This window comes from Medicago sativa, chromosome 2 (assembly GCF_051527215.1).
Source record: "Medicago sativa cultivar Bolivia chromosome 2, Bolivia_mono, whole genome shotgun sequence".
NCBI classification, from domain to species: domain Eukaryota; kingdom Viridiplantae; phylum Streptophyta; class Magnoliopsida; order Fabales; family Fabaceae; genus Medicago; species Medicago sativa.
Window position 1 is genome coordinate 37667854 of NC_140750.1, and position 64114 is coordinate 37731967.

Sequence of the window (64114 nt, forward strand, 5' to 3'; positions counted from 1 at the left end):
TCATTGGCTTGTTCCATATGGATCAATTTTCCCTATTTTTCATTTAATTATTAATGAAAAATGATCCATTATGGCATATGTTGATTTAAGAAAGGTAACAACTAGTGTTCCTTAGCTTTCGTCTCTCTCCGTGCAATTCCTAGTAATCATTACTAGCTACATGGCTAACAAAATTCCTTGTCTTAAACCAAAAACTTTAAAGAAGCCATTCCTCGTTTTAACTTCTATGATCCTCTATATCTCTACTCCAGTCTTTTAACTTTTCATCTCCTAAACCTAAATCTTTGTATTTGCTTTAAATATTTCAAAACCTTAAATGGCAAGAACTAAAGGTTTAAATGTCACTACACCATTAGTTGAGAATGAAACTTTTGATTCAAGATCAAATAACTCAAAATCACCAAAATATCTGAATCTTCACAAACCTACAGTTTATTTAGCCTATCCTCTCACTAATTAACAATATCAGCAGCAACGGCACATTTTCGATGTTTACAGCTTCAAAGCCAATGAATGTTCATCACTCTAATAACAAAGGGATGTCATACATGCAAGCATTGTCATCTGCAGTGCCATCTGGAGCTTCTTTTAAAACTCACTATTATCAGAGTTTGTTGAGAGGAAGAGGGTTATTGTTTGCCTGTCAACAGCTGATGGCTCAAGAGAAGACTGCCAGATTAGTTTCTGCTTATGCTTCAGATGACGGATCAACCTTTCGGATGGATTTCGCAGGGGTTATGTTGAAATTGTCTAACCTTGATGTTTTGACTGGAAATCAAGGTCAGGTTCGTCTGAATTGCTCCCGTCTCGTAAGCTCTTAAGTGAGCTGGTTCATATATTTCATTCTTGTTTAGCAAATTTGAGGGTAGTTTTGGCCATGTAAAGTTACAACTGTTACAGAATTTATTGATTTTTGTGGCACTGTGTTAAAAAATGTTTACTATAGTGTTGCAAGGCTGCAGTAAATATCAAGTATTCTGTTATGCTGTATTAAAACTTGGATTCCAAGGTATTGAAGTATATTTTTGTATAAGCTCCCTATTCAACTCTTACAATTACAGATCCAGAAATGATTCCTAGATATGATATTGCAAGTCACAACTGCTTCTGTGATGGTTCCTCTCCTATCCATAATGTTTAATGAATACATACTAGTAAGCAGCAGTCCATCATGGACACAGTTGCGCGGATATAAGGAATCAAATTTCACGTCGAAATTAATGTCAAATGTAGGTTTAAATTCAAACTATATATGAAAATAAGGAAACTTGACACAAGTAATCAATATAATAGAAATAATGGATATAATTTAGCACCTAAATTAATAATTGGCTATAGGTTGATCTCCTCTCGCGTTGATATCGTACATCGGATTTGTTCCAAGTGTGGTGTGATACTCAAAGAACTAAGAGATATTTGAATATCCACTCTAGTGGGTCTACTCTGTCCATTTTCATCCATCTTACTTGTATTGGCAGATACATTATGGTTAACAAATTTATCCAATAATAGTCGTCAAGAAAAAACACTATTTGGAATTATTTTATTGTTCTCCCTGGATAAATATTTGCAAATCTAAGAGACCATTTACACAAACCAATGGTAGCATACCAAAGACAAAAGATTATATATCGATCTAACTGTAAGCTCCACTAGAATTATACTACTCACCAAATATCCTCTAGAGATACAATGAATTTTGTAACGTGTATGGCTATAGGAAATTTAGTTCTTTTCTGTTTCCCATATATACGAAACCGTGTGTATATCCAAAAAACCCTTAACATCGCCAGCCACCTTTATCTTTGTTTGATGCTCCATCCTCCATCTTCAACTGGTGTAACCTTTTCTTCATGTACAGTTTGTTCGTCAAAGATTTTGTCATGTGCAAGCTTTCTAGTTATAGCTATACCTCAATGCACTTTCAATGTCAGCAACCTCTCGAAGAACTTCACCTAGGGAAAGAACTATTGTGATATGTGCCTTCTTGACAATGTCTTATTTTTCTTTTATCTGATGGATTTTTCAGTAACTTGGACATAATTTTCAAGGCATCTTCCAAACCTTGATAAACATGAAGGGGCTTAATCTCGATATTGCATAGACCAAAGTTACTGTCACCAGCAAATTTTTCAATTTTGAATTTTATTGAACTCATCGCAGAGTGCAGCATAAGAACCAGGCGATCTGATGACAATTGTTATGAAACTGAGCCAACAACTGCAATGAAAGGAAAGGACACAAGATTTATCGAGGTTCGGATCAATTTCTCCTACATCCTCACTGATTGTGTACACCTTTATTTCCTGATCAAGTGACAATATAGAGCACAAGAATTTTCCCCAGCGCTCACATTTTTTTCTAGTGATTTCAAGAATTCCTACCATAGCTATATATCTAGCTTCTGTCAATCCATATGCGTGCAAGACTTGATTCTAGTGCGAGAGATTGAAATAGGCGTGATAACAAAGTGCAATTACCTTAAACACCACAATTTAAGATTGGATCATGAAGATTTGCTCCATTTATGGCTCTAACAATGGTCATGACAACAACATTAACTAACATGCATATTTTTTAAGAATAGTGCATTATGTTATAAGCGTGTGCTGACTTATGTCAAATTAGTTTGAGTGTTCTCATGGATAAAGTTTATGTTGAAAAAAACCAAAGAAACTGTAACAATCAACATGAATATGAAAAGTTCCTACCGACTAATTCAAATCCATCAACCTAATCTTACATGGAGGCAGGCGTGATACATATTAGAGGGTGTATGGGATAGTCACAATTGACTCATTGAATGTCTTCAATTACCATTAACTAATTATTGAACATATTATAAAAAAAAAAACAAAAAACAAATTTCTTGTCTGTTACTATCTCACATTTTTTGCAAGAGCAACTACATGGTGAACTTATCAAAATTATCGTACATCTCTATAACTCAGGTAGGGGAAAAATTGAAATTGCAATGCTAACTACAGAAATGAGGTTTGATATGTGCAATGCTAACTACAGAAATGAGGTTTGAACTAAAATACAGTGTCTGATTCGACCATAAAAATCACGCAAACTCTGCCATCCTTTGGTTAAACAAATTCGACCATTGTGCTTCTCAACAAAAACCTCGAATTCATTATACCTTGGGTCAATCAAAGTTGCATAGTGATTATGTTGATCCCCAAAATCCGCACGAAACATGTTAGGCAGCATGAATCACCCTAAAAACCTAAGTTATAATTAGTATATGAACAGTCCTAATATATTGCATTCTATAACAAAAACTATAAGAACAGTCTTAAAAACAATGGATGTAATATATAAATTTCATTTAAGAACAGCCTTAAGAACAGTCCTAATATATTGCATTCTCTAACAAAAGCTATAAACAGAAATCACATACTTACTACCAATAGCATGCTTTCTACAAGCAACAAACTACGATACATATAGCTACTGCTTCTGTCTAAAACAGAAAAAAAGAGGTAAAGGCTAGCTATCACAATAGCTTTACAAAGTTGTTAAACATTTACTAACTAATTACCATTTGAGGTCCACCAGAATTACAAAATTTCAATCTTAAATTCTTATTTCCAGTAGGAATACTCTACTATCTAATGATAAATGTGTTTCATATTGCCCACAAAACCAATTGTTGTATCGAAGTCAAACATTGTTTTCCACAAGGCCTCTCCTCCTCAAAGGAGCAAAAAAGTAGAATACAAAGAAAATATGTTTAGAGGCATTGCCATTTCCTACGCTAATAACCGCTTGACAACATGAGATCAGTATGTGGAGAGTATTCCTACTGGAAAAAATATCAAAAGAACGTTTAGAGGACATGCATGTGAATATCACACCTTCTTGGATTTCTTAGCTCAAGCATAAAATTGTCGAAGGTGCGCATAACAAATAAATGATAAGACTACTCTTGGTGAGCTTCAGATGACAACATCAATAATAACCATTTTACAAAACAAATTTGCCCGAGTGGAATATCTATCCAAATAATAGTCGTCAAGAAAAAACACTATTTGGAATTATTTTATTGCTTGGATAAAAATTTGCAAATCTAAGAGACCATTTACACAAACCAGTATTAGCATACCAAAGTCAAAAGATTATATATCGATCTAACTGTAAGCTCCACTAGAATTATACTACTCAGCAAATATCCGCTAGAGATACAATGAATTTTGTAACGTGTATGGCTATAGGAAATTTAGTTCTTTTCTGTTTCCCATAGATATGAAACCGTGTGTATATCCAAAAAAACCCTTAACATCGCCAACCACCTTTATCTTTGTTCGATGCTCCATCCTCCATCTTCAACTGATGTAACCTTTTCTTCATGTACAGTTTGTTCGTCAAAGATTTTGTCATGTGCAGGCTTTCTAGTTATAGCTATACCTCTGATGCACTTTCAATGTCTGCAACCTCTTGAAGAACTTCATCACCTAGGGAAAGAACTATTGTGACATGCGCCTTGTTGACAATGTCTTATTTTTCTTTTAGCTGATATATTTTTCGGTAACTTGGACATACCTTTCAAGGCATCTTCCAAAACTTGATGAACAAGAAGGGCCTTTATCTCGATCCTTCATAGACCATAGACCAAAGTCATTGTCACCAGCAAATTTTTCAATTTTGAATTTTATTGAACACATCGCAGAGTGCAGCAAAAGAACCAGGCGATCTGATGACAATTGTTATGAAACTGAGCCAGCAAAATGCAATGAAAGGAAAGGACACAAGATTTATCGAGGTTCAGATCAATTTCTTCTTCGTCCTCACTGATCGTGTACACCTTTATTCCTTGATCAAGTGACAATGTAGAGTACAAGAATTTTCCCCAGCTCTGACAATTTTTTCCAGTGCTCATCTGAACTCTCCCCAAATTGATCTTGAAATCACTTACCACCAATACCATGCTTTATACAAGCAACAAACTAAGATTTATGTAGCTACTGCTTCTCTCTAAAGCAGAAAAAAGAGGCAAAGGCTAGCTATCACAGTAGCTTTACAAAGTTGTTAGGTATTTACTAACTAATTAGCATTTGTTTATGGCGTGATCGATGTAGCAATTCATGAAAATTGTAATTTAGTATATTGCCACTATGTTGCATTGAATTTGAAAAAAAATTAGGAACTAATTATGTCCATTATTTGTTGCTGATTCACGGTTGTTTTAAATTTTAGGTTTAAGTTGCAGAAATAAAAGTCGGAGTCGAAAGAACTGGTGGCGTGTTTTTGAGGAAGAGGAGCAATCTCTTGGCATTTATTTCAAAATAAGCCAAGGAAAATTGATGATAATTAAAAAGACACTAGGGGTAAAATAAAACACAATAAAAATTCAGTTGAATTAACTATTATAAAGCAAAATAGTATCAAAGATAATAACTATAATAAATCCAAAATTAAAAACTACTTATGCATTAAATTTAATGATATAAGATACTACAGTTCTCAATAATAATCTACGAATAAAACATGGCAGCATATGAAATTGCAAAAGTAATGGTTTGGACTCCATGCAATTTCGCAGCAACATCACTTTCTAACAAGGCATAGCTCTAGCATTAGTCCCACAAGACCGAAGTGTATCGGAGTAGGAGATAAAACGGGGTTTAAATGCATAATTGTGTCGACATATTTCTTCGACCATCATATAACTTTCACCCTCCAAACCATAACTGTAAAGTTTCTCTTCCGTAGCAAAGACTAAGAGATTACCATTCATTACCATAAACCCTCTAACATTGGGATTTGTCTCATTCAATCCCAATGCTCTTACCCTCACTTTCAATACCTTTTTCCACGAACCTGACTCATAGTCTTTTAAAAACCAAACAGTGAAAACAGAATTTCTTAATTTCACCAAACAAATAGAACTATTGGAACTTGTCTTTTTACCCCAGTTGAATATGCCCATGTTGCACATAATATGACAACCTTTTATAGCTTCCCTTGGCAACTTAAGCATGGTTGAAATTCCATTCTCTAGATTATAAGACATTATATATGGCTTATAAAAAGGACTAGATTTTGCGAAGTAAGAAGCGCAATCTGAGATAAAATGAAGGCATCCCTTGTGAAATACAGGCATGTCAAATTCCATGTTCCTACCACCAGGTGAAAAACTATTTTCCATTGTTGTCCACACACCTTCTTTACTATGATAAACACTACATGTATAAGAAGTTGGTGACCACACACCCGAGTTTTCCAAAAGAAACACCTTGTAGTCATCTAAAGAGCAATCTAACATGAGGTTTATACCAGCAAAACTATGATTTCTTTGAAATGACTCAGGAGTAGGAAGTGAAGACCAGGACTTTGTAACTGGATTACATATTACCAACTCAATCGAATCATGATCATTAGTGGTGTGACCAACAACTAGACCATTACTAGAAGCTAAGACGCAAACTGAATTTGATAGGAAACTCAAAGCTTGGTTAGGGGCACCAGAAGATTGTCGGTTTTGAGGTAAAGAATGTAACTCTACTATTTCAGTGTTACTTTGACCTATTTGATCGGGTCGAAGAATGAAGAAGCATGTGTCATCCCTCCCAAACATATTCTGTGCCTGCTTTGTTTTGAAAAGTTTTTCTTCCGAAAACTCGGAGGATGAGTTGCAAGTTGATTTGAACTTGCAAATGCTTTTTGCCGGTAGCCAAGAAAATATCTCAAAAGTAATGTCTTGAGAAACTTCCATGTTGAGAATGATGAAAAACAAAGAAATCTAGTGGAAGATGGTGGAGGGATTGTAAAAAGGAGGAATAGAAAAACAAAAAGCAAAATAACAATTGGAAGAGGTAATGGAACTGTGAACTGTGAAACAAAGTGTTTTTTCTGAGTTGCTTTAGGTTGTTTTGAGATGCATGTATATATATAGATTATAGAGCCCTAACAATATCGAATCAATTTTTAAAAATTGGGAATATCTTTTTTAAAATCAAAACCCTTTTCTTTTCTATCAATTAATGAGAATATAATCACCACTTTCCAAATCTCAAAATAATCTGTGTACACTATTTACCGTAATTAAGCTAGCAAAGATATCTTGGGGGCAAAGATATGCCTCTCTGTAATCCAACGGTAACAAAGTAGGAAAAAAAAAAAAAGAAAAAAAGAAATCATACAAACTTGGAAAGCAAGTAAATTATAATAAATAATCACATTTAAACCCTTCCCTTCTTAATCCAACTGTGATGATAAGAAGGCTTGACCAATCCCATTGGATAAATGACAGGCAGCATAGAAAACTGCAAATAGAAAAAATTAAATATTCCTACAAAAAAGAAAAAATTAAATAAAAACTATTAGAAGAAATATACTAAAACTTATCACTGGTTGAAAAGTTTACCTTATTAGTTTTTTATTCAAATTTGTTTTATTTTTTTTTGTGTTTTCCAATTCCTAAATTAAGTAAAGCCTGATTTGAAATTTTTAATACAAGTAATAATTATGAGTAATTTATGTTTTTTCTTTGCACAATTATTTATTTTGTTAATTACCTTCTATTTAAATAGGTTAAATCACTTAATTAGGCAAATCAACATTATAGAATCAAATCAAAACCCTTTAAAAATTATTAAATTTGACTTATTTCTAATCTAAATCCCTTAAAAACTTTTTTAAATATGAGTTATTTACCTTCTATCCACATTTTCTATTTGTATTGTATTAATTTAATTTATATATTTTAATCTATAATATCTATTTCTTACGGGTATTTAAAATATATATATATGGGTTATGTTACAAGCCACCATTTGATGGTGTCTTTTATCAAGTCACACCTTAAGGTGTGATTTTCACTTTTTAGTTATAACTTTGATAAAAGACACCTTCCTAAAAGTAAGTTTGATAAAAGATACCTTCATAAAAGGTGTCTTCTATCATAACCCTATATATATATATATATATTATTTTAGTTCCTTAAATTATGTTGCCAAGGCTATAAAGGCATATTTACAACAACCAAAACATAATGGATTTAAGAATAAAATAATTTGAGGGTAATTTAGGCATATTAAATAAGGTTACACCAAACAAATCATCTATCCCTTTATTAGTAGTATAATTATTTTAAAGGATTAACAGTATACGTACTCCCTCCGGTCTCAAATATAAGAAAAGATTCCTTTTTTAGATTCATTGAATAATTAATGTATTTGCTTTACAATGTAGACTAGATACATTAACTACTCAATGAACCTAAAAAATGAATCTTTTCTTATATTTGAGACCGGAGGGAGTATTATCTACTACAATATTCAATTATCCAGTTTACGAAAAAAAAATATACAATTACTCAAAAAGTTGTCGATCATTCCTTAATTTTTAATGCAAATGTTGACAAAGGCTTACCGATTGTCCATCATAGAGATCCTCACAGTGAAAGCGTGAGTTAAACTCACGACCTTACGAATGAGTTAACTCCTTGTAAATTGGGTGAACAGTTAATTGGTTTGTCATAAAAAAATCACTTCTTCATTTTACACATCACAAAAATTTAGAATACTTTTTTTTTAGCAGAAGTTTAAAATAGTTAATTCAAAATCTCGAAATACTAGTATTTCAAATTTAATAAATAAAATATTAGTTACTATTTGTATCATTTGAATTCTTTTTGTAGGGATCAATTAATCAATATTACCAATTTTTTCTTCTTATTGTTGTGGTTTATTTTTTGACAATATCAATTTGATTGAAGTGTGATATTTTAAATGATTTTTTTTAAGATAATTTAATTAAAACCTATCTATATATCAAGGAAACTTTATACACATAAAAATATTTTATAAATTGTCTATCAAACTACATTTTCAAAAACATTAAAATTATAAAAAAAAAAATTTATTTATTTATTTTAGGTGTTAATTAACCCTATAGTTTTCAGAGAAAAAGAGGCCCTGATAATTTGGAGTAAAATCTAGTGAATTGTTCTCCCGAATGATTCGTCATTTGATGGAGCCCGTTAACCACTTGATCTCAATCACTTTGTGTTTGATATTTACTTATGAAATGACTTTTTTTTATAGATAGAGGAAATGAGGTTTGGATCCTCAAAATGATAAATTGTTCATTATCCTCTTGAAAAAAAGTTTAGTTCATTGTAGAAAGCCGTCTTGCAAAATTTAAGTTTTTGTTGCCTAAAAGTTTACATTTAATCCACCACTACAAGTTTAAGTTTTTGTTGCCTAAAAGTTTACATTTAATCCACCACTACAAGAAAATAGTTATACTGTGATGGTCGTGTTTAGTGATGCCTTGTTAATTAATTGTCATTAGATATTACTTTTAATCACAACATATTAAAACCACACTATAAGCTACCATATTTCAATCGCTAAAGTTATAGAACCAAATCTAAACCACAAAAATCCACTCAAGAGCCTTTTATTAAACCAAAAGAATCTCTAGAAGCCATTCCTCTCACCATCATAAAACCATAATCACCACAAACTAGAAAGCCTTCCGCACCAAAACAACCAACCTCAAAGAAATCCTCTGCTTTCACTTCTTCCATAAAATCTTATAGACTTCAGAAAATTGAAGTATAAATATCCTAAAGGTGAAACCTTTCACATCACCTTTGACTTAGAAGCAGAAATTGAGAAAGACAAAACCTCTCCAAAATTCACTAAAAGCCTCAGAAGCTCTTGCTTCTGAAGTGACTAAGGTCAAACCTTCATCTTCAAAGAAGAAAAAGGACACTAAACTCTTTTCCCCTCTTGTTAAGAAAACAAGAGTATCTTCTTCAAGGACAAGGGAAACTTCTTGCAATCCCATCTTCTCAAGTGTAGAAGATTAAGCAAACTTCAACAACAATTGGGCACCCACAGCCATTCTTGTAGGAAAAGTCTATGGTTGTAAGTGTTTGCTAAGCGTAGGTTGGAACATTCATAATCCTAGAGACCATAAGAAATGGACTCAAGTAATGCCTATTAAGTGATGATGGAGCATCATATAATATTTTATGCTATATTTTTAGTTATTTTCTTTGCATTTGAAGATAAATAAGAGATCATTTAGACAGGGCCGTTCCAATGAAATAGGAGGTTCGGCTCTCTTTTTAAAATAGGCTCCCAGTAAAATAAAAACGCAATTTTTTTGTGTAGCTAAGCTTCATTAAAAAAATCAGAACCAGAAGAATTTCTAAACATGAAACGAAATAAAAAAATTAAGTGAAAGAGAGATGAAATTTACCTAACGATGTCGTTTGAATTTGTCACTCATCCGTTGTGAGAAAGGGGAAAACGAATTGTTTATGCAAAAAAAGAAATGATTGTTGTGATTCTTTTAATGAAATAGCTTTCTAAATTGATCGATTAAGTGATTATTTAAATTGGGAGTGGTTTGATAGCATCATATTTATGTCCAGAAAGGAGAACTAGAGTCTAGAAAAAACTCAAACGTGTACCGAAGAAAGAAAAAGAAGTAACATATATTTTTTTTAAGTGAGGTGTGGCTATTAGACTTAATTTATTTTTTGAGGCCCATAACTTTTGGAGGAGATTTTCATGGTTTGAGAAACATTTTTTATTGTTTTCATTGGATTCGTTGTAATTCACTTTAATCCTATAGCATGCAACTTTATATGTGGTTTAAATCTTTCTAGTCAGAAATCATGTAAATCGGTAAAATTAAACATCATATGAAGGATCAATATGAAGAATGAATATCAATGGTTCTTATAAGTTTTTCGAAGACAATACAAGTTGGAAAAATTCATCCCAAGTTCCAAGGCATTTAAAGACGGAAGAACGCTAAAAAAGAAACGAAAACTGTAAAATTTGCACCCAAACTACTGTCATGTGGGCCCCTGCATATGAGCCATGTGCCTTTGTGCATCGGACATACCTGTTTGCTGCCTCATGCGCGCCCTACATGTGGTGTTGTAAGCCCATGCGCGCGGTTGCAGGTAAAATGTTTATTTTGCTTGTTTTCCAAGCTGGATCGGAGGAAAAAGCTCAGTTTTCATCTCTTAATCACTAAGAAATGATGCATTATAAATTGAGACCCTTGCACACACTTTTATTCATTTAGAGAGTTGGCGATACAAGGAAAGGGTCAAGCATCTGAAGTCTCAAGGAAGGGTTTCTTCCTCCTCTTGTTTACCAGAGTATGTTTTTCTTTTCTTTTTACATGTCAGCTACCATGAGTAACTAAACCTTTGGGATTAGGGTTCTAAGTTGAACCTCTTTATTTTTTGGATTAAATTAATTTGTTTATTCATTATGATTTTAGTTATATTTGTTTTTAATGTGTTTCGCCGTTTAAATCTTTTATAAACTCGGTTAAGGTTCATAGACTAAGTCTGGTGCTTTAACCAAATCGTTACATATGACTTTTGCTTAGATAACTTCATAGAGAGTAATTCCTTTAGATGAAAATTTAGGAGGCACACGATATGTTGATATCAAAGGATATGTCCATCACTTTCCTAATTTATTTATGGCGGTTATGGATCAATCCAACATTTGCAGGGATAAGAGTTCTTTCTACGAATGAACCATTGTTTATATAATTGATGACAAAGTATATTATGATATGTTTGGTTATGATTTTAGTTGTTTTCTTTACATTTGAAAGAAAATAAGAGGTCATTTAGAGAATTTGTCAATGTTTTGAGGAATATTTTGTATTGTTAGAGTCGTTGTAATTCAGTTTTATCCTAAACCAGACTTTTTAGTGAGAAATCATGTAAATCGGAAAAACAAGACATCACATGAAGGATCCAAGATATGAAGATTGAATATTAATGGTTCTTATAAGGTCTTTCAAAACAATACAAGTTGCAGAAAATTCATCAGAAGTTCCAAGTCATTTCAAGACGGAAGAACGCTCAAAAAAGGACGAAAACTGCAAAATTTGCACGGGAGCTACTAGCTCATCACCCCATGATGCAACTCAACAGCTGCATAAAGGTGTTCAAATCCCGCAAAAGTTTTGGGTAGATGAGGTGGAAGAGGACACTGATATAGATATCACAATAGATCATGACCTTGACAATAACAAGTACCTGAGCAAAAATGTGGTCATTGCTAGCACATCTAAGCATATAGCAAGAAGAAGAAAGGAAAAAGGGCCCTAAGAATCAGACAAGTAACAGCTTGGAGGGGATAAGAACTTGTTCTCAAAAAAATACCAACAAAACTACTTCTCCATTAAGCTAATTTTCTGGAACATTAGAGGAATCGGAAACATTAACTCTCAAATTCATCTTATATGACACATCAACCTGATTTTAAGTTCATTGCAGAACCTATGGTTCAGTTTGCTAGCATACCTAACTGGTTATGGCACAAGATAAACCTCACAAAATATACCATAAATGTTAGAAATAATAACATTCCCAATCTACGGTGAATGTGGAAGCCTCGTTATGACCCTTCCATTTTGATTGGTAGTAACCAGTGTGTAGCTTTATCCTGTGTAGCAGAAGGTACCACCATTTTTATAGCAGTTATTTATGCAAACATTTATCATGGTAAAAGTAGATCTCTTTGGATAGAGCTAACTGACTTGATACTTACATACAATGGCCCTGGATATTTTTCGGGGACTTTAATGCTATATTGGGATCTCATGAATGGTTATATATGGCCATTTTTAGGGGACTTGATGCTTACATACAATGACCCCTGAATCTCTTTGCCTCTATCTTCAGCTTGTAATGATTTTGTTTAATGGACCAATATCAATTCTTTAACCTCAAAACATGCATCTCTTTTATAGATCAAAGGTTTGATAATTGGAGTTCTATCAATTACAATGCTTTAGTTAGAAGTTGTTCATACATTTCCCCATCGTGGTCAATCTACATAAATATCCTTCAGTTGATCCTATTCCCATGTTCGAGTTCTTTATATCTTGGACAACCAATGATAGTTGTGAAGCTTTGATTGAAAATAACTGCAATAGTTTGGTGATGGATCCCATGTGTCTATTCTGCATCAGAAACTCGAGAATATGAAACATATGCTAAGATCTTTGAATAAAGAAGTGTTTGTTAATATTCATTAAATGGTGCTTCTACCTTATCAACAGTTGGAGGACATTTGTTGGATATAGAAAGCTTTAACGTGGAAAAGAATATGTTATGTGAACAGCATGAAAGGGATTTTTTTATTGAATGATAACCATCATATTTATACATAAAGAAAAGCCTAAAATAATGCATAAAGAAACTACTATTTGAAAACTAAATGCCTAAAAACTGGTAACAAATAGAGCATATCAGAGAGTTCCTAACAATAACATAAAAAGATAATGGATCCTAAAAATTAGGATCTTAAAACAGTAGTTTCATAGTCATCCAGTCAACACTCCTCCTTGACTCTGAAACTGCATACACCAAGCATTTGTGTCAAGAATTCATATCTAAATTTGTCATATCCTTCTGGTTCCATGACAGCAACGTTGCACCTTTGATAGATGTCTGAAAGTGATCTAGTTCCTCTAACAGTTTCATCATCAACATCTTCATTCTCCTCCTGAAATTCAAACTTCTCACAATCTTCCCAATTCCAACTATTTGACTCAAGAAATTTGACATCTCTGCTAACAATTACTTTGTTGCTTTGTGGAAGATAGATTCTATAGACTTTTGAAGATGAGTTATAGCCTACAAAAATTTCAGGTTCTGCTTTCTTCTTGATTTGTTCAAGGACAGCATCCAAGTTTAAAGATCTCTTCTTTGTCGTAGTTTTTGCAGTAGAGTTAGGCTTGCTTTTAAAACTGCTAATAACGTTATTGGACACTCCTTTATTCATTTGTTCCCATATGGCATCAACTTGTGCTTTTACTTCAGTAACATCCTGTTTTGGTTCCAGGCTTTCCCCTGGAACAGGTTCTTTGACAGATTTTGCAGAGTTTCCATTGATTGTATCGACGGAACTCATCACTCCCGCAGAGTTCACGATAGATGGATGGTGGAGGAACGCAACACCAACCTAAATCCTTCCTTCCTTGTTTACAGCAGCATGTTGTTCCTCATTTATCAAATCCAAGGCAAAGCTCTTGCCTTTCATTTGAACATTGACCATTTCTATGTTGTTTGCATCTTTAATCACACATTTTTTATCCTCAAACAACACCTTATAACCATTCTCTAGCAGTTGAGTAACACTCAAAAGGTTTTGATTAATTTTAGGAACATATAAGACATCAGAAATTAGTTTCAAACCTGAAAGGCTTTCAATTGCAACCGTTCCCTTGCCTTTTACTTCGATAAGTGCGCCATTTCCAATTCTGACTTTGGAAATAGTTGTCTCGTCCAGATCATTAAAGAGCTCACGATCATAAGTCATGTGGTTTGTGCAACCACTATCTATAAGCCAACTCTCTCGAGTGGTGTTGGTGGCAAAGCATGATGCTACAAAGAGTTGCTCCTCCAAAGTTTGATCTTCAACAGCCTTAGCTTCTCCCTGTTATTGAGCCTTGCATATTCTTTCCACATGTCCTAACTGACCACACTTGTGACATTTTACGTCTGGTCTCCACCAACATCTGTCTGGTGTATGGTTATTTTTTTTGCAGTATGGACATGGTGAAAAGAGACTTGTATTGCTGCTCTGGTTTCTTTTCTCATTCCTTCCACCATTGTAGTTCTTTAATTTAGCTTGTAATGCTCCTTCTACTGAACCTTCAGACCTTATCAGTCTTCTTTGTTCTTGGGCTTGCATAGCATTTACAAGCTCTGCCACGGTAAGCTTTAACATGTCCTTGGTATTTTCCAAGGAAGTGATAGTTGCTTCAAATCTTTCCGGGACAGTCACGAGAATTTTCTGAACTATTCTTGAATCAGATAATTCAGAACCAAGCAATCTTACTTTGTTAGCAATGCTAATAAGTTTATTTGCATACTCTTTAATTGTTTCAGACTCCTTCATCTTTTGCATCTCAAATTCTCGGATCAAATTAAGTGCTTGCATCCCCCTAATTCTTTCATCTCCTTCATATTCAGTTTTGAGGAAATTTCATATTTCAAATGCTGATTTGATGGTCATAATTCTGGTGAAGATTTCTTCTGAGACAGCAGCAAACAAAGTAGCCCTTGCTTTTGACTTTCTTGTTTTCCTTTCCTTGTGATTTTTTATCTGAGCCATTGTTGGATTGTCTGACAAAGGAAGAACTTCGTAGTCCTCCTCAACAGCTTCCCAGAGGTCATTTGCCTCTAAATACGCCTCCATCCTTGCTGCCCATATATGATAGTTTTCACCATCAAACACAGGTAATGGTAGGGCTTTGTAGGATGTTTCAGAATCCATCTGTTTGATGAATTGAAAATAGTGTTTAAGCTTTTATGGTGGGTTTCACTCACTTCACTCACAAGTCCCTCCAAGAACCAGGCTCTGATACCAATTTGTTGGATATAGAAAGGTTTAACGTGGAAAAGAATATGTTATGTGAACAGCATGAAAGGGATTTTTTTATTGAATGATAACCATCATATTTATACATAAAGAAAAGCCTAAAATAATGCATAAAGAAACTACTATTTGAAAACTAAATGCCTAAAAACTGGTAACAAATAGAGCATATCAGAGAGTTCCTAACAATAACATAAAAAGATAATGGATCCTAAAAATTAGGATCTTAAAACAGTAGTTTCATAGTCATCCAGTCAACAACATTCAACTTAGCATAGATCATCTTGGATTCAGTCCTAATAGAGCTACATAAAAGCTTACTTGTCTTACAAGCTATAGTATAACTTTAAATATGGAAAGCAGTTTTTGGAAATAAAAATCCATAAACTCATGGTTTATTGATGGGGATAGAAATACTAATTTCTTTCATATGGAAGCTAAAATCAGGGATAAGCAAAGCCATATTAGTAGTTTGAAGAATGGAGAGGATATTCTTAACAGTTCGGCTGATATAGAAGTTCATGTTCTTCAATACTTTTCAAGCATTTTTGCTACTCCTAATCATTGTGTGATTAACAATCTTTCTGATAAATTCATTCCTAAGCTAGTTACCGATCAGGATACTGCTCATCTTACTGCTCTCCCTTTGTTAGAGGAAATCAAAAATGCAGTTTTTTTTTGGACATTTACATCAGCATTTTTGGAATATAAAGATGTGTCAAATCCACTGGATACTTCTTCACCAACAACTATATCATGTGAAGTATGAATTCTAATCTAATCATTTTGATACCCAAGGTCCCCTGGTGCTGAAAAGCTGGACAATTCAGGCATATAGCTCTTGAAAATATTTTAGCTCAAAATCATTACCGAAATTCTTGATGATATTAGGAAGCATAGCTTCAAATATTGTTTCTAAACATCAAAGATGGTTTATTTCTGGAAGACATATCCAAGACTGCATCATGACTTCTTCAGAAGCAGTTAACTTGTTGAGCAAGAAAGCTTATGGAGGGAACCTGGCCCTTAAAATTAATATCAATAAAGCTTTTGATACTATTGAGTGGACCTTTTTGATTCATGTACTCAAATTCTTTGGCTTTAATTCTTGCTTTTGTTATTTGATACATACAATTTTGCAATCTGCCAAGTTGTTAGTCTTTATCAATGGAAAAGCCACTGGTTTCTTCAGTTGTTATAGGGGAGTGACACAGGGTGATCCTCTTATATGTCTACTTGTAGAGGTTGTCTGGTGCCAAGTCATTGCCTTTATGCATATGACATATTGATATTCTAAAAAGGTACCTTGTTTAATGTTAGACATATAATGAAACTTTTTGAAGATTATGGGGAGTATTATGGACAACTTATCAATTCAAGCAAAAGAAAATTTTATATTGGATCCATTTCTCTTTCCAGATAGCATGACATAGCCTCCTTAACAGATTTCAGTCATGGTGTTTTACCTTTCACATACCTGGGAATCCCTCTTTTCAAGGCAAGCCTAAATCATTGCATTTCATATCGATTGTAGATAGGATTAAAATCAAGCTTGCTTCTTGGAAGGGAAGGATTCTCACTATTTATGGGAAGGGTTCAACTAGTTAATTATGTTATCAACAATATGCTAGTTTATTTCTCCCATAATTATAGCTTGCATAAAATGCTTACTTAAATGATTAGTAAAAATTATATGGAGTGCTGATTTATCTCAACAAAAAATCTGTATAATTTCTTAGAATGTTGTTTGTAAATCTAAAGAAGAAGAAGGATTAGCAGTGAAAGATCTTCCAATGGTAAACAAAGCTTCTCTTTTGCACCTCTGTTGGAAACTGCTTACTTCTGATTAGCAATGGGCTATGATGTGCAGAGCCATCTTCTTTAGGAATGGTAAACCTAAAACTCATCATATCACCTCTTCTGTGTGGTATGGTATAAAGCAGTATGTTCATCCTATCTTTCTACACTCAACTTGGACCATTGGAAATGGTGAAATTGTCTCTTTTTGGACTGATATATGGTTAACAAGACCAATTTTGACATATCCCTGAGCATTTTCATATTTCTCTCAGCATTAAAGTAGCAGATTATATTCTAGATGGTAAATGGAATATCCTTGACTACTTTTTCAAGAAAGATGGTATTCTGGTCCAACAAATTATCAACACCACCTTGCCTTTGGTTTCAACCTCAAACAAGTTGAACTGGACAAGCTTTGTGGATGGAATTATTACTAACGAGATAGCTTTTGTTCACTTAAGAGGGACTGTAACGAGATAGCTTTGCTTTGTCCTTGGAAGATGGTGCCTCTGCTATGACAGATTTCAAAGTCTCCCAGCTTTTTATGAGGCCTTTGAAGTCTAACTGAATAATTTACATCACAGATGTGTATTTGCTTCCTCCTAAGTTTGGATGTGTGAAGATAAACATTGATGGGTTCCTCTTATGGTTCTCCTGCCTGTGGGGCTATTGGTATGGTCCTCAATAACTGGCACTCTTACTTTCTAGGTGGCTATGTTCAAAATATTGGTCATGCAACATCTTTGGAGGCTGAGATTTGTGCTGCAATGTATATGCCTTTGAGAAAACTGGGGGGATGAATTGGAGAGACATATGGATAGAATGTGATTCTTTGATGATAGTAAAATCTTTTAGTTCAAACACAATTGTTCCTTGGAGGCTCAAGATGGCATAATTGCAAGGTGCTTGCTTCTTAAATGAGTTGCATTTTTACTTATTATTAATCGATATGATTGGTGTGAATGTGCAAGTCACGTCAAGGATTGCATCGTATCCGGAAGGGGATTCGCTGATATACTCTTTTGGATCTGGTTGGCATAAGTTGTGAGGATGAATCGAACCTAAAGGTTAGTGTGTCACACACACGCTTTGAAATTTATGTGCAATCTTCACCATGTTCATCTTCTTGGTCAAGTTATTGCAGTAGACCCCAACACAGATTCTAACGGTCCATCCAATACAATTATTCAAAACTAAGATTAATTAATTATTAACAACACCATTCAGCTTCATTGGTGATTTTGATCATAATATTTTCAATACTCATGTGTTATTTTTGTTGTTTAGAGATAATTGTTTATACTATATCCAAGGCATAGTGTACTTGTAAATCCAAATGAGCTGGATTACAAATATTTTATTTGTATTATTTATCTTAATGAAACAAAATACTGATATGAATATGATTGATATTACCTCTCTACAATTTTCTTGTAGAGATTTATGGGCTGCACGTAAGTGTTTTTTTTTTTTTTAAGGGACTGCCACTACAAGAATTTTCCTTATTACTGGTGGAAATAATCCCCCAGTAATGCAAAAAATCCCTCAGTAATACGCATTACTGGCGGATTCGAGTCCCTCAGTAATATGAGCGTCAGAAATGTTACTGGCGGAATTTTCCGTCAGTAGTGTTTGGGGTGATTTGAGGAAACAATACTGAGGGATTTTTCCGCCAGTAATTACTGGCTGAATATTCCGCCAGTAATTACTGTCAGAATAATCCGCCAGTAATGTATTACAAGGTTTTTGACAAATAAATACTGGCTGATTTATTCCGACAGTAATGTTACGACCAAATGTACTGGCCATTTTATCCGCCAGTAATTTCGCTTTAAAAATAATATTAAAAAGAAAATCCGCCACTAATCAATGTGGTCCGCCAGTAATCAATGTGGTGAAAGACACTACTGGCTAAAATATCTGCCAGTAATTCTCTTTATATTTAAATAAAAAATAGATCTAATTAATTACAGCACATCCTAATGAAATAAAATTAATTTGACAAATAAATTAAAGAAATCATTTTTTTTTGTTGGATCAACAATTTTCATTAGCATAGGAAGGTATAAGAACTACCAACTCTAGCAAAGTACACAAATACAAAGTTATAACAGCAGCAAAAAACAACAAAATATAACAAGGGAAGCACACACAAACAGTCCTTGTGTGCTCCCTAATTCTGCACAGCTAAGACACAAACTGAACCATTCTAACAGCAGCAAAATAAAGACCAACCAACTAGTCTACAAAACAAAACAAAAAAACCACTGCCTAGTTCCCTAAACCACCACATCACAGAGAATTGTCAAAACTAATCATCATAGTATTAAGGCAAATTTGATCCGGATCTCCCACCTGATGATCTATTTCCTCCTCTACCCATATTCTGGGGATTATCTTGTGAAGCATTATCCAAAAAATTACTATAGTTTCGCAAAAATATTTCACCATCTGGTATGTTGAAATCAGCAGCATTGATAGCGGATCTCGTCGAAGAAGACGTCTGGCGATCACCTACAGGAATATGAGGTCTATGATGCTCTTCATGATCACCACGCACAGGTTGGGGTTGTAGGCGAGGGCGTTTGTTTAAGTGCGGTATTATGCTCCTAACCATCGACGGCTGCTGTGATGATAGGAAAAGAAAATGATTATTTTGGAAATAAAAGAATTCCAGTGAAATATTGAATTCATATTTATATATACCTGCAAAAATCATATGTTTTTCCTGGAAAGCCTCGGACTAAATGTTCTGATTTTAGGAACAGAATAGTTTTCAGGAAATGAATGGTAGACCAATTAGCATAGAGTTTCTAAATACCAATTATTTGAAAAGAAAACTAATTTATTCATCTACCTAGAACAAGAGTTTGAGCAAGGACAATGATATTAAAAGAAATGCATATATCAACTAAGGTTATGCGTGTTCTCTCAATTTTGATAACATATTTCAAATCTAAACAGTAATAAACTCAAAGGCCACCCACGCAAAACAAGGACAGTCGCCACAAACCAAACTGCCGAAGCAGAACCCAGAATGACACACCAGAACAGCAGCTGACAGCAGGAAAAAATACCCCAGGCAAACACTCCCTTCCGACACTAACAGAACCGAGCCCAGCAGAAGCCAGCACAGACGGTGCACACCCAAAAAGACAGTCCAGACAGCCTAAAAGAAGCACCACAGGACCAGCTGACAGCCCCCAGCAACAGGACGCAAGCTGCCAGCCTCACAACAGCAACAAACCAGGAACAGAACCACCAAAAAGGTAGCACAGCAGCAGAAAACCAGAAGGCAAGGCGCGGACACAAAGAGAGCTGCACCTAAACATCTTTATACCAAAACTATCTTGACAGACGAGAGACGGGAAAGCCTTGCCTTTTCAAATTGCTAAGATGTTCATCATAACCTTACCATACAATTGGACAAATTTAAGCGAGCTCACCATTAAAGCTCTCATGCATATCTAACTTATGACCCAATCAAATGCAAAAAGGATATGTCAATTAAATCACTCAACTAAAGGAAGCTATCTTATTGTATACAACTGTTATTTTCAAGGAAGCTATCTTATTATTCTCTACCTTATGTACTGAACGGATAAAGGAAAGAATGAATTAAGCAGAATATAATGTAGCCAGAATCCACCAGAAATCTTAGTACTAAATTGCTAATAAAACAGAACAAAAAAAAGTAATAAAACTTAAAAATAAAATAAAAAATGAATCAGATATAAGATCATACCCCAAAATCATCATATTGTGGTGTTCTCGCGTGATCATATGGTTCAAGTTGTGATGTATCCCCACAAGATCGCCGTTGTTGCTCTAGCATGGTTCTTTGCATTTGCATCAATTCAGCTACTTGGCTCTTCATTTCTTCTTGTGATTCAACAAGTTGTTCTTGTTGTGCCTTCAATATCGCATTCTCAGCCCTTAACTGCTCAACCTCAGTATAAATAGGATCGTCGTGTCTACGAGATGACCGACTTGTGCTACCATATGAGTTAAGGCGAGTATCTATAAATTTGCCAGATGAATCCTTTTGATATAACGAAGAGTTGCTACCAGCACCAACAATACGGCCCTTGTTCTTCTCACCCGTAGTCTCTATATATTTGTTCATTATAATTTCACTAGCAGTGTCGGAATCAACTCGATCAGAAGGGGGAAGACTATCCTGCTGACTTTGAAAAACTTCAATAAATTCTTTCATGGTCTCCTGCACATATATTCAAAATAAACTTGAAGTTATCTTGTCTAAAACAAACCAAACATCTGAACTGCTAACGCAACAGTGAAAAAACCAACAGTCCAACTAGAACTATTGAGTGAAAGCCAACAGTGAAACCATAAAAACACCAACAGTGAAGCCATTAATTGATATATTTAATAAAAATAAAAATATTAATATTAATATTATACGTACATGTATGCTTTCTGATCTTTTATCACGAGGCAATCCATCTTTAAAATGAAAATAATCAAAAGTCTCCAATAAGGTTGGAAGTCGTCCATATTGTGCTTCGTGTCTGAAGCTCGATGTAGTAGCATTTACAGACCCCCCTGAGTGTGTGTTGGTAACTGCCTTTGCTGAATGTCTATTAAGTTTATTCTGCGCACACTTCTTTTGGTATTCTGGTGTATTCCACTTCTTACACAACTCAGGCCATGTGCCTTCGCCAATCCATTTTGGACGATTTTCATCGTTCGGTCCACGCTTGTTGCGCGCAACCAAAAGCATGCTTGAGAGGCGCGTGCAGCATGCACTGTCAAAAGCTTTACTAATTTCACGATCCTCATCTTTTTTCCAAGTACATTTCTCCTGCAAAAATAATAACAGTAGCCAATTACCAAAAAACACTTACTTAAATAAATGTGATGTTAAATAATAACAGTAGCCAATTACCTAATATCTTTCTTAAATAAATGTGATGTTAAAATATATTTAGTTAAAATAACAGCATGCTTGAAAGGCTTCCATAAAATATATTTAGTTAAATATATTAATTTTTAACTTACTTTGAACATATTCCAAAATTCATCCCTTGGCTTGTTGTTAGCCATATTCTTGCCTTCATTAATGATTTCACCCCATGATAGCCATGGTTTCTGATATCTGGCTTCAATAACTGCTGTGATCGACTCCGTGGCCAACCTGTTAGGCAAAAACCTAAATGAAAAAAAAAAAAACTTAATTGTTGATCAACATTAGAACACACTAGGAACAACCAAAATCTTACAGCATTACCAACACATTAGAATCACATATTAGGACCAAGATTATAAACACTTACGTCCCAGAGACGGCGGTAATGACATATCGGTCATGTCGATCAACTAAAATCTTCACATTAGGATCAAAGATGTCTAGACGTGTATAATCGAATTCCGGAAGATTAGGATCAGCAGGCGGATCTAACTGTGGTTGTCCATCGGGTCGCTGAGTCTGTGGCATCGGAACGAAGGAAGAGTTGTGGATTCTTATTTTTGGTCCTCTCCTATTTGATCGTGGCTGTGGTGGCAGGCGTGGCTGTGGTGGTTGTAGTGGCAGGGGTGGCTGTGGTGGCTCTTCTCCCTCCGTCTATATATAGCAAACGAAAGAAGAAAAGAAAATGAATTATAAGAACATATAAGAACTGAGTTGAAAAGAAAAATGAGATTAAACCAACAAATATTGCAATTCTGTAAGGATGTTGGTATAGATATAAAATTCTCTTGGCCATTAAATTTACACTATAAACAGGGACAAACAGAAAAATTCTCTTGATATAAAATATATACTATGCAGCATCAAAATACAAAGTCTAGCATACAACAACAGAAAAATATTATATAGAGATGATATCATAATGTTCTATCCTTAAGTGACAATCTCTATACATACAATCCTCTGAAATAGTTCACAAGTTAAAGTAAAACAACAGAATTTTTTATAAAGAAAACAAGGTTTTGGCCATTAAATTTACACTATAAACAGGGACAATCTTTCACAGAAAAGGGGACAGAAAAATTGGCTTCTAAACAAAATAATAGAGTTTGAAATTAGGGTAAATTACACTCACCTCCCTTAAAGTTTATTCAAATGTCATTCACATCCCTTCTAGTTTTAAAATAAACACTAACCCCCCTTAATTTTTCTAAAATGGACAAATACCTCCCTTCATATATTAACACTGTTTTTGCTCTGTTAAGTCCTAATTTCTTTAAAGAAAACCGTCAATTCTCTCTGGTTCTCTTGCTGATAACACTTTCATCTTAGAGTTCTTTCATTCCATTTGCTATCTTGTAGGTCTAATTTCAAATCGTTTTCTTGTTAAATCCTTAACTTTATTTGCCTAAAAGAATCCCTAAAATTTTCATAACTAATTTTGCTGTTTTGCACCTTTTATTTATTATGCATCAGCCATGAAATCAATTTCACATGGTAGGTGAAAGAATAGGATCCATGCCACCCTTTTCTAATTACTATGGTAGGTGAAAGAATAGGATCCATGCCACCCTTTTCTAATTACTTTCATATCAGCCGTAAAAATGCATAGATTTCGATTATCCTTTGCATTAGAAGATTTGTTCTTGAACAAACTCAGTTGAGAAAAAAAGTTTGATGGAGACGAACAGTGGTTATCCATTCAGTTTCCTTAAAGGATATACAAGACTAAAAACAATAACCTCAATATACGTTTAACCCTAACTAACTCAAATTGAACAGAGATTTAGGAATTGGGCTAACAATCCCCCCGAATTCTAAAACCATAAAAAAATATTCTAAAACCCTAAAAAAATCCCAATTCAAAACCCTAAAATAAGAAATTGGAGAATGAATGAGAAATTAGAGAATCGGTTAGCTTACCATGGCTTAAGGAGATTGAGAACTGAGAGAAAGAATCAGAGGAGGCGAGCAGAGGAGAAGCGGCAGCGGCGGTGAGCGATTTGTTTGTGAGACAGAGAACAGAAACACGATGCTTCAGTACTCACATGCGTGAGTAAAACACACTAGGTCAGCTTATATACTTTTTTTTTTTTGGTTTTTTTAATAAGTGTTATGTCAATATTTTTTTTAAGGAAGTGTTATGTTAATATTGTCACTAATTATTACAAATATGGTATTAATTTAAATTTATAACAAAATAAAATAAAATAAAATAAAATGCATTATACATCCCAATCGTCTTCATCTTCATCTGCTTCTTCATCTCTATTTGTCGCGACCTCTTCTACCATTTCTTCTACTTGTTGGAAGTCGTCTTCTTCTTCTTCTTCCTCCTCAGGTACCACTTCTTCTAATTCTTCTCCATTAAAAAGGCGACTAAAAGGCTCAACTTCTATCACATCATCTACATTAGACATCTCATCCTCCTGATACGGTTCATCTGTTTGGTTTGTTCCATCACTTTCAATTCGACCCCTTGGCTTTGTTTTTATTGCGACACACCAACCTCGTTTGTCTACTTTTGTGAATGGATAAGGGATATAGTACACCTATCTGACATTATGTGCCATAGCAAATGGATCAAATGCCTGATATCTCCTATTCATTTTAATGTCTACGGTGTTAGTCTTTGGATTTACCTTTGTAGTACCCTAAGTGATGGATCAAACCAATCACAATAAAATAACACTACGGTTTTCTCATAATCGAGGTAAGTGTATGAAATTTCTATTATGTTCTGAATCACACCGTAGAAATCATAGTTATCACCATTTTCGCCAACACTTTTCATACACACTCTACTATTTACTGTTTCTTTTCCTTCAGTCCAACTATCTGTATGAAATTTGTATCCGTTGACAAAGTAGGTGTGCCATTGTCTAACACATGATTTTGGGCCATTAGATAAGTTTCTTAGATGTTCGATGATAGGAGTGGTTGGTGCCTGATATACTTGATGTCTAAACCATGATGGAAAATGAGAATGTATTTAAGCAACAGAATATTGTTGATTGAATGCCCTGATATAAAATATAACATTTATTATAACTAATTCTGATTCAAGTGTAATTTAAACTAATTAAATTAGCATGTATAATTACTTACTGTAAGTATGGCTCAACTTCATTGCAGTTAATAAGCACGTGGACATGTGCTGCATTTAAAACCCTATCACCTGGAAAAAGTGTCGTACACGCACCAGCAGGGCGTCCAAGCAAGCAGAATACCGATAGGGCTAACGGATGACGTCTTTGATCACCATAAGTTTCATTCCTACGGTGTCTTGGTGTCAATGGATGTATGAAATAATGAGAAAGAAAGCGAGATGTTTCCCGTTCTACGTATGATGCAACAATTGATCCTTCAACTCTAGCCCGATTTTTAACCGATCGTTTTGAATCACCCATGAACCTGAGTATAATGAAAATCAATAAGCTTAATTAAAAAAGTAAGTGTGCCATAATTTATAATGATATTCAATATATAAAATCATTATATACCTTTCAAATGGGTACATCCATCTATATTGAACCGGTCCACCAAGTCTAGCTTCATGTGCAAGATGAATTGCAAGATGTTCCATAGAATCACAAAAAAACAGGGGGAAATATTCTCTCCAACTTGCACAATATCATTGGAATCTCATTTTCCATCTTTATAAGATCATCTTCTCTCAACGTTGCTGAACACAGATTCTTAAAATACTGGCTTATTTCAATAAGTGGATTTAGTACATGTGGTTCCAAAGCACTAAATGCCGTAGGTATTAAACACTCCATAAAAATATGAGTATCGTGACTTTTCATTCCATGCATCCTTCCATTTTCAACATCAGCACATCTTGCTAAATTTGATGAATAACCATCTGGCATCTTCAATTCTTTAACCCATCGATAAACAGCTTTTGCTTCTTCAATGGGTAAAGTGTAGTTAGCACAAGGTTTCAAAAACTTCCCATTAGACTTCTCCACCAACAACAAATCCTTCCGTCTGAAATACAACTCAATGTCTTTCCTAGCTTTCTCATTGTCTTTAGTCTTGCCTTTCACATTCATGACAGTGTTAAATATATTGTCAAAAAAATTCTTCTCAATATGCATGACATCGAGATTGTGCCTTAATAGATTATCTTTCCAATATGGCAAATCCCAAAAAATACTTCTTTTTGTCCAATTATGTGTTTGGCCGTAACCAGAAGGTTTAGAAGCAACACCACCCACTATCTGCACCTTTGGCTTTTTTTTTCACTTTGTTCCAAACTTGTTCTGATGTCAGATTGGGAGGTGGTCCACGATTTTCAGTTTTACCCTTCAGAAATGCATTTTTATTCCTTCTAAATGGATGATCATCAGGAAGCCACCTACGAGTACTACCAAACCATGTTGTCTTCCCTCCATGCTCTAATCTGAACGCGTCAGTATCTTCCATGCATATTGGACATGCAAGTCTACCATGTGTCCCCCATCCTGACAACATCCCATACGCTGTAAAGTCATTAATGGTCCACATCAAAGCTGCCATCATCACAAAATTTTGTTTCCGGGAAATATCGTATGTGTGAACACCATTCCATAGTCTCTTTAAATCATCAATCAAAGGTTGCAAATATATATCAATGCCTACTTTTGGATTATTTGGACCTGGTATTACGGCAGCTAAAAACATGTATGGTTTCGACATGCACATATCAGGTGGAAGATTATATGGAGTGACAATTATAGGCCAACATGAATAAGGTTTACCCGAACCTTGAATGTGTGGTGTAAATCCATCAGAGCATAGACCCAGTCTTACATTGCGTGGCTCTAAGGCAAAACTGGGATGTTTCTAATCAAAATGCTTCCATGCCAGACCATCAGACGGATGTCGTAGCTCACCTGAATTATTTCTTCTTTCGTAGTTTTGAGAATGCCAAGTCATTTTCTCTGCAGTTTGCATTGATGCATACATCCTCTGTAGTCTTGGTATAATAGGTAAGTAAAACAATGCCTTTCTTGGAACGGGTTTTCCCTTGCTTGATCTAGAGTGTTTGCTTCCTTTATACCTTGGTTCCTGACAAAATTTACATTCGACTAGATGTCCATCTTTTACACCAAATTTGTTGTCGTAGAACAACATGCAACCTTTAACACAACAATCAATTCTCTTCACACCAAGTCCTAACTTCGACACTAGCTGCTTCGCTTCGTAAAAACTTTTTGGCAAGCCATCAGGTATGGGTGTTGAATCCAACATCATTTTGGTCGTCAAATCTAAAGCTTGTTCAGGAACATGAAATTGAGACTTTTGGGCTATAAGTCTTGCACACATTGATAACTTTGAATGAGGAGACCCTGGGAACAACGGTTTATTTGTTTCTTTCAAAATATTATAAAATTTTTGGGCCTCTTCATTTGGGGGTTCATCTACCTCGACATCATCCTGCACCTCATCATATTCAGCATCTAATCCAGCATTAACTCCAAGAGCATCCACTATCATATTATCCATCATTTCAAATTGAACATGTTGGGTACCACTTGATGAACCTACTACATGACTCTCTTGGACACCTACATTAACTATCGGAGGTGCCACAAATGACGATTCACCATGACTTGTCCAAATCCAATAGTTAGGTCTGAAACCTTTACTATATAAATGCAACCTAATTTCGTCTTCACTGCGAATGCACCTACAATCACAAACCACACACGGACATCTAATTCCCCCTTCATTTATGACTACAGGCTTAACTTTTACTATACTGAAAAAAAGTTCAACACCTAACTTAAAAAGCTCCTTAACTTGCCCTCTTTTATCATGATGATTTCTATCATACATCCAACTACGATCACCCATACCTGTAATGCATATAACATGGTCAATATAAAATAAAGATCACTAAAACACTTTAATTTCTACTTTTTTTAATTTATTTTTGAAATTGTTTCAATTACTAAAAAAATTTAATTTTTAAAATAAATTCACACACATACAAATTGAAGGAGTCAATAAATTATAAAATAAAATTTTACAAAATTTCATCTTTAGACTCAAGTTACAGTGATAACACTTAAAAAAATCACAATAACACTAAAATATATATTAAAAAATAACAATTATTGAACAATTCTTTAAAAAAAATATTATTAAACAAAACAAATTGTACAATTTTAATTTGACTACTAACCTTGTGTCAATTAGAGTCTCACTTTAAGAATTGCTCCCATCAACACCACCAATAAACAACTAAGATCTATAGAATATCAATAACTATATAAAAATTTAAAATCTATCAATATCAAAATAATTAAGAAAATAAATTCAATACATCTAACATTAGTAAAAAATATAAGTCTTTACCTTGATGAGAAAAAGAATTGTGTAGAAAAACGTTGAAGAAATTTAGTAGATGGTAGAAAATTGTTTTAGAAAGATAATGGTTGTTTTTTTTGGAAGGAAGAAAGAAAATGTTTGTTGTGAATGAGAGATTGAGAGCTGAGAAGGAGTATACATTCGGCAAAAAAAAAATTCAGACTGCATAACATTACTGGCGGATTTGGTATTAGTACTGGCGGATGGGGCCACCGACCATTACTGGCGGATAAGGGGGACTACTGGCGGATTGTATGCTTTAGATACTGGCGGATTTTATTCGTTACTGACGGAATATTAAATGACAGTATTACTGGCGGATTACTTTGCATTACTGGCGGACAATTTAATTCATTATAAAATTACTGACGGATGTATAGCCCTCAGTAAAACAAAGTCATGTTGTTTACATTATTGGCGGATCACTTCCGCCAGTAATAATTCGATGGTTCATTATTGACGGATTTATCCGTCAGTAATGTAAGTCATGGAATTATTGAGGGTTTTTCCCGTCAGTAACTTTACTAAGGGTTTTTTTGATGTTATTGGAGATTTATTCCGCCAGTAATTACTGAGGGTCTAAATCCCCCAGTAATGCAATTTTAAATTGGCTAGTATATTGAGGAATTCTTGTAGTGTGCGCGTAAGTTATACCTTTGTATGGGGATATATAGTAAGGAATATGAACATTGATATCATGGTGGAGGATCTCAACCCTGATCACAAAACAAGCAGGAATGTAACAACTAGTTAAATTTTTAAAAGGCATGCCTTTAAAGATTTAAAAATGAAACAGTTGGTAAGTTTTATGTATAAAAATATGATTTTTTTTTTAAAGTTTCAATGTGTTAAATACAACATAAGATAAAATTTTTACTTTGGACTATTAGGAAGAAGATGAAGAGGAAGAAAAAGTGAGAAAATTTTAAGTCAACAACCAAATATAAAAAAATTATAAAAAAAAAAAAAAAAAGGCAAATGCATTTTGGGGTTTTTTTAGTTTAACATTTGTATTGGATTAATCATTTTAGGCTTTTTAGTTTCAAATTGTTCATTTATGTTAGTAAAGTGTGCACCTAGTTTTTCAAGTCATATAATATATGCACCATTACACATTTCCCATCAAACTCACTTAAAAATTGTTTATGTTGACATTTATTGCTAAGTTAGCATATCTAAATTTACATGTCTCAAAACTAAGGTTCATATAGATGTATTTGAAACAAAAATACATTCGATTACTTGATCTATGATCTATAATGTAGTTGATAAAATATGGATTTTTCTAACCTGTGCAATGTTGCACAGTTTAAGCTACAATTAATGCACCTTATTTTTCTCTCTCTCTCTCATTAACTTTTATATTTTTTTTCTCTGTCATATTAATTAGCATATTTTTAGTGGATGATAGAAACAAATTTCAACCTATTCTCCAAAAAATTAATGAAATGTGTTGAAAGAAAACAAGAAGATGGAGAATCAGTCCATCATGATTCTTCCAATTCCTTTTAAAAAATCTATTCTTTCAATAAAAAATAAAACTTTGATCGGATTAAATCTTGTGCTTGTGATGATTCAATCTGATATGGCGTTAAACAAGGTTCTCCCAAAAAGCGTAACATCACAATCAAATTCGGAACCGACGCCGGAAACACTCCCACACATTTTCAGCCGCTTGTTGGAACTTCTCATTCGTCAACATGGTAGAAGAGGAGATGCATGACTGTTTCCGTTTTGCAGCAGAGAGGCAAGGACTCCCACGTAGTAAATCCATTCCGACGCAACAAAGATTGTGTTAAAAAGATTGTGATGATCGTTGGAATTGTCGCTTAATTAATCAGCTAGAGATTGATATGTAGAGGTTTCGATTATCCGATTCGACGTTAGCTTGCTAGTGCTGTGTTTGTGACTGTGATTGCAATGATGAAGATGGTGAAAGTTTATTTTTTTGTTTAAGTCATTGTGAAAGTTCTCGTTTTTCTTTTAATGATTTCTGAAAGTTATTTTGTTACACCTATACTCCCTCCGGTCACATTTATAAGCAAAAATACACATTTTAGGTTCATTGAATACATAATGTATTTGGCCTATATATTGACCAAATACATTAAAAGTTTAATGAATCTAAAAAGTGCTTTTTTGCTTATAAATGTGACCGGAGGGAGTACGTTTCTATCTCTATTTAAAAAAAAATGCTAGTTAACATGAGAGAGAAAAAGGCTGTAAATGTTAATAAAAGAGAGAAGAAACAGGTGCATTAATTGTAGCTTAAACTGTGCAACAATGCACAGGTTAGAAAAACCCATAAAATATTTATCTCTAAAATTAGTAATTATGTTTGGTATCATAAACACTTTTTGGACCTTCAAAAAAAACTAAATATTAAATGGTCATATAAACACTTTCTAAAAGTTGTATGAAAGAAGGGATCAACTTATTATAAAAAAAATAAAAGGGTTTAAATATGTTTTTGGTCCCTATAAAATTGGAAACTTATAAGTTTAGTCCTTACTTAATTTTAACAGGTTTTTTAGTCCCTACAAAAAAAAAATTGCTTCTAATTTTAGTCCCTGTTAAAACAAAGTTTGTTTATTTATCCTTAAACTCTTAAATTTTTGAACGATTTTTTTAAGGCACGTTTAGAACACTATGAAAGGTTCATTTAGTTAAATTTAGAATTTTTTTAACATGAAATGAATTAAATATGAATTTTTTAAAACAAAAAAGTTAAAGATAAAATTAACAAAATATGGACGTAGAAATCAAATTTTACGATAATTTTTTGCATGGGACCTTTTAGTAATGTTCTTAACACGTCTTCAAAAAATTGTTCAAAAACTCAAGAGTTTAAGCATAAATTAAACAAATTTGAATTGAGGAGGGACTAATACTGAGTGCAGGAAAAAAAATTAGGGACTAAAAGAACTATTAAAATTAAGTAAGGACTAAACTTAAAAGGTCTCAATTTTATAGAAACCAAAAACATATTTAACCCAAAATAAAATAATTAAAGGATGTACTTGTTCACTTTTACCAACATAAAAGACCAATTTAAAACTAATTTAAAAGACCAATTTAAAACTAAAAAAATTAAAAAGGTTAATCTGATAAAAAAATGAAAACGTGGTACAATATCAGATACAAAATTAAACCTACCATAAGATCTATTTGGCTTAAAAAAATATTAGACCTTTTTTTTTGACAAAAAATAAAATAAAATATTAGACCTGTTATGAAATCTAAAACGGGTTTTCTTAAAACAAAACCAATTGTGTTGATTGGTTATGATATACGGTTATAAGAAGTGTAATCAAATGTAAAAGAAATGGTTCTCGTGAGTTTAGCTCAGTTGGCATGGACAATGCATAATGCATATATGTAAGGTCCGGGGTTCAAACCCCGACCACCACAAAAAAAAAGTACAAGAAATGAAATAGAGAGCCTAAGTTAAGGGTGGTTTTGCATTGGATTCGTCTTAGCTCGTATATTACTTACGATAAATATATGATCTTTTGATTTTAGTACTTACGATAAATATATGATCTTTTGATTTTAGTCACTTTAAAATTTTCCTTCGATTTTTTATCCTCTAAATTTTCAGTTTTCAATTTTAGTCCCCCGTAATTTTACAAAAGTTCACGTTTCGTGTTTCAAACGACTTTTTTTATGACATGTCATTGATAAGACCATAAAATATCATTAGCTTAATAATTTAACTATTTAATATTTAATTTGAAGTTATTGATAAACTAATAAATACTAAAGACTAAATAGGTAAATTATCAAACTAATGATACTTTAAGGTTTTATCAACTATATGTTTAAAAAAAAAGGTAGTTTGGAAGACAAAATGTGAACTTTTGTAAAAAAAATTAGTGAATAAAATTGAAAACAGAAAATTTAGAGGACCAAAACTCTAAAAAAAAAAATTAGAGGGACTAAAAATATACATAACCCTAAACAAAAAATAGAGAGCAAAGAATGGAAGAAATGAAACTTCAAATCGCGAAGTTGTGAAACATTAAAAAATGGATTACATATGAAGTACTTGTTCTAGTTTCAGAACCAAAATGTGAAAAATTTCGAATGAAATGGGAACATGAAATAATATTATGGATCATCAACTACAAATATTTACATAACTTCTGTACTCTTCTCTTGAAGAACAGTTTTAAAAGCAACTTCACCTGCTAAACTTACATAGTAAGTTACCTGTTATGGAGAAGATAAATTAGTTCTACTTTTACTAATCTGTTGCAAATTATGTCATTTTGATAATATGAGTCAATTTTAGTGTATGTCAAAAACAATTTTTAAGAATTTTCAGAAAATCATGAATCATAATTGGATTTAGTTGGCCACTCACAATTTGCATTGAGCTGACTTGGTGAAGAAGGAATCCATTAGCCAATTCTCTAAAACAAGAACAAATTCATGACCATGGTAATTGATGTTACTGAGTGAAGCACCAAAAAAATGTTACTGAATATTAATATTTACCTGCTAAAGACAGATTTACCATTTAGAAAAACTGAATAGGATTCTTTTTCATTCAAGCCAGGGTTCCCAATGTAAGCAACGCGATTGTCGGGGACTTGGATAGTGCAATCCTGTCCACTTAAATATACATCCTGAAGAGTAAATACAATACAAGGATGAATCTCACATAAGAGTAAGTTCAATTACCATGTCAAAACTTCAGCAGATGAAAATTTTTACTGAAGAAAACATATAACTTGGTTGTGCTTACTACTGCGAATTTCATAAATAAATGGTGCAAATGCTCAAAAGCTTTCATTTTCTTCATATTCTCCTTATTCTGTTCACATATGAGTAGTGGTTGGTATCCGACAACAATGCGCCTGAAGTTGACAAAGAGATGAAGAGTTTATGCACATCTAGAATTATTTTTACTATCGCTTTTGAATTTGAATTAGTATAGGATTTTGAGAAGGTCAATACTGACCATACCAGTTGCTACTGTTTGCTTGCAGTGTTCTGAGAAGCCAATGCAATTGATTGTTTTTGTTGCCACTTAATGATCTCCTCGAGATTGAGTCCTTCAATTTCAGAAAAGCAAACAAATACATTAAATACGAACATGAATAGTTCGAGAAAATTTTAATCAATAAATCATCATTGCAAAATGTAAAAGCGTGTTTAGAAAATTGTTTATTGATCAAATAAAAAAATAAATACATACTTGCAGTGCTTGAATATCAACACCAATGATATCTAAGGTTTTCCCATTAGATAAATTGATCTTCTGCTCAAAGCAACCGACTTCTTCTCCTCCTGATTTTGCAGCTCTAGTAGTATAGGTGGTGTACCTGCAAACCAATTCTCTTTATAACTACCCCATTCAATATAATTGACCAAGGATAGCGATATTTTCAAACGATACATTGTAATAAAAGATAACATACTGCAAAGAGGATGGCGTACCATGGGAGTCTCAACGATGGAAAACGAAGAGTTGCCTGTGGAAGAATAGACCGTCATATAATGAAACCATGTGTCATTTCCATGAAAGAAAAATTAATCATATCAAATTGAACGAATCAATGGTCTTAAATTGTAATTGTTGTTTAGTTACAGTAGCATTCTGCAAAAGCAACCAATGTAGCTACAAGAAATTGTGGCTGCAATTTAAAATTTCTAAAACTCCGTTTGTTTTAACAACAGAAATTAATTCTGCCAATTATATCAAATGATTTTAAATTGCGGTAAGCACATGCCGTTGTGACCATGTCCGCATTTATATGCAATTTTTCGCAATATCAAGAAAAAGCAACCACAACAACGGCAGTGACCTCAGTTTAAATTCTTCTTCTATCAGTTAATTTAATTACAACAGCAAAAATACTAGTTAGATATAAAATGGACATACATTCTGCATGAGTGGATCATCTCCTCCAAGCTCGCTGCTGCACACAACAAAACTTGCCTTGTAAGCTTTTGCAACCTTCTCCATCTTCATGAACACCGGAAAGAACGAAAAAAAGTGAGATAAGTCTGCAAAATAAGAACATAGGTGTACTTGGACTCTGCTATGACACAATCATTTATGAAAGTGTTTGATAGAACTTATGAAAATAGCTCATGACATTAGGAGATATAAGGTTAACTTGGTTATTGAAACGCATGAATTATGGACCCTCGGCATAATACTAACAATTATAGCAAAAAAAAGTAGGACATGTTTTAAACTCGTTTAAATAAGCTTCTTATAATCCCTTATGAAAACAACTTAAAACTCCTATAAAAATGAGTTTAACAACATTCTCCCTTTGATTATAGAAATAACTTATATCATATACTAGTGTTTTTATGATAATTCAATATGCATTTAAATAAGTTGTTTATCCAAACACACTCCAAATCAAAGCAACTTGGGTCCAAATATATGCTTCATCAATCAATGTGTCATAAGTTGTGTGATTGTCGCAAGAACATATATTTTCCTTAAAGTCATAAGAGAGGGAAAATGAGCTAGTAAGAGCCGTTCTTGTCAAGAAATTCATAGAAAAACATTCAAACAATGTTAATGGAATTTGAATTGCACACATTCGATGCGTGATGCATTAATTTAATCTTGACCGTCCAACCTCAAATCAATGGTGTAGATTATTTGTTGATGATGATTGGTAAACGTATAATGTGAGCTGACTGATTTCAAATCAATGATTGATTTGAGATCACTTAATGTGTCTGAATAAGTTTTTATATGATAAGTGTTAAATTAAGTTTTTTTTACCTAAACACACTCCAAAATCAAATCAAAGTGGTAAAGTTGAGAATATAACACAATGTATCAATCACTCCAAACAAGAAAATGTTAGCTCTAAAAGCACAAAGAAAATAGGTTGAAAATGAAAGCATACCATATTGAGAAGATGGAGTTGTTGGTTAAAAGTTCTGAAACCACCATTGACACTGATGAAGTAGATATCATCATCATGTTGAGTTGCATTTGTGTTGAGTAATGTCTGAGGGTGGCCTAAGTTGAGAGCAATGTAGAGAGCACAACAGAGACACAGTTGAATGAGAACAGTATATGCACATGATGTTTTCTCCATTTAGACCACTTTCCAAGTAACATGGGAGGGCGCAGATAAGTGAACACGATTCAATTTGATGTGAGATTAGATCTCAAATGTAAGCATAGTAATGTTTGAGATATTAATGAATTAATTATAGTCCACGTTGGACATGTGATTGGTGACGTTGTATTGATCCTTTTTTGTTCTCTTCCTCATGTTTCTTATCACTTATATTTCAGCTACCAAAATATTATAAGTTTCTTCATTTGCATTGTAAGTGTCTATCATATTCCTTTGGAAAACTAAAAAATCGTCAACTGATATTTGGTAAAAGAATCGATCTCTCACAAAAGATGTTTTTTTTCTGATGCACGTAATAAAACGATTTCCCAATCAAATGGTTAAAAGATATGTATAATATATCACAACCTGTTGATTGAAGTTTTAATGGAGTTCTTTTTAATTAAATTTACTTCAGTTAAAGATATATATCAAGACTAAATTATAATTGAAATCTAAGATTGGAAGACTTGAAAATGGTCAAAAATTATGCATCAAACTTCATTTATTATTTTTGTAATTCCTAATCTAACTACATGTGATTTGATATCTATCTATCTAGTCTAGATACAACAAAGGCTCGTCACTTCAGTTTCATGATTCCCGCGTAAAAAAGTATAAAAGATAGTAAAAATGAGTAATCAGTACTTGCTTTTAGTCTACAACAAAGAAGTAATCCATATGGCATCTACAATTTGATTAAAAATAACACAGCCAGGAAGCAATCAGCATCTCTTTCAACCATTGCCCTTCGAGATGTTTCTCACTTACCAAGAGCTTGAACACCCTTATGCCACAAGAGGAAAGTGCCAGTATCAGGCTCTCTGTCTCACCACCAGCTACAATGTTATACATCCAACCTTGTTCACGTTCACGACACAATGCCGCTAGATGCTCATAACCCAGATCATCCAGGTAAGAGCTACATTTTGACACCCAAAATATGTGTCACCTGTAATAACCAGTTAATGTTTTACATTTTACGTGTATATACAGTGTACAATAAATTTATAGGTAGTGTGGTTACAGTTTAACATAACAGTACAAAATATATCTCAAACCCTTGCAAGGATTCTAGATCTAGACTTTAAAAGCATCAGCCTAAGTGGAATTTCCCCAAAGCTAGACTATATCAGATTTTCCTCCATTAAACTTAGACCACCAGAATTCATTTAGTTACTGATCCATCTCCTTTTTCTGGGAGGTCTCTCTTGTTTGACCTCTGACTCCACTGGATTTTCAGTTTTGGCAGAAGGCAAAGGTTCACTCTCTAGCTTCTTGATAACCTGGGTTTCTTTTTCACTTGGCATTGGGAGCTTGAACCGCTCACTCCGTTTCTTCAGCCTCTCAACTGTGTCCAGGTGCCGATCCCCTGATTCCTTGGAATCACCATCCCTGCTCTCCCTGTCTACAGAATCCCTTGCTTCAGGCATCAAGGGTTGTTGGTTATCCAAATCAACTGTTTTAGCAGATTCATCCACAGGTTTCCCAGCTTCAGAAGACCCACCATTATTATTCTTATCAACGTCTTTGAACTTCAAGGAAGAGGAGGACTTGTTGATACTGAAATCTCTTTCCTTATGGCTTGTCCAGCGCTCCAGTTTAGAACGTCCTCTGTAAGAATCTTGCTGTTCATCATCGGAAGAAATGCCGTCCTGGTGTTTCCTGGACAGGCGATGCCCTGGGATTTCATGCTCAGCACGTTCTTGATCACCAGATTCTTTCAAGCCCTTCACAATAGAAACTAACTATTATAGAAAATAAGTTCATATATCTAACAATTATTTCCAACATCAGCAAGAGTTTGGAATCAGAAGAAAATCTTGAAAAACAAGAGGAGGCGGGGGGAAGACCAATGGAAAATGCAATCAATGTGATAGAATTCCTGGCTTACTAATGTTAAATGGTAAGACACACTAGTTTGAAACAATAAAAAATAAAAATTACTTTTTCCTTGTGAACAAAATCTCAAGAACTCTGCTAAGAATATTTACACCTCTTTCAGCACATTGGAACACCAAGGAAATTAAAGAATCTTAGGTCAAATCGCAGGAAAGAAAACAAAATCTAAGCATGATCCTATCAGGTGAGGCTACATGGATCAAATGATATCATCATTAAATTCTTATAAGATTAAATTTTTATTAATTTAGAGCTAGGCTATTTCAAATAAATCAAATTTACGCAACCATCTAAAATCAAAACAATTAAATCATTATTAAATGTCATAAAATTTGACAATGCTTTATGCAAGTTGCCAATTTCTCTGGCAGTCCTCTTTTCTTCAGGTCCAGCAACCCATACAAATAACGATAAGCAAGAGGTTCACAAGCTTATCAGTTATAACCAGATGATGCTGAGACCCAAACAAAATGACGCTACAAAAAGAATAGCTAATATTTTAGTGAATATTCATATACTATAGCAATGCTAACAACACTCATTTTAACACTCACTTTCTTATTGGGTGAAATACATGCAAGTCACGCCACTTTGAAAATGGGTCCCACATAAAATGGTGGGATCCATGTGTGTTTCACTCAATAAGAGAGTGAGTGTTAAAAAGAGTGTGTTAGAATGAGTGTTGCTAGCATTACTTGATACACTATCAATATACTTGAGAATCACTACCATAATGAAGATGTTAAAAATTCTTATTAACAGTGCTAGATTTATCCTCATCACACATTTTGTTTCAAAACCATCCACCTACTTTGCACAAGTAGAGTCTTAAAAGTTGATAATCCTAACAGGACAAAACCATGCCTCAAAAGGGCACGTCTTCTAATTTCTACCTCCCCCCAAGAAGTTAGGTGAGCAGCATTAATGGCAATTTAAAGCTGGTTAATTGATCACAATCAAGCCTTCCTTTCCATGTATTATGTGGCCTGAACCAACAAGTCAAATAATAACAGGAACTAAATTGCCAGCTTACCATAACTCCCAACCCAATTTTGATTCTAGGAAGCACATATTGATAATGCTTATTTTCATCAAGTATTTAATTCTCCAGCTACAGTTTCAGATTTTACATGCTACCGTAATGCATACCTTCTCATTTGATGGACCATTTGGATTTTCTAGACTTTTCTTGGACAGACCTAAACTATTGAGGTCACTAATATCACGCTCTTTGCTTTTCCTTGAGCCCTCTTTATGTTTCCTCTCGTGAAGTCTTTGGTTATCTGAAGCATTAGCAACACGATCACTACGACTACTTGACCTTTCCTGCCTAGATCGCCTTTCTTCAGCGGTATATTGATTTCCACGGGCATAAGCATCATCCCGCCCCTTATGATGTGAACTTTCTTCTGGAATCCGATCCCTTCTCTTTAGTTGGTCATTGTGTCGAACTGATTCCCTAGATTGGTAATCTTTCTCAGAAAGTTTATGTTCATCTTTAGCACTAACACGGCCAACCCATGCTTTTTCTTCAGCCCCTCGTACACTTCTTCCAGAACTCCTTCCTTCCTCTCTTTCACGCTTAGGTAGGGGTCCATCATGGGACAGTTTCAACCGATGCCACTCCTCCCTATCTCTTTGCCTATCGCCCCTCTCCTGCATTAGCCAGGCATCATCTTTCTGCCTATTGGTGTATTGATCATCAGGGTAATCTCTACTTCTTTGCATTTCATCTCTCTTACGTTGATCCAATACTTCATCTCTTTCTCGTCTACGCCGACTAGCATTTTCTCTGTAGCCATGTGGAATATCTTCTTTGTCCATATGTTCCCTCCTAAGATACTCCTCGTCCTTTCTCCTCTTGATATGGTAATCCTCCACAGCTTCGTACCTAACCCTCACGCCCTCATCTCTTTCCCTGTGTCTTGAGTCTCTTGACCCAACATCCTTTTCATAAGGAATCCTGTAGCTACCATTATCCAACTGCTTTCTAGAGTGAAAGCTATCTTCTTTGTCGTTTCTCTCATTTTCTCGAAGCTTAGCCCTATCCCTCTTTCTAGGTTCATTAGTTCTAATCTTTCTGTTATAGACGTCATCATCTCTCCTTGCCCAATCCATGTCAGAACTGTCCCTATCTTTTTGCCTATCAAATCCGTCAGTATTTGTATGCAATTGATGGGCCAAGCTACGATGTCGGTCCTTGTAAGGGTATGATCCCTCTCTACCTCTAAGTACCATGTGATTTCTTTCGGGATCTTGCTTTCCATCATGCTCTCTTCTATAGAATCCCTGCTCATTTTCATCTGGGTGTTGTCTGATGCTAGCCAGACGTGTTGATCGTGGATCCTGGACTACTTCTTCATCAAGACCCTCTCGTCGTTTCTGATTATCTCTGCTGCTTGCTGACCTTGCTTTGCTGTTATCGCTGCTTCTGGCAGCTTTTAAGTCCTCCCAATCATCACTCTCATCAAGCAAAGGTTGCTCAGCTTGAGATGTCAAATTCTGTTTCTTATCTATCCCATCCTTGAGGACATCAACCTTGTCTACTGCATTTAAATCAATTTCTTTCTTGCCCAATCTAGGACTTCCATCAGCGGTCCCAGTATCCTCAAGCTCGCCATCTTTGTCCTCCAAACTGGACTCCTTTACATCCTCAATGACAGGAGAAGACGAAAGTGTGGTATCTTTGACTTCCATGCTTTCAACTGAATCTTCTTTTTTATTGTCATCTGTATTCAGTTTTCGGATAGGACTAACAGGCGATTGACTACGCACTGTTTTTTGCATTTTCCTGTAAATACAAAAGCAAAGATGCTATTCATTAATTATAGATGATTAAACAAAACGAGGGATGAAAATGCAATAACAATGAGCATTCGAAAAAAACAACACAAGAATGTACACATGAAAAAAAAAGTCCTAAATACAAAAAAAAAATTGTATTTAAGTAACTAGCAATTCTTTTTATCTCTAAGTTTGATTCCAGAAGAACAGCTTTTTAATGCACTGTTGACTTCTCACTGGTTATAAAATATTAAATCTTTATCTTAATCGTAGCCCTTCCTTTCTCAAATGAATATATCTTCAATATGATCTAAATTAAGCTCAAAATTTGTTTCTCCAACAACTCGCTTGACTGTTGAGTGACATCCTAAATTAATTCAAGCACATCAATGTAGCTTAACGTCGCTCACAATCAAGTTAATATATATATTAGCTAGTTCATGCTGCATGGGAATACAAACTTTATTTGCTGCAGAGACCCACAGTTGAATACATGTCTGAGGATACATGTCTTAGGATTTTAGACTTGCAACATTTGCTGATATCTCCATGCCTATCAGTATCAAATGCAACAAAAATGATAGAACAACAAATCACGGCAGAGATGAAAACAGAAGCATGCAGATAGAGGATAAAATTCCTCTTTTAGGGAATATAGACTGTTCAATACCTTTCCTCTTGAGAAGAGCTGGAATTGCCACCATAAGACCTGGGATTTTGGCCCCTTGAGCCAGAGTATTCAATTGGCTCATCCTGGACGACGAACAAGCTTTCATCTTCATTAGCTACATTAGAAGAGACAGAAGTCACAAATGGCATTTTTCTTCCTGCATGCTCTTTCTTTCGTCGATTATAATCCTGTGGAATACCATCAGAATACTCAGGCTCCAAACTTGGTTCATCTCCAGCTTCAAGGTCTTCTCTAAAACTCTCCCTCTGGGGTTCTCCATCCTCTGATTGATCTTGGACACCTACTCCCACAGAGGAATCATCATCTTCGGCACCCTGTAAAACAATCTGTTCACAAAAAATATTGTCATTTATACATTGTATATGCAGGATGTACCATAAAAAGGTTTATTTCATTATCACATAAGCTTTTTGTGAAAAAATCATCAAATACCTCAATTATTGCATCTGAATCACGCAATCGAGGAGGACGGGTATCAATGGTAGGAAGACGTTCTCCATAGCCACCTTCCACCTGTATTGCTCTACCAGTTGGCTGTAGAAAATAAATTTATGAGTATGGAGACAGAAATAGAGGAAGGCAAAATATTTACCACAAACATGTTATTATCGTAGAATATTGACCAGAAGCAAGCAGGCCAAGAAGCAAATAGATTTTTTTACAGAAAAAAAACAAAGCATTTTGACAAATACATACTATCGGCGGTCGCATGCGTCCAGAACCTTTCATAACATCACTTTGTCCCACATCGGATTTTACAGAATTTGCATTTTCAACAGCACCGTCGTGTAAACCAGTAGCTGCAGCCAATTCAGGGGGCAAATCTGGATCATAATCCTGGAGCGAAATCAAATAGATGATTAATTTAATAGAAAAAATCATTGCCCCAAAACAGCTCGGTAAAATAAGGAACTAATTCAAAATGAAAATAGATCTTCTACATGCTCTGTTCGACCACTCTCGTAAACACGGATCTTGCTTTGCATTGTAGACTCCAGGCGTAGTTGCTCCTAAAAAGTCGCATAGAAGGGTTTGATCAGTCAACACTAAACTTGTGGAAAATATAGAAAGTAACTTAATAATTTTACCAGCTGTTTGCAATAATCTTTCCAGGTCTCTTCATTCAAACCGAAGTTGAAAAAATCTGATGCATCAACATTTGGATATTTCCACAATTTCTCCTCAAAACTCTCAATATCAACGTCAAATATAGTTCTGAAAACAAATTGTGGTTTATATAAGTACCAACCAGGTGACAACTGAGATTTAGGTACACATCAACATAAACACCAAAACAATGGAAATAAAAGCATACTGCACAACATCAGATGTGCATTTGTAACAAAACTCTAACTACAAGATTTGCATATGTAATCCAAGCTTCAAACATCAAAAATTGTTCATTAATCAGCAAGCTATTCGTCAGAAAAAATGATTAGCCAAAAGAAAGCACACGGCTGCGTTATTGAACTATAGGAGTGTGCAGTTTTAGTTGTATATAATCAGGGAGATAAATCAACAAGACAAATAAGTGCATATCAATGGAAATAGTGGTAATAGATCAATAATTAATATCATTGGGAGGAGTTGTTAGGCTACCACTTGCATCAACTTCATTATTTTATTCCCTTTGATAGCCAGCTTTTAAATGAGGGTTCCCTAAAGGTTTAGATATCTATCATGAGGGTTCTCTAAGGGTTTAGATATCTATCAAATTGGTATTAGAGCTAGTTGCCAGCATCTCAGAAGTCACCAGGACATCAGCTCTCAGGGGCGGTGCTATGATAGGAACTTGGGTATTATGGGGAGCCTAGGTCCCACATCGAGTAGTATGGGATGCTTAGTGGCGTATTTAAGTGGCTCGGTTCTTCCCCCTTGATGGCTAGCTTTTAAGACAGCATTTCCCAAGTGCTTAGATACTTATCAAAATCAACCCAAAACAATAAACATACAGGAGCTGACCTCTTTCTATTCATTAATGATATTTTAGGATTTGAAACAATATATTGTATTGCTACTGTACCATTTCAAAAATGCCTAGCATGTTAAGCCCATGTTTGGAAGGAAAAAAAAAACAGCTTTTTTCAGAAGGTTGCTTAGGAAGCTGCCAAAATGGCAACTATTTCCCCAGCATAACCTAATCCGAACATACATTAATAACTAATAACAGTCGCTTAGAACCTAGTGTCTTAATACAACTAAAGAAAGAAAAACAATAACATATAGGTTCACAAAAATATTACTTGTGAGAAGGAAGAGTGAATTCCAATCCACCACCAAAACCCCGCCCTGCAGCATTGTTGCCCCAACTAGGTAGTCCAGGACCCGCATGAAAACCTTTTTGCATACCAATAGCTCCTTTTATTCCAGGTGGTCTCCAATCTCCTCTACCCCGACCAATCATGTTAGCAAGTGGACGAATCTGACCAGGAGGACCTCCTTGAGCAGCACCAGGAGCTCCGGGTATTGTTGTCGCACCAGGCCTAATATACTATACAACAACAAAAGAAACAAATTATTAGATCTTTTCCATTTCAAAAAGCCATAATTATCAATATATTTATTTGCAGACCATGGAAAGAACTATCACAGACCACAGATCTATACAAATGAAAGATTCAATTGGCTTTAGAAAATACAACTTTTCCCTTCTCTTCATTAAATATTGTAACGTATGATCAAAATTAATCTCATAAAAACGGAAAAGTAGGAAAGACTCTCCCTCAAGTCAGGGTCAAACCACATCTACTGAAAAGCTTAGGTTCAACTCAAACTGTCATGTTTGGCAATTTGTGAACATTGCTGTAAGCCCTCGCCGAGGTTTGTGGTGGTACACACCAACCTCTTGAATGGGTTGGCCTGTATGGTCCCTACTCCCTAAACTATTTAATTCCTGATTTATGAAAAACGTAGCATTCAGGCAAGATAAGTTTATCTATTTTATTGATACGCAAAAAATAGATGAACACAAAAGTCACATTTTGTTCAAAATGCTAGAAACAATACAAAAGCATAACCCAGTTGAAGAGGGAATGAACCTTTAAGTGGAATTAAATTTTATTGGGTTTAAATATAAAAGTTGTCAAGGATGCACAGCCACTGAATAGTAGGCAATGAGTAATTCATAACATGAACAATAGTCAAGACGGATGTAAATCGAATGTTCAATACTGAGACATTAAGCTAAAAACAGAATAAAAATTTAACTAAATATATGCCGCTCCAGTAGTACAAGAAAGAGGAAACATAAAAATAAACGATTATCAATGTACACAAAATAGAGGGAACATACTTGCATGCATGCATACAGACAGACACAAAAATAAGTACACATGTACATATATTTACTCAAAGAAGGGAGATGAATTCCGAGTGCCTGGGGAAAGAACTTATCAAGTATATAATGAGGAATTGTATACAGTAGTTGGCCAACCATAAAACCACTATAGCAGGATAGCCCACAGCACAAAGACCACTGTTATGAACTTTTTTATACATATTACGAATATAAATTTTAAACTATATACACAAAAAAACCTAAAACACCACATGTTGCCAGCTGTAACTTTGAAATTTAATTGCATATTCCAGTTCTCGAGGAACTCCATTGTCATGACCAAAGTGTGCACAAAAGACTACCTAAAACGCTATTGATAACATACAATATATTAAAAGTATTCACCAAAGTGAAATCAATCTGGGATAGCGACTAGTAGTGCCCAACCCTAAAAACGCTATACCAGCACAGCGGATATTGCAGGAGGGCCACTATTTTGAAAATTTTTATACACTATAAAAATGAAAAAGGATAAAAAATACTCAAAACTAATGACAGGCAGGTATCGCCAGAAATGCTAAGAGAGAAGCACTAAATCTCCAATGATGCACAAGACAGAATGAATCGCCAAAGAAATAGAACAGTCGGAGAAATAGATTAACAGCAAATACTAGTTTTAGAATCAACTTTGTCATGCACCTATCCCTCCTCCCTCCAAAAGGAGACTTAATTTATAACATTCAAGAGTAGTGAACCCGTAAAATCGATTCTTGTGAGCACATATCTTGTTTTGGAAATCATGTCTTGTCTATTTGCAGGCAAAACAATATGAAATAAACACTTTAAGTGTCCTCACAAGAAGTGTCCTCACAAGAATCACGAGATGCAGAGAGCAGCCAGGCAATTGCCATTTACCAACGAACAGGGAAACACTAACTTATTCACATTCATAATGCCACTGGAGAATCACTAACTTATTATTAGTCAAATTTTATTTTTTGGGGGAGGTTGTTCGGAATTAGTAAATACCACCTCTTACAGGCTTGGAACCCAAAGGACCCTTAAACAACTTCTGTTCACAATGAAAAAAAAAAGTCACGATCGAAAGGGTATAGAGCAAATAAAACTTCATCCACATCTCCTACCAAACATTATCGATACGCAAACATTTGACAGTGCTGATTTGATCCTTAATCCCAAGCCTCAACCAGTACACCATTAAACCAAGTAGAAAGTGCATGGCTAGATCAACCAACTATTATTATGAAATGAACACACAATACTTTCAATGGTTTCCATTTAGGTAAGACCCGCTAAAAAATATCAACAGAATACACCAGATAATCTTTTCCCAAGTAAAACATGATCATGTAGAATCACTCATCTTACCGGGACTCAAATCCAGATTTCCATAATGAAATCATTAGAAAGATTACATATATTTATTTATTTGGGTGTACAATACAAGAAAAGAGGTTTAATCCAATCTTAGGGCTTCCATCATTATATAAAGTTATAGCTCAAAGTTAAATCCATTTAGCTCTTCAAACTTGTTTTTCAGCTTTTCAAAACATAAAGCAGGATCAAATTTCTTCAATTTAAAGTGTCTAGCAATTACTACAAAGCCAAGCATATACACTTCAATTCATACTATAAAAGGAAAACCATACACAAAAATTTGACAATTGAAGAAACTAACCTTAAACTGGGAATGAAATGGATGATACCCATGAACATGACTACCATAACCAACTTTAGGAACAACAGGAATGCCACCAGCAGCGGGACCCGCGACTGCCTTCCCCGGTTCCACGGCATCCTTTCTCTCACCATCCACCGGAACATTGGCACTCTCCCCCCACTCTTGCTCTTCCAAACCCTGATTAGGCTCACCAGCTACAATGACAAGGCCACCATCTTCATCATCATCTTCGTCGTCATCCTCACCCACAACCCCACCTTTTTCCATCGCCATGGCCATGTGATTGTCATCATTCAACACTATCTGTAAATCATCATCACTGTCACTGTCCCAATCATCGTCATTCCCACCACCACCACCACCTCCTCCAGATAATCCCGGAATCAGCGGCTCTGTGCCTCCACCTTCTTCGTTCTCTTCCTCTATGTCGAATTTAACATCATCTTGATCCATCGGATCGTTGCCTTCAACGACAGGCGGCTCAACCGCGACCGGTTTCGAATCCGGCGGTTCAAGAAGAACCCTAAGACCGTCAGCCGATTCAGGTTCCTTTTCAATTTCAATTTCAACAGGCGGGTCATCTTGTGTTGGGGCGGTTTCAGGAGGATCGATTTGATGAGGTGTATCGTGGATAGAGTTGGATGTGGCGCAGGGGATCTGATTGAGATCGATGGAAGGGGGTGGAGGAGGGGAGGTGTGAATAACAGAAGAGGGGGGTGTTGATTCTATGGCAAAAGGACGGAGAACATCGGTGTATAAATCTCCGAATTCGTCGTCGTCGTCCATGGCTTAAACTGAGTTAGTTTTGAAGACAGAGAGAGATAGAAAGGGATTTGTGTTATGTTGTGTTGTTGTGTTGTGTTGTGTTGTGTGTACTTTGTATTGTAGAAGAGGGTTTTGTTTTGAGGTTCGGGGAGGCAAGTACTGTTGTTGTTGTTCAATGCCCCAACCTGCTCTTCCTCTCTATCATTCTTAGGTTAACTTAAACAAACCACCATTATTTTCTTTTTCTTTTTCTTTTTTACAACAAAACATCTTTATTTATTTTTTTAGTTACTTGTTGTATTAATATTAATAATAATACTAAAAACACTTCCTAAAAAAACCTCAAAAAAAAATATATAATATTAACAACACACTTTTTAACATTATCTTTTCTATCATGTTAATTTCACTAGATTTACACGAGACTCGCATGATTTTATGGAATTCATGTAAAATTTAACTAAAAAAAATGTGTGCATTAAATTGTGTGTTGTTTGGTGGTCATCATATTCTTGCAAAGGTTTTATGTTTTTCATAAAACAAAAAATAATAGTACTACTAAGAACATACACTTTAATTTACATGTCGCAAAATACTCTCTTATATTGTGTGAAACTCATCTGAGTCCCGCTAAATTATGTAGGTCTCGTGTGAGTTTGACGAGACTCACATGAATTTCAACAAATATAAGAATGTTTCATGGGATATGTGTGTTAGATAATGTGTTTTTTCTATTCATCTAAAAAAATATAAAAAAAAGTGTGTTATTCGTGGGTTGGTTCTGGAGATTAGTGTATTTAAGAAGTGGGTCGTGAGATTGTGCGGGATTGGATCAGTCTGAAATAGTTATCCCCCAAGTTGTTGTTAGCGGGGCATTTACTTGGATGTTTGTCCGAAGTTGGAGTCTTATCATTAAGAGCAGCGACTTTGAATCGTCATAAGATCATATATGTCAAGGTGTTGTGAATGTTATGAAGAAAATTTGTACAATTTGTTAATTTTTCTTCTGTGAGGTGCAATGTATTTGGTTTTGGAAGTTGTTTATGTTCAAACTTTCTAAACCAAACATATTTGCCTTCAAAATATCTTTTCAATGTTTATTAGTTGAGGTTTATGTACTTCTTCGAATGCCAAATTTTGTAAAAAAAAATGTTTAACATATAAGAATATAGATATACTTTTTCAAAATACGAATGAAACTATAAATATTATTCACTTTGTTGTTTTCAATAAGAGTTGTTGAACAAATAAATATTGTTCACTTGCATGTGCCTAGGTTCATGCCCTTTGGGCAAATATTATAGGCCTCCCATTTCCATCACCAACAACACTTTGTAATTGTTCCATACTTGTAAAATACAAATTTGTTAGTATGATATCATGTTCAATCTTTTAAGAAATTTGCTTGTAAAATACAAATTTGTTAGTATGATATCATGTTCAATCTTTTAAGAAATTTGATTATTTTAACATCAAATACTTCCTAAAAACACATAGAAAATATTGAAATACCCTCAGCGGTAGTTAACTACCGCTGCACAAAATCGGCGGTAGTTAACTACCGTTGTGACCTGTAATAATAAAAACGCAGAAACTTCAGCTTCTGGTTTACAAAAGCTTAACCAAAACATACTAAAATTAACCTCAACTTCAATTGCACAAATCTGAGCCCAAATTCTTCAAGTAAATCACAAGTAAGTCATTTTCTTCCTATTTACATGCAATGTAGGTAGTTTAGGGTTTTATTTTCCTTAATTTTAGCAAAATGTTAAGTGTTTAGGTTAGGTTAGAAAATTGCAAATTAAGTTTGATTTTGATGTTATAATGTATAGTTGTTGTTGTCATTGTTGTTTAGTGTAAGTTTAGGTATGTAGTTGTATTGATGTTCAATTAACACTAAATGTGCTAGTAATTTGGAATGCACTCAAGGTGTTTGATGAAATGCCTAAGTGAATGATTCTTGCTTCTTCTTTTTTGCGTTTTTTGTTTTGTTGCAGATATGACCGATGTTATAATGTATATACCTTCAAATGTCATTGTGACCTAAATGTCCTATGCAAGTTTGGATTTTGTGGTAAAAGTATATAATTTTGATGTTAACTAATTATAGACTTTTTTCATAAAGTTTACGCAATAATGATTGTATATGACATGATTTTATATGCCTTTTTTCATAGAGTGATATAATGATTGTATATGCCAATTGAAATCCACTGCAATAAACATAATTGTTTGATGATATGTTTAGTCCATTTATTTTTGTTTTTCTCTTTTGGTTTTGCACAGATATGTCTGATGAGGAGGACGAGGAGCAACAGCGTATGATTAACAAGGGTAGGATGTGTGAAGGTAAAATGGCTATGATGAATAGATATAGGAAGGAGCTGGCAGCGGCTAACCCACATATTCCTAAGCCCCTGAGACGTAGGAACTTGATAGGTGTAGAGGGCTCACATGTGGATCAGTCGCAGGTGGTTGATTCGACGCTTGTGCAACAATATGACGAGGGATACGATGATGAGGCTGAGGGTGAGCATGAGCCAAAGTTTGGGTGTCATGATGACCGTGATGCCAAGGGACATGGTGTCCCTATTGTAGGGCCTCCCTTTCCTGGAGGTCCTCGGTATATTACACTGTTGTCCAAATATGTGAAGCATGTGGCGGTCGCTATTTGGTTCAACAGTAAAAATGTAAGTGTTTTAATTTTTTCAAATATTTATTTAATATTATTGATTTATTAAATTTTAAATGTTAAGTGTTTTAGTGATTAATTGTTTTATTGATAAGTGATTAATTCACTACTAAAAAAACAAAAATTAGTGAGGAAAATTTATTGAGGGAAAACACGAAATCCCTCTCTAATTCCGTCACTAAATTTTGCAACCAAGAATTTTGTGAGAGATTTTATTTTTTCCGTCACAAATTTCCCTCCCTAATTTTGCTTTTCCTAGTAGTGATTGTTAAGTGCTTGTGTGTTTAAGTAGTGATTAATTGTTTTTTTAACAGATGATTAATTGTTTTATTGTTAAGTGCTTAAGTGTTAAATATTATATGTTAAATGTTTATGTCTTTAAATTATTAAGTGATACATTTTTTTATTGTTAACTGATTAAGTGATTAAATGTTTTAGTGATAATTTCGTAATTTATTTGTTTTTCAGATTCGGCATGAGAAGAACTTTCATACTGTAAATTCTAGGAGAAAGGTGATAGAGCTTCCAAGCCCGGAATAGCATTTTCGTTGGTTATGGGACCTGTGAGGGCGTCTGGCTTATGGGATCTCTTATGCATTCTGTATAAGAGTGTGGCCCATGCCATGATATGTGCTCTGTGCGAGAGGTGGCACACGAAGACCAGTAGTTTCCATCTACCTGTGGGAGAGATGACGATCACTTTGGATGATGTGGCTAATCTCCTCCATATTCCCATTGAGGGGCGCATGCTGGACTCTGACAGAAAAGTGGATCAGGTGCATGGGATGACGTTGATGACTAGGTTGTTGGGTATGGCGGATGCTGCTCCTGCGAAGGCGTCGAAGACTGAGTATGGAGCTCATATTAGTTATCCCGCATTGAAGCGGAGTTAAGATTTAATTTGACTATTTTTTTATATGTTCGTCTATTTTATTTACGATTTTTCTAGATTATTTTTTGTAAGTTCGACAATTTTATTTACGATTTAATTCGATTATTTTTTTTATATGTTTGTCTATTTTATTTACGACTTTTTTAGATTATTTTTTGTATGTTTGTCTATTTTATTTAGGATTTAATTCGATTACTTTTTATATGTTCGTCTATTTTATTTACGATTATTTTAGATTATTTTTTGAAAGTTCATCTATTTTATTTAGGATTTAATTCGATTATTTTTTTATATGTTCGCCTATTTTATTTACGATTTTTTAGATTATTTTTTTGTAAGTTCGTCTATTTTATTTACGATTTAAGTCGACTATTTTTCTTTTTAATTGCTTTGGCAGAGATGGATTTTGGAGCATTTATCAAGTCCTTACCCAAGGAAGCAGAGCAAGGGCTGGAGCCTGGAAGCCACATATGCCATGTGCTGGTAGATAGCTTCCTACCAGGGGGCATACTATTGTCCAGCATTACTGTGTTGCTCTGGATCGCTTAGAGGTGGATGATGTAGAGTGGGGTACCTACTACGATCGGAGGGCGGCCCACCCATGTCAAGAGATCTGCACTTACTCTGGATGGATGCTCTACAAAAAAGAGAGAGTGTATCATCACTTGCCCAAGCAGGTGAAGAGGCAGTATGGGTTTGAACAGGACATCCCCAGACATCCGTCAGATGTCCCTCTTTTTCCTGTAGAGATGGTGGCACATGCTTTCAGAGACTACTGTGTCTAGTGCATAGTCGAGAATCAGTGGGGACGGAGGGCTGAAAGACCATGGCAGCATGTCCATCACTATATAACTTGGTATGCCAGGGTGTCTCACCCGAATATTCTCCCACCTGAAGACGGATCTCCACCTAGGCCAGTCAACCGGGAGCAGCCTATAGAGGAGGAGTATGCCAAAGAGATGCCAGACACATTGGAGCTCATCAAGGATGTCGTTCTGATGGCAGATGGAGAGTTGGCCATGAGCGAAAAGCTGAGTAGAGGGTGTACCATCACTTGCCTGAGCGAGTGAAGAGGCAGTACGGATTTGAGAAGGACATCGCCAGACATTTGTCAGATGTCCCTCTTATTCCCGTAGAGATGGTGGCACATGCTTTCAGAGACTACCGTGTCTGGTGCATTGCCGAGAATCAGCGGGGACGGAGGGATGAAAGACCATGGCAGCATGTTGATGAGTCTATATTTAGTCTATTTTTATGCATTATTTAGTTTAGTTTTATTTATATTTGAATTTATTTTATTGCAATAATATTTCCTTTTTGAATCTTTTTACTACAATTGCATATTTTATATTTTAGGAACGAATATATGGTGGAAGGTGTCTTGGAGCAAAAGAAAGAGGACTGGAGCAAATACAGTACAAGAATACGAAGATACGAGACAAAAATATGTCTCTACCAAGTCAGAAGCTTGGCACGGCCCGTGCCAACATGTGGCACGGCCGTGCCACCCTCCAGGATACTCTTTTGCTGCTTTTCTTCAAGCCCAAGTTACTCTGTTGTAGTTTTACTGCTTTGCCCTTATAGTTGCTTAGATTTTAAGTCAATTGTAAAGCTATAAATAGAGTAGCACTCCATCATAAACATTCATCTTTTGTTCTTGGAATAAAAGTTCACTTTTATATTATTGTTCTTTTATATTACTGTTTTCTCTCTTCTTCCCCCATGTCTACAATGAACGTTAGTGAGTAGACACTTCTTTGTCTTGGGATTGTTGGTAAGTCTAATGACATAATCCTAAACAAACCAAGCTTAAACCCTAATTTCTATGTAATCCTAATTTCTAATCTAGATTCACCATCTTAACGTGGATTAACAATTATCAAACTGTGGAAGCGAAAGCGGAGGGTTTGATAATCGTTAATCCATCATCCCAAACATCAATTCATAAAGCGAGAGCGGAGCTTTGATGTTGGAACAAGTGAATCTAGACAATAATTGCAAGACAGTGAAATAGTCCTTGCAATTATTGAGACACAGGTAGTTTCAATCCTTATAAGCATCTTCTAGTAATCAAGTCAGCGAAATAGGCTTGGTTACTAGAAGTAAACTGTCACCGGACTTTCATCGGAAAGGTGAGGGGCTAAAGGGAAACCGGTCTTAAGAAATTACGGTGTAAACCATGGAATTAGAAGTTAAAGTCTTGACTAGTGAAAGATTTGTTATTATGACAAACCAATAATCCCAAGGCTCTTTTATTATTATTGTTATTTATCTTCAGCAATTAACCCCCTATTTCATAATCTTTCTTCTCTTCTAATCATTCTCTAAAAGCTAATTGAATTCACAACTCCCTAGCGGAACGATACTCTTCTTACTACTATTACTTCGATAGGCCGTGCACTTGCGGTTTGGCTCTATCACATGTCCATTGATATATGGCTTGGTATGCCAGGGTGTCTCACCGGAAGATTCTCCCACCTGAAGACGGATCTCCTCCCAGGTCGTCGAACCGGGAGCAGCTTATGGAGGAGGAGCATGCTAGATTTAGGGATGTCGTTCGGGTGGCAGATGGGGTGTTGGCCATGAGCGACGAGCTGAGTAGAGAGTAGTTACTGCACATCCTAGCCCAAATTAGTAGTACTGGTCGCCAAGCCCTTGCCAGGCAGCGCAAGGGGCACAACACATGCAGCCTAGACAGCGATGATGATATTTATTTTACTTTTAATGCACATTTTGACTACCTTGATGTACTATTATGACATATTCGCACTTATTTCTAGCGTTTTAAATTTACCGTGTTAAAATTTATTTTAGGTTTTAAATTTTAATTGAATGAATGAATGTGAAGTTGGATGATAAAATGATTGAAAAAATGTATATGAAGAAAATGATAAAATGATTGACAAAAGCAGGTTCAAAGTAGGGAAAAAGCCACTGCCTCTGACCCTCGTGAAGGCACAACATTAGTTAACTACCTCTGCGTTGCTTTATTCAAATTTTGGCATTTTTTAACACATTTCGTGCCTTTTAACCGCATTTTACCACATTCAATCAATGTTAATACATTTTAAAAAAGATAAATTCAATTCATAGGACACATTTATTTACTTTCAAACAAATTATTACATTACATTCTCCCTAAATATGTGGTATCATCATGATGTTGGGTTTAAATTAAATTGTTGAAAGTTTGCTCAAAATGTTGGTATTAAATTGTCTTATACTTCGTGTAAAAATTTACAAGTCTGTTTGAAAACTCAAAAGAATGAAGAGAACACAACACATGTATTCTACCAAATGAACTTGTTTTCACATCGAATTCCCTCATACAAAATGAGTAGCGACGAACATGAATGCATTCCAATACATTCTTTTGAACTTAATTCTACTTCACTGCCAACTGACAAGTTTCAATTGACAAGGAGCATGATCAAGCATAAAACAACATCTTAGAAGTGCATTTATTTTCGTCACACTCATCTTATACAAAGGAATTCGATGTGAAAACCTATACAATTGATTTGGTAAAATACATGTTGTGTTATCTTCATTCTTTTGAGTATTCAAACAGACTTGCAACCATTTACCCTAAGTATAAGGCACTTCAATACCAACATCTTCAGCAAACTAACAAGAATTAAACTTAAATTCCAACAAAATAAAGACACTACATAATAATGATGCTTCCTAAACATAATCCTATGGCAGAATCAAACTTTTGATAATATCTTTAGGCGGTCTCAGGAACGTAGTATCCATCTCAATCCTCGAGAACATGCGGTGCTGACGATATATGGAGAACATGTTCCTCACGCAGTCGTCGTCTTTCAGCATTATCTTGTCGGACTGGAATAAACCAGGAAGTCCATACTGAACGTCTTTCGTCCTCCTTGTGTCTCCTAGGTTGAGTCCTTGGTTGATTTCATTCAGTTGATCATTCAGATCCTTTAGCATGACATCGACCTGAACCTTGAACAAATGAGAGTTTCTACCGTTGAAACGTACTAGAGCGTTGAACGAATTTTCCATTGTTTCAGATCTACACCATAAGAAATTAAACAATCAATAAAAAAAACTCATTCAAACATTTCATCAAACACTTCGAGTGCAAATTATACATAAACCCTAAAACTGGAAACTACAACATAAACATGCAAACATTTACGCAACATATCTCTATTATATATAAATATATGTCTTTGGTTAATCCACAATTTATTTTATCGTATCTTTCATTTTATTTTATTATGATATTTACTCTTATATCTACTTCTGTCAAATGAATCATGTCTCAGACTAATAAAGTTGAAGCTAATGTCCAATGTAAATATTTCAAGAGGTCAATTCAAATTTTTTTAACTCCGACTGATGTAACACCCCGTTTTCCCAACATAAAAGTTTCATAATAAAAATCAGAGTAATTCAACTTAAACGGAATATCACATTCTTTTTCTAAAAACATAAACTGAATAAATAAACATTTATCCCTCAAAATCCAATATCATATTATTTTAAACTTCGCAGCGGAATAATTTCAACAACTTAAATAATCTTTGGCACAAGGGCCTCAATATAAAATATCATAAAACTTAGTTCAACATCAATTCTTGAAAGATTCATAAAGTAATACGTAAGGAACAGAAAGTAAAGACATAATCCCATCCTGTTACGTATCAGAGCACCTAAGACACACTTGTGAGGTGTCCACTCACGACCGCAACTAATCTTGGTTACCTGCAAGTTACCCATACGAAGTAGACATGGCAACGGGGCGGGGCGGGGGCGGGTTTTGACACACCCGTCTCCGGCCCCGTTTCACACTACCCAGCCCCGCCCCCAGACCCGGCGGGGATAGAATCTTTGCCCCCAATGGGGACGGGTGTCCCAGACCTGCCCCCACCCCCACCCGTGAAAAGTGTAATAAAAAAAAAAATGCAGTGAGCCTATTTTCAAATTTCAGTGGCAAACCCAAACCTGTTTCAGTGGCAAACCAAGTACCAAACCTGTTTCAGTGGCAAAATAGCCTATAAAATCATTACAAAAACTTCTAACAAGATAATTAAAACTAAAGCTTCTAACAAGCTTAGAACATCAATTCTGTCTAAATATTATTACAACTCATATCCAATCCAAATTCAAAACCAACAAAACCTCTCTCATAACATCTAGTTCTTTCTAAATATTATTACAACTCGAAACCAATAGAACAATAAAGGATTCCAAATCATCAAAAGTCACAACAACAAAAGTTCCAATTGAACAAGTTAACTAAAGATCATCATCTTCAAGACGGGAGATTGCAACCGAACTAACGTCACTTATCGGCGGTTCACCTATGTTGAAAAATAAAAGTTAGAATATAAACATTTCACTTCACAAATTTAATACAAACTTTAAAGAGAATATACCTTCATCATCATCAGACTCCAATTCAGTGAGTAAAATAGCATTAAAATTACCTATCAATAAAACACAATTAAACAATGGGAATCTTTAAAATAAACAAAATTAGTAACTAATCCAAATACATTCATATTCAGATGAATAAATTAAAAATTTACCCGTGTTCTCAGCATTCCATAACCAACTTCTAGCACACATCAAAGCCTCTAAAGTAGTCGGATGAAGTCGGCTTCGATGATAACTTACAATATAACCACTACTGCTGAACGCGGATTCAGAAGCTACAGTCGAAACTGGAATCGCCAACACATCCCTTGCAATTGCTTGAAGTGTCGGATACTTGACACCATTCAACTTCCACCACAATAAAATATCAAAATCTGAACTTCTCGGTAAAACTTCCTCATCTAAATAAACATTTAACTCTGTTCTAACATATGAAGTCCTAGCTCTTTTTTGCCTAAGCACATACAAATCATATCTTTTCATAGCATCACTGCCAACAGTACCAACATTAGAATCCACCATTTGAGAATCACCACTAGAATCATTGTTCATTCTTGCTTGATAATCATAAAGCAAGTCATAACACAATTGTCGGATTGACTTAACTTGATGATCAGCATCATTTCCATAGAAGATTCTGTAATAGTAATCAAGCAAAACAGTTTTGTACCTTGGATCCAAAACAGCAGCGACACCCATCATTTCATGAATCACACTCCAATACTTGTCAAACTTTACCAACATGTTCTCGGCCATTTTTCTTATCAATTCATCAGAGGATTCAATCCACATAAGTATTGCTTCTTTAATCTCACAAATCTTAGGAAAGTATTCATTGACAGTTGGATACTTGGTGCCAGAAAACACTTCAGTGATAGAGTTGAACATTTTCAATTTTTCACAAATATCTTTTGCAAATCTCTATTGTTCACTTGTTGGCAAAGAAGTGTACCCAGTTCTCTGAAGTGCTAATCGATTAAATACCTCTTCATACAAAATGGCAACTTCAAGCATCTTGTAAGTGGAATTCCATCTAGTCGGACAATCTAAAGCCAATTTCTTGGTGCAAGAAATTTTCTATTGATTGGCCGTCTTCTCAAATAATTCCTTCCTTTTAGGTGTTGCATTCCAAAATGCAACACTTTCCCGAATCTTCTCTACTCCATCTTTCACAACTTCTAAGCCATCTTTTACAATCAAATTTAGTATGTGTGCGCAACAGCGCATATGAAGTAAGGCCCCCTCCCTTAACATTGAATCCGGTTTCAGCCTGGCCTTAATCTTTTCAACCATCGCATCATTTGTGCTACAATTGTCCAAAGTGATAGTGAAATTTTTTTTATCAATGTTCCAATCCATCAAACACTCAACCAACGCATCACTAAGGACTTCACTTGTATGCGGTGCAGGAACATAAATAAACCTGACATAATAAGATTCACTAGATTAAAGTTACACATCACTAATGAAACTTAAATTTTCAAGAATATACATACATGACATAATAGTAAACAAAATCAATTTATCTTACAAAACACAATTGCAGCAAAAAGGGATAGGAAAATAATCACTAATATTGATACAAATCAATCTATAATATTGATACATATCAACCAAGCAACATAACAGTGAAATATCATAGTCATTCAAATTGTACCTAAAATAGTAAGGAACTTTGCACTAACAAAAACATTGCAGAAATAGCGCAGAAATTATAATTACCTCAAAATCTGACTATGCAAAGCCCAATTTCCATCAATGTAATGAGCAGTCACAACCATGTACCCTCTTTTTTGATTGCTCGAAGTCCACATGTCAGAAGTAATGGCCACTCTTCCTTCAAGACTTTCGATGAACTTCATTGTTGATGATCTCTTAAATTCATACACTTTGAGTATCTCCTTTTTAATAGTATTTCTACAAGGGACTTGAAATAATGGTTGGAGAGAAGTTGAGTATCTTCTAAATCCAACATGATCCACAATTGAAAGTGGATATTCATGCAAAATAATTGCATGTGCAAGCTCTTTCCTAGAATTTTCAGCATTATAAATCCAAGTACACAACTCTTGTTTACCTTGAAAAGTTTTAGGAGTAAGAATTGGTTGTCTATTATCCGTTTTACCTTCAAAAATCTTCTTGTGAGGACAAATTAATAAATGTCCTTTTAAGTGCGATGTCCCGTCATTCGATGATCCACCAAGAAGCTTCTTGCAATAATTACATTTAGCCTTAACTTTTCCATCAACTATGACCTTTTCAAAATGATCCCAAACTTCACTTCTTTTTCTTTCTGACTGGGTTTGTGTTGCTGCACTATCAACCTCTATAGTATCAGTTGTTGTGGGAGTGGGAGTAGGAGCAGCAATTGATGGATTAGCACTTTCATTTGGAGTTGGTTGATGTGAACTTTCTTATCCATTTGGAGATGGTTGATGTGTACTTCTTTGGGAAATGAGTGGACATTGAGATTGAGAGGTACCTTCATTTGCCATCTAAAACCAATAATTCATTAAATCTATTAGACTCACATAGTATAATGAAACCAAACTTGTACTAACAGCAATAATTTCAAACCAAATAAGAAAGCCTCAAAACATTTTTGTTAAATAAGAAACCAAATAGTTAAAATGAATTGCTATACTAATGACAATCATGGTATACAATATCTTCTATAATAAAATAGTAACTATTATCTTCTGTAAGCCCCAATTACTTAATCCCCAATTACTTTTATTTTGTAGTATGAGTATATTCTTCATCCATACATTTAAAGTTAGACACTATCAGCGACTCATCTTTCGGTTAGTACATGTGCATATCAATGTCTAATAGCTTATACAAACTTGCCTATTCAAAACAAAACAGCTTTCTAAATCAAGGAGAATGGATTGTATTGTATTGAAATGAAGTCAAATGGAATACAATGAAATGAAATAAAATTGTATGGATATTTTTTATGATTGAATGCCAAATGAGATGAAATTGGTTTTATCTCATTCACCTAAAATGAGAGGAGTGAAAAAAAGATGATAGAATGAAACTATATAAAATTACATTCTATGCTATCCAATCTCAATTAGAAGTCAGTTCAGATAAATTTCTCAAAGGATCAAGCAATTGCAATAACTATGAGTGTTTTGAATAACAGCTTTGCATGAGTTGAATCAAGTAATCCACTCTCGAAAATATTTGTTTGTATAGATGTTTACATGTGCATATCAATGTGAGTCTCTAATTCATAGTATATAAGTTATTACGGTTAGTACATAATCATATAAAAATCTGCTTCGTAGGCGTGGGGGAAATTATCTTTGCTAGTACAAATTGATAAATTCACTGAATAACAACGATTTTATTGATGAAACTCTAAAGAAATTGGTCTCAAACATGCATTGAACACAAACATTTAAACTGCTGCATAATTGAAATATTACATAGAAAACAGACACGAACACAGTTTCACTAGCTTGGTTCTCTCACATTCAAATCACCACTCAGTAACCTCTAAGAAGTTGCAGTTAAAACTGAAATGTGGATTCATACTAAGCATGAAGGAAGTTGTTAATTACATAGAAACTGTAATCTGTAAACTAATCATGGTTATACTAATCTGTAAACTAATGTTAAGTTTACAGCAACAAAATCAACAGAACTAAATCTAGTAGTAAAAAGTAAAAAACCTGTAGAATATTCAAATTCAGTGAGTTGAGCTTCAAATTAAACGTATGAGGTGGAAAATAAACTAGATCTGAAACAAAAACAAGTATAGAAGAAGCGTCAAAGAACGAATCGAAGTGAGAATCGAATTGAAGTGAACTAGGGTATGAGGTTTGAAGTGAGAATCGAACCCTGGAATAGAGTGAAGAAAACAGTAGAATCGAACCTTGTATTGAAGAAAACGAAGGTAGAATCGAACCCTGGAATCGGTGAAGAAAACGAATTTTCAAGTATCCTTGGAACAAAGGGATTGGGAAATGGAAGAGAAAGAGAAGAACGAAGGTTGGTGTGCGATGGGAGGAAAAGGAAATTAGGTTTCAGGCTCACTTCTCTTTATATACCCCCTTCTAATTTAAGGAAAATAAGGGTAATAAGGTAAATTCTCATGCACGGGTGTGGGGCGGGTGCGAGGCGGGTGTGAGTATCCCCCGCCCCTGACCCCGCCCCCGCATTAAACCTGCGGGTTTTCCCCGGACACGCACCCGGACCCAGTTAATTTGGCTTTTCCCCGTTAAAATCGGGGCGGGGGCGGGGGGACCCGGCGGGTGCAAGTTGTTTTGCCATGTCTAATACGAAGAGCAAAATTTTCAAGCAAAGGGGTGAGATTTCACCAACAACAATATTAAGCATAAAATTCATCAATCACATTTAACAACTTAAACTTCATTAACTAGTATCATTAATCTTCCTACATTAGTCATAAACTTCATCTTATATTATCATAATAAATAATCACAAACATCATATATCATCTTAATCATGACATCATATATCACCTTAATCATAACATCATATATATCATCATAAATATCACGAAGATCATCACATATCATCATTAGTAAACATGTAGCATCTTATCATAAATCACATAGCATCTTATCATAAACAACTTCATAATCAATCATCATAAGCATCATAATCATTCATAAAGCACTTCATTAATAGCTCATCAACTTGACATCTTAACATCTTAACATCTTAACAACTCGACAACTTGACATCTTAACATCTTAACAACTTGACATCTTAACATCTTAACAACTTCGACTCAACTATGCAACTTCAACTTCTCAAATCATCTTGACAAATGCAAATGCATGTGGTACCATTCTAGGGCATAAGCCCTCATCGTCGTGGTTGAGAAAAGGCTCCATCGTCGTGGTTGAGCAAAAGCTCCATCGACGTGGTTGAGGAAAAGTTCCATCGTCGTGGTTGAGTAAAAGCTCCAGGGTATGAGCCCTCATCTTTAAATGAGTATGCATGGACTCAACATTTTACGTCTTAGAAACTTTATGAACATCTATGACATCTTAACATCTTAACATCTTGACAACATAACATCTTAACAACTTGATGACTTCATAACGACTCGACGACTTAACAACTCTTATCATCTTAACGTCTTAACATCTTAACATCTTAGCATCTTGACAACATATGGATCACATAAATAATTCATGTCATATCATAATATAACAATATCAAATGATAATAAACAACATCTTAAAACATCATATTCATCAATCATAAACAACATCATATAACATCGTATTTAAACATCAACAATAATTCACTATGTATCTTTGTAAAAACATAATAAATTATCCACAACATATTTTCATGTCAAACCAAAGCTACTGGAAAGGTATCACAGATATCAACAACTTTCATGTTTACAACAAAGATCAATTCAAAACAGAAACATATGAACAAAACGCAAAAACATGAAACAGAGAATGCTGTCACTGTGCAATTTCGCTGAGACCTCCCTGTAGTATTTTCATCATAACTCAAAGACCAAACATCATTTTCGCGTCAAACCAAAGCAATAGAGTCTAGAAAGCTAAAAAAATTATCTAAAACTTTCATGTTTACGCCTAAGACCAATTATGTACCGATCAATACCAATTTTCATTTTAAATTCGGAAAAATTGTGCTGAAAGTCCATAAAAATTCACTCTGACCTACGTGCAATAATTTGACCATAACTCAAGTTCTATAAATCGTTTTGATGTGAGACCAACGACATTAGAAAGCTAACATCCATACCTACAACTTTCGTGTTTACACCTAAGACCAATTCCGCACCAATCAATACCAGTTTTAATTTCAAAATTCGGGCAGAATGCAGATTTTCTCCAAGTTTCACCTAATCTCATGGTTCTAACCTCAAAACTACTTCCAATAATCATCCTATGGATTATCTAATGTCTGTACACAATTTCTACATCAATTCAATAAGTTTTCATCATCTAATCATCAAATCTCTCTCAAAACCCTAATTCTCAAATTCTCATAAACTCAACCTACAACATGTTAAATCTAATTATCAGAATTATAGACTTAATATTACTGAAAGTTAGTCTCACCCTTACCTTAGAATTATCGATTGACATCCCTTCTCTCTTCTCTTTGTCTTCTCTTCTCTTCTCTTCTCTCTAAACCTAACTTCTCTTATTTATAACCACTCATCTAATTTCTCTTACACCTCAAAATTACTCTTTTCCTCATAATCTTATTTATTTCTAAATTAAATATATATATCTTCCACTTAATAATATTAATACACCAAATAACAAATATACCTCTTCAGTGAATAACAAATATATTTCTACACCAGATAACATATATATTTCCACACAAAATAACAAATATATTTCTACACTAAATAAAATATATATTTCTACACAAAATAACAAATATATTTCTACACCAAATAAGATATATTTCTACAAAAAATAACAAATATATCTCTACATCAAATAACAAATATATTTCTACACAAAATAACAAATATATCTCTACATGAAATAACAAATATATTTCTACACAAAATAACCCCACAACTTAATATTTATTTTATTTTCGAATCTTATTTTATTAAACAATAAAATAAGTCACAATACTTAATATTTATTTTATTTTCGAATCTTATTTTATTAAACAATAAAATAAGTCACAATGTCTCATAAATTTCTCTAAAATCATATAAATCACATAAATCTTATAAATCACACTAATCATATAAATATATTCTAAAACTCATTTAAAATAATTAAATAATCGAAACGGGCGTTACAACTCTACCCCCTTAAAAGAATTTCATCCTCGAAATTCAAAGCACAAGAGAAAAATGAATTTAATTATTACTTAAATATCTTAAACAAAATAGTAACTTCAAACATTACACAAAAACCACATTAAGGTTAGTCAGTCAAACATGATCACATAATAAAACATAACTACTAACTAGAAAACACGACGACACGACACAACGACTCATCTACTTGGCCGGACGGACCGACCTGCTCTGATACCAATTGTAACACCCCGTTTTCCCAACATAAAAATTTCATAATAAAAATCAGAGTAATTCAACTTAAACGGAATGTCACATTCTTTTTCTAAAAACATAAACTAATAAATAAATATTTATCCCTCAAAATCCAATATCATATTATTTTAAACTTCGCAGCGGAATAATTTCAACAACTTAAATAATCTTTGGCACAAGGGCCTCAATATAAAATATCATAAAACTTAGTTAAACATCAATTCTTGAAAGATTCATAAAGTAATACGTAAGGAACATAAAGTAAAGACATAATCTCATCCCGTTACGTATCAGAGCACCTAAGACACACTTGTGAGGAGTCCACTCACGACCGCAACTAATCTTGGTTACCTGCAAGTTACCCATACGAAGAGAAACATTTTCAAGCAAAGGGGTGAGATTTCACCAACAACAATATTAAGCATAAAATTCATCAATCACATTTAACAACTTAAACTTCATTAACTAGTATCATTAAACTTCCTACATTAGTCATAAACTTCATCTTATTTTATCATAATAAATAATCATAAACATCATATATCATCTTAATCATGACATCATATATCACCTTAATCATAACATCATATATATCATCATAAATATCACGAACATCATCACATATCATCATTAGTAAACATGTAGCATCTTATCATAAATCACATAGCATCATATCATAAATCACATAGCATCTTATCATAAACAACTTCATAATCAATCATCATAAGCATCATAAACATTCATAAAGCACTTCATTAATAGCTCATCAACTTGACATCTTAACATCTTAACAACTCGACAACTTGACATCTTAACATCTTAACATTTTAACAACTTGACAACTTGACATCTTAACAACTTCGACTCGACTATGCAACTTCAACTTCTCAAATCATCTTGACAAATGCAAATGCATGTGGTACCATTATAGGGCATAAGCCCTCATCGTCGTGGTTGAGCATAAATATAATCCTAGGGTATAAGCCCTCATCGTCGTGGTTGAGCAAAAGCTCCATCGTCGTGGTTGAGCAAAAGCTCCATCGTCATGGTTGAGCAAAAGCTCCAGGGCATGAGCCCTCATCTTTAAATGAGTATGCATGGACCAGATTGCTGACGTCTTCACCAAAGGTCTACCTCGTGTTCTTTTCGATGATTTCCGGACCAGCCTAAACGTTCGTGAACCTCCCGCTTCGACTGTGGGGGTGTGATAGAATATTATTGTCATTAATCAATAGTATATTTGTAATTATTTATATTTAATTTTATTTATGTATATCATTATTAATAGGTTTGACTAAACCTATTATTATTGTATATATGTCCCTTACAAACATGAATAAGACGGGAAAGCAATTTTACAAATA

At 34.5% G+C, this 64114-nt stretch overlaps 6 protein-coding genes and 1 pseudogene across 11 annotated transcripts; 1 reads left to right on the forward strand and 6 right to left on the reverse strand.

Moving 5' to 3' along the window:
- Nucleotides 1-5477: 5477 nt before the first annotated feature.
- On the reverse strand, nt 5478-6828 carry LOC146946679 (F-box protein At5g49610-like). The gene has a single exon (XM_085744621.1). The coding sequence runs from the start codon at nt 6719-6721 to the stop codon at nt 5561-5563; it is 1161 nt and encodes a 386-aa protein (XP_085600747.1). The 5' UTR covers nt 6722-6828; the 3' UTR covers nt 5478-5560.
- Nucleotides 6829-19375: 12547 nt separating this feature from the next.
- On the reverse strand, nt 19376-24339 carry LOC146946680 (uncharacterized). Of its 5 annotated transcripts, none has more exons than XM_085744619.1 (7): nt 24043-24337; nt 22487-22773; nt 22212-22362; nt 21619-22014; nt 20935-21411; nt 19896-19941; nt 19686-19815 (listed from the first exon to the last, which is right to left on the reverse strand). In XM_085744619.1, exons 1-6 carry the CDS (start codon nt 24043-24045, stop codon nt 19933-19935), a joined length of 1323 nt encoding a protein of 440 aa, XP_085600745.1. In that variant the 5' UTR covers nt 24046-24337; the 3' UTR covers nt 19686-19815; nt 19896-19932. The 5 variants fall into 5 exon arrangements, with proteins under 5 accessions (XP_085600742.1, XP_085600743.1, XP_085600745.1 ...); XM_085744620.1 differs by having other exon boundaries at nt 19693-19812; XM_085744616.1 differs by lacking the exon at nt 19896-19941 and having other exon boundaries at nt 19376-19815; nt 24043-24339.
- Nucleotides 24340-24344: 5 nt separating this feature from the next.
- Nucleotides 24345-28351, reverse strand: LOC146946681 (uncharacterized; annotated as a pseudogene).
- A 4110-nt stretch (nt 28352-32461) lies between these two features.
- On the reverse strand, nt 32462-35640 carry LOC146946682 (Calcineurin-like metallo-phosphoesterase superfamily protein). The gene is made up of 9 exons (XM_085744622.1): nt 35364-35640; nt 34370-34453; nt 33925-33959; nt 33683-33809; nt 33451-33539; nt 33230-33341; nt 32980-33110; nt 32846-32894; nt 32462-32691 (listed from the first exon to the last, which is right to left on the reverse strand). The coding sequence occupies exons 1-9, from the start codon at nt 35556-35558 to the stop codon at nt 32614-32616; spliced, it is 900 nt and encodes a 299-aa protein (XP_085600748.1). The 5' UTR covers nt 35559-35640; the 3' UTR covers nt 32462-32613.
- Nucleotides 35641-36059: 419 nt separating this feature from the next.
- On the reverse strand, nt 36060-46890 carry FIP1[V] (FIP1[V]-like protein). 2 transcript variants are annotated; one of them, XM_085744631.1, is made up of 9 exons: nt 45936-46890; nt 43203-43450; nt 42048-42174; nt 41901-41969; nt 41656-41796; nt 41392-41493; nt 40939-41285; nt 38634-40275; nt 36060-37312 (listed from the first exon to the last, which is right to left on the reverse strand). In XM_085744631.1, the coding sequence occupies exons 1-9, from the start codon at nt 46722-46724 to the stop codon at nt 36755-36757; spliced, it is 4023 nt and encodes a 1340-aa protein (XP_085600757.1). In that variant the 5' UTR covers nt 46725-46890; the 3' UTR covers nt 36060-36754. The 2 variants fall into 2 exon arrangements, with proteins under 2 accessions (XP_085600757.1, XP_085600756.1); XM_085744630.1 differs by having other exon boundaries at nt 36060-37330.
- Nucleotides 46891-48991: 2101 nt separating this feature from the next.
- On the forward strand, nt 48992-50288 carry LOC146946684 (uncharacterized). Its single transcript, XM_085748283.1, has 2 exons — nt 48992-49393; nt 49902-50288. Exons 1-2 carry the CDS (start codon nt 48992-48994, stop codon nt 50286-50288), a joined length of 789 nt encoding a protein of 262 aa, XP_085604409.1.
- A 3698-nt stretch (nt 50289-53986) lies between these two features.
- Nucleotides 53987-54316, reverse strand: LOC146946685 (uncharacterized). The gene has a single exon (XM_085748284.1). The coding sequence runs from the start codon at nt 54314-54316 to the stop codon at nt 53987-53989; it is 330 nt and encodes a 109-aa protein (XP_085604410.1).
- Nucleotides 54317-64114: the final 9798 nt, after the last annotated feature.

Excerpts from the sequence above, each read along its gene's own strand:
- LOC146946679 (XM_085744621.1), bottom strand. The coding sequence starts at position 6,721 with ATGGAAGTTTCTCAAGACATTACTTTTGAGATATTTTCTTGGCTACCG.
- LOC146946684 (XM_085748283.1), top strand. The coding sequence starts at position 48,992 with ATGTCTGATGAGGAGGACGAGGAGCAACAGCGTATGATTAACAAGGGT. Across the intron at positions 49,394-49,901 it reads TTTGGTTCAACAGTAAAAAT|GAGAAAGGTGATAGAGCTTC; the intron begins GTAAGTGTTTTA and ends TGTAAATTCTAG.
- LOC146946680 (XM_085744616.1), bottom strand. Across the intron at positions 22,363-22,486 it reads ATTACCGCCGTCTCTGGGAC|GTTTTTGCCTAACAGGTTGG; the intron begins GTAAGTGTTTAT and ends TTTTTCATTTAG. Across the intron at positions 21,412-21,618 it reads AAAGATCAGAAAGCATACAT|GAGACCATGAAAGAATTTAT; the intron begins GTACGTATAATA and ends ATATATGTGCAG.
- LOC146946685 (XM_085748284.1), bottom strand. The coding sequence starts at position 54,316 with ATGGAAAATTCGTTCAACGCTCTAGTACGTTTCAACGGTAGAAACTCT.
- LOC146946682 (XM_085744622.1), bottom strand. The coding sequence starts at position 35,558 with ATGGAGAAAACATCATGTGCATATACTGTTCTCATTCAACTGTGTCTC. Across the intron at positions 34,454-35,363 it reads AACTCCATCTTCTCAATATG|ATGGAGAAGGTTGCAAAAGC; the intron begins GTATGCTTTCAT and ends GTGTTCATGAAG. Across the intron at positions 33,111-33,229 it reads TATTTATGAAATTCGCAGTA|GATGTATATTTAAGTGGACA; the intron begins GTAAGCACAACC and ends TTTACTCTTCAG.